This window comes from Bombina bombina, chromosome 4 (assembly GCF_027579735.1).
Source record: "Bombina bombina isolate aBomBom1 chromosome 4, aBomBom1.pri, whole genome shotgun sequence".
NCBI classification, from domain to species: Eukaryota; Metazoa; Chordata; class Amphibia; order Anura; family Bombinatoridae; genus Bombina; species Bombina bombina.
In genome coordinates, this window is record NC_069502.1 from 1,006,801,796 (window position 1) to 1,006,873,884 (window position 72,089).

Here is a 72,089-nt window from a genome sequence, read left to right on the forward strand (position 1 = left end):
TTAGATGTAATCAAGAACCTAGTTTTTGCTCATAGATCTGAGGGTCACTGCTGCATGGATGCAGAGTGAAAGAAATGAGATTTAAAGGTATATTATCCCGATTGCAATACCAGGTTGCAATATGCAGATAATTATGCAGAGAGAAAGAAATGAGATTTAAAGGTATATTATCCCGATTGCAATACCAGGTTGCAATATGCAGATAATTATAGAGATAGTAGATAAATGAAAGATTTAGTTAAGATTAAGTATTAGTAGGTGAATATCAGCCTCAATAAACACAGGTTGCAACCAGGAGGTGTTTCTATATAAAGTAAGCAGGAGAGCTCTATAACAGGTTATGTTGTTTTTAGTTAGCAGGCAGTCCTTAGTTAGTCTATAACGTTGTTAGTATTCATATAAATAGCAGGCAGTCTTTCACAACCAACAGTATGATATTTGATAAAGCACATAGAATAATTAAGCACAGTTCATCAAGCTGAATCGATAGATATTACAGGCAATCAGATAGTTAACGGTAGCTGTATTTGCATAAGCGTCACACTGTAAAACATGCAGGAAAGTCCTTCAAAGTAGTAAGTGAATTAAGGTATAATACGTTACCAACTTCAGAGAGTAAGGAATAGTAACGGTTACCGCAGCTTCAAGGTGAGTTGCTATTAAGCACAGGAGTTGTTTGTTTGCAGCCAGAGTGAGAGAGAGCTCCAGAGACTTACGGTGACGTCAGACGCCGATACACGGCATCAATGTAGAAGCCGGGAGAAACTGAATTAACAAGTAAGAGATACTTTAAGGATTCCGGACAAAACAAAGAAACCTGGTATATGACGATCCAAAGTTGAAAAGCACACAGCAGTTGTAGTTATTATGAGTAAATTCCTTGGTTAGGAATATCAGCAAGGTGTCTTCGTTGTTGCTCAGCTTATAGCTAAGTGAATACAAATTACCAAGCATAGGTAGACTGGAGGAGGGGCCTTATATAGGGATGTGAATACCTGAACATCCTGATTTAAAGGGACAGGAACATAACAGGACGCCCCCCTAAAAAGAGCCGCTCCGCGGATCAAGGCTTGGGTCGGTCGGGATGTCTCCGATGAAAAATTGAAAGAAGACGGGGTGCCGACAAATTAGAGTATGGTTCCCAGGAGTCCTCATCAGCCCCAAAACCTTTCCATCGTACCAGGTACTGGAGTTGATTGCGGTATAAACGAGAGTCCAAAATAGAATCCACCTCATACTCAACTTCATCCACAACTGGAGGGTTAGTCAACGAAGGATGAGGGGGATCCCTTATCGGAGAGAAAGGTTTCAGGAGGGACACATGGAATGTAGGATGTATCCTGAGAGAAGGAGGCAGCTGAAGAGTCACAGCATTTGGATTAACAACCTTAACTATGTCATAGGGACCTATGAAAAGACTTCCAAGCTTTTTACTTGGAATACAGAGTTTCAGGTGTTTGGTACTTAGCCAAACCTTATCCCCAGGTTTATAAAGAGGGGGTTTTGAGCGTCTTAAATCATAATGGTGTTTCTGTGAAGCTTGAGCTTCTTGTAAGGTTGTTTTGAGAACAGAAAAACCCTCAGCAATAGTATTGACAGTCTGATCAACCGTAGGTAGCAAGGAATCGGTTCTGTGGAAAAGATGATATGAAGGGTGAAAACCATAATTAATATAGAATGGCGAAGTTTTTGTGGATGCGTTGGTCATGTTATTATGTGCGAATTCTGCAGTAGGCAGCAGAGCGAACCAGTTATCCTGTTGGTTGGTACAATAGCATCTCAGATACTGTTCAAGAGACTGGTTAGTCCTTTCGCACTGACCATTAGTCTGGGGATGATAAGCAGTACTTAATCTCCTAGTAATCTTGAGAATAGAACATAACTGAGTCCAGAACTTAGAGGTGAATTGAGATCCTCTATCAGACGTGATGGAGTCGGGTAGTCCATGTAACTTTACAACATGATTCAAGAACAGTATGGCTGTTTCGGATGCGGTTGGTAAACCCATATGTGGAATAAAATGTGCCATTTTAGAAAACAGATCAACAATGACTAGAATTGTGTTATGGTTAGAGGATGGGGGTAGCTCCACTATATAGTCCATTGCTATGTCCTTCCAGGGTCTTTCAGGAACTGGTAACGAAAGAAGAAGACCATAAGGACGAGTTCTAGTATGTTTGCAAGTAGCGCAGACTGAACAGGATCGAATGTAAGAAGAGACAGAACTTTTCATATTGGGCCACCAATAGTCTCTTTGAAGTATGCGTAGTGTTTTATGAAGTCCAGGATGTCCTGAAAGAAGAGAATCATGTGCAGAATGCATTAATTCATTTCGTAGAGGTTCTGGTATGTATATCTGGTTTCCATGGTAATACAGATTACTACTGTGTTTTTGTAGATCTGCTAATGGGAGTTTTGGATCTGCTCTCTGATACTCTTTTATAGAGGTTTCAGTGATTGAAGTTAATCCAATGAACTTATTTTGTGGAATGATAGAATCTGGAGGTATATAATGTTGAGGTTTTGGATCCTTCCTTGAAAGAGCATCTGCTTTTGTATTTTTGGAACCCGGGCGGTAAGTGATGGTAAAATCAAATCTTGAAAAGAAGAGGCTCCATCTAACTTGTCTAGATGTTAACGTTTTGCTGGTTTTTAAATATTCAAGGTTTCTATGATCCGTAAGTATAAGAATAGTATGTTTAGTACCCTCAAGGAGGTGTCTCCAAAACTCTAGTGCTGATTTTATAGCGAGAAGCTCTTTTTCACCAATAGCATAATTTAGCTCGGCTGAGCTCATTACCCTAGAGTAATATGATATTGGATGCAGTGCTTCCTTGGGTGAAACTCTTTGTGAGAGTACAGCTCCAAGAGCGTACTCAGAAGCATCAACCTCAAGCGTGTACTGTAAACTGGGATCTGGGAATTTGAGTATCGGTGCTGTTACAAACCTCTCCTTTAATATATTAAATGCGTTCTCAGCATGAATATTCCAAGAGAAACCAGGTTTTTTCTGAGTTAATTTAGTCAAGGGTCTAGCAATCTCAGAAAAGCCCTTGATAAACTTCCTATAGAAGTTTGCAAACCCAAGAAATCTCTGAACATCTTTTTTTGTACGGGGGGTGCTCCAGTTAGTAATAGCTTCCACTTTGTTTGCTTCCATGGCGATACCAGAAGGGGAAACATGGTATCCTAAGAAGGAGATAGTAGTGGTATTAAAAATGCATTTCTCTAACTTAGCATAGAGATGGTGTGAACGAAGTCTGGACAAAACAAGCTTGACATGGGTGTGATGGTTTGTTATATTGTCAGAATAGATTAAAATATCATCTAAATAAATGACCATACAGACATCAAGTAAGTCATGAAATACGTCATTTATAAAACACTGGAACGTTGCAGGAGCGTTGCACAGCCCAAAAGGCATTACTGTATATTCATACAGTCCATAACGTGTGCGGAAAGCTGTTAGCCACTCATCGCCTTTCCTCATTCTTATTAAGTTATAAGCTCCTCTAAGATCTAATTTTGTGTAAATTTTAGCTCCTTGCAACCGTTCTATAAGTTCAGGGATAAGTGGGAGTGGGTACCTGTTTTTCTTGGTGCATTTGTTAAGTTGTCTGTAGTCGATAATAGGACGAAGTGATCCGTCCTTGTTTTTAACAAAAAACATTGCAGCACCCGCTGGAGAGGTGGAAGGTCTTATAAAACCTTTCTTAAGGTTATCCTCTAAGTACTGTTTCAAATGAACCAATTCAGGTTCTGACATAGGGTATATATGACCAAAGGGAATAGAACTGCCCGGTAGTAAGTCTATCGGACAGTCATAAGACCTATGGGGGGGTAAGTTCTGAGCTTCTACTTTGTCAAACACATCGGAAAATTCTTTATAACATTCAGGTAAAACATGATCAGTCATACAACACACAGAAGCTTTGGGAAAACAGACTTCCTTACAGTAAGTGGAATTAAAATTCACAACACCTTGCTTCCAATATATATCAGGATCATGCTTTATCAACCAATTGATACCAAAAATTAACGGGTATAAACTAGAGGGCAAAATGTCAAATGTACATGTCTCAGTATGGCCTTTCTGTGTGATAACTTGTAAGGGTGTAGTGTGATGAGTGATAGGCCCTGTATTCATAAGAAAACCATCAACCAATCTTATGGCTTGTGCACTATCTTTTTTTATTGTGGGTATGTTATGTTTTGTAACAAATGCTTGGTCAATGAAATTCCCAGATGCACCAGAGTCAATAACGGCCTGGGTTTTTGTCTTCTGTAGACGCCACTGCAAAAGAACAGAAATTGGTAAATGAGTGGTAAGCGTAGACAATTTATTAAGGCAATTTTGGTGCTGAAGATTCTTACCCCTCTTCTGTCTGATAAGCACAGGACAGTCTCTAACACCATGGTCCATGCTTTGTGCAAGGGAACCAACACGGTTTGTAAGTTCAGTGATATCCATGCTGTAGGATATATGTTAAGGCTTGGTAATATGTTATGTTAGGTGCAAGTATTTAATATCCTTAACTGCAGGACCACTCAGTCTCACACCAAACCTTTAGGTTCATTAGATGTAATCAAGAACCTAGTTTTTGCTCATAGATCTGAGGGTCACTGCTGCATGGATGCAGAGTGAAAGAAATGAGATTTAAAGGTATATTATCCCGATTGCAATACCAGGTTGCAATATGCAGATAATTATGCAGAGAGAAAGAAATGAGATTTAAAGGTATATTATCCCGATTGCAATACCAGGTTGCAATATGCAGATAATTATAGAGATAGTAGATAAATGAAAGATTTAGTTAAGATTAAGTATTAGTAGGTGAATGTCAGCCTCAATAAACACAGGTTGCAACCAGGAGGTGTTTCTATATAAAGTAAGCAGGAGAGCTCTATAACAGGTTATGTTGTTTTTAGTTAGCAGGCAGTCCTTAGTTAGTCTATAACGTTGTTAGTATTCATATAAACAGCAGGCAGTCTTTCACAACCAACAGTATGATATTTGATAAAGCACATAGAATAATTAAGCACAGTTCATCAAGCTGAATCGATAGATATTACAGGCTATCAGATAGTTAACGGTAGCTGTATTTGCATAAGCGTCACACTGTAAAACATGCAGGAAAGTCCTTCAAAGTAGTAAGTGAATTAAGGTATAATACGTTACCAACTTCAGAGAGTAAGGAATAGTAACGGTTACCGCAGCTTCAAGGTGAGTTGCTATTAAGCACAGGAGTTGTTTGTTTGCAGCCAGAGTGAGAGAGAGCTCCAGAGACTTACGGTGACGTCAGACGCCGATACACGGCATCAATGTAGAAGCCGGGAGAAACTGAATTAACAAGTAAGAGATACTTTAAGGATTCCGGACAAAACAAAGAAACCTGGTATATGACGATCCAAAGTTGAAAAGCACACAGCAGTTGTAGTTATTATGAGTAAATTCCTTGGTTAGGAATATCAGCAAGGTGTCTTCGTTGTTGCTCAGCTTATAGCTAAGTGAATACAAATTACCAAGCATAGGTAGACTGGAGGAGGGGCCTTATATAGGGATGTGAATACCTGAACATCCTGATTTAAAGGGACAGGAACATAACAACCATCTATTAACTTAATGGAGACAGGGTTTTGTTTGCATATAACTGGTATTTTATTTTTATATACATAGGTGGAATCAATGTAATTGCCAGATGCTCCTGAATCAATTAATGCCTTGGTTTGGATATTTTTCTGGTCCCACTGTAAAGAAATGGACAAAGTCATATGGGTATCATTTGTAATGCTGTAAATAAAGTCATTGGTTATTGTCTTACCATTCTTTTGTTTTTTTAACATAGGACAAGTGGATACTGAATGTTCCTTATGTGCACAATATAAACAGAGGTTTTCCAACCTCCTTCTAATTTTTTCCTCTGGTGGCAGAGGTCCTCTAAGAACTCCAATCTCCATGGGGGTAGCACTGCCATGAGCTCTGTCATGACTTGTAGTGACTTGGTAAGGTTTCCTGGATGGATTATCATAAGAGGCCCTCTCTGCTCTCCTTTCTCTCAAACGGCGATCCAAAGAGATGCTTAATTTGATAAGCCCCTCAAGAGTATCAGGAATCTCTAGACGTGAAAGTTCATCTTTGAGTGATTCAGACAACCCCAGACGATATTGATTCTTTAAACTGATTTCATTCCACTGAGATTCCTCTGCCCACATCTGAAACTCAGTGGTATAATCTTCCACATTTCTCTTACCCTGTTTTAAAGACCTTAATCTCGTTTCAGCATTTATTTGAGTATTTGAATCTTGATATAGACTAGTCAAAGCAGAAAAAAAATCCTGTAATGAATCTAAGATAGGGTTATTGTTTTCGAAAAACCTATTAGCCCAAGTCCTAGGTTCACCTTGTAAAAAAGATATTGTGGTACATACTTTAATCCGCTCAGTGTGATAAGTCTTAGGTCTAAGGGAGAATAATAAGTTACAGGCATTCTTAAATTCCCTGAACTCAGAACGTTTCCCTGAGAAGGGTTGTGGATAATTAATATGAGGTTCAGGTGGATCATGAGGTTTTTGTGAAACATAATCTTTAACTATAGTTTTAAGTGCAGCATTTTCAGTTTGCACTTCAGTTACTGCTCTTGCCAAATAATCAAGTTTGAGATAGACATTATTAAATTCCTTCTTTATTTCATTAGGATCCATAATAGTAAATGTTCCAATCCAAAAAGATTTTGATTGTCTTTTGGGCCTGATTATTATGTGGTATTGTGAGCTTTGTAAATCTGGATACAAGTATTTATGGCAATAGTTATGAAGGTTAGCCCTAAAATTAGAGCTTGTTGCTCTTTTTTGTATTAATCAGAAAACAACTTCTATGTAGCCTGATTAAACAATATGAGACATTTAATATATGATGAATTTTAGTATTTACTACAAACTTATGTGTTAATAAAAATAAGCATATAATGATGAGATACATTTCATATGTTCAATATATATCGAATGGAAGCCACAGAAGGAGTAGATATACTGACATGATCTGAATCAGTAACGATAGTAACAAAAATAGAACTCCTTTACTTCACGCAATCACACACATCCTAAAATATTTACAAGTTCAGACACTCCGCAAACATACATTGTTTGTTTGTAATGGATATTGCATATAATGGGATTTGCCCAATAATTCGGAATGGTGACAACAATATGCAGGTAAGAAGCTTAAAGGCTTTAGTTTGGTTCGTGTACGTTACCACCTTAGGGACCGTGAGTGTTCCGTTACCGCATTGGGAGCTCCGTGTCTGGGAGAGGCAGCGTGTGTGAGTGCGGCTTACTTCCGGGTAGCGGTAAAAAAGTAGTTCCGGTCGTTCAGTGATCCAGACTCGGTAATAACAAAGTTGCAACAAAACATATGAGAATCAAAAAGGTAACAAAAGTAATCTTTGGAACGATACTTAGCACAGAATACAAGTGATAGGAGACCTGAAATAGGAATAGCTACATCAGAGTAGGTATGACTTCAATAATCAGGCAGTAAATGAATGCAACAGGTAGTCCTTAAATAGGAAAGAGATCAGATAGGAGGAGTTAGAGTTAAAGGTATACCACAAAGACTTGGCCAGAACACCTACATCACGGGACCGAAGTTTTAGACAGAATCCATTTCGCAGGCATGACACTCAAACCTGAAAAATGTCACTTGGCCATGGCTAAAGTACACTACCTAGAGCATTTGAAAGGGGTAAGTACCCTGATTTTGGCTGCCTCAGATTTCTTGTTCACACAGATGCTTCCATGTATGGACTGGATACAGTCTTAAGCCAAGTCAATGACAGAGGAGAAGAACATCCAGTTGCTTTCCCCCAGGAGGTAGCTTATGTGGCAATTGAAAAGGAATGCCATTACTTTGTGGTTATGTATTAGTTTGAGTGGGTCACCCCAAGCTAAGTGTAAAGTTCTTAGAGGTTAGTCCCAATTGAAATGAAGATCAAGCATCAATAGTTCTTTTTGTAACTGTTGACTTGCTGGTTCTTTCAGGGATTAAAGTGGAAGAGTTTAGGGACCTGTTTTCTGGTTACCAGGTTCCCTGGTAGTGGAGACCTGTTACAGAGTCTGAGGATCTGTAGGCAAAGAGCTGCCATGAGGACCAAATACTTCTTTGTAAAGACGGCATCAAGAGCTGGCCTGATAGGTTCAAAAACCTCTTTGTAAAGACAGCGTCGGGAGCTGGCAAAGGCACTGATACTTGTCTAGTAGGTGTTGAAGGTAGAGGAATTGATTCCTGCTGGGAGGTGATGCTACCCACTGAGACCAGCCCAGATAGGGAATATATAGCCACTGGCTTGACCCTTGTCTCTGCAATGATCTCTCTGGAAGCACTTTTCAGGTGCTGTCACTGATAAGAATGGATGGACCACATAGTGGGAGAGGTCTGGATCCCAAGTTTGAAACTAGTTACCCCTGTTACCATTATAATATATAACCTATAATTAATAATTAAAGGGACACTGATCCCAAATATTTTCTTTTGTGATTCAGATAGAGCATGCAATTTTAAGTAACATTCTAAATTAGTCCTATTATCAAATTTTGTTCATTATCTTGGTATCTTTATTTGAAAAGCAAGAATGTAAATTTAGATGCCGGCCCATTTTTGGTGAACAACCAGGGTTGTTCTTGCTGATTGGTGTATAAATTCACCCACCAATAAACAAGTGCGGTCCAGGGTACTGAAACAAAAATTGTCTGGCTCCTTAGCTTAGATGCCTTCTTTTTCAAATAAAGATAGCAAGAGAACAAAGAAAAATTGATAATAGGAGTAAATTAGAAAGTTGCTTAAAATTGCATGCTCTATCTGAATAACGAAAGAAAAAATTTGAGTTCAGTGTCCCTTTAACCAAGTTGCAATGTCATAATGCTTCAAAAGCTCCTATGACCCATAAAGAATTAAAGCAAAAAACAAAAACTTATTGAAATGCTCTCAAACAAAATTATTGCAGAGAGTAGTAAAACGCAATGACACCTTACTCTGAAGTTAATATTAATTAATATAATTTATAATATGTTTCTTCTAGGTTTTTTTAACTGTAACACTTGATTAATCTAGTTCTATGTGTTTTGTGGTTTAAACCAGGCCATTCTAGTACCTAGGTTTTGTGATAACCTGTGGACCCCTAACCAGTCTTGCTTTTGTTTCTTTAGCCTTGACTCAAAGGGACCTAGTTCACTTAACCTATTCTTGGTGCTAATGAGATTGTTTCTGCTCATTCTGTACCTTCCACTGGAATATACTCCAGGCCTGTTCCAATAACGGCTCTGCTGAAAACTGACAATATTTTCACTCAATTAAATTCAGAAATGGTTTTATCATACTGTCGAGTGCTTCTCCCATGACTTATGTTACTATACTATCCTTGTTTTGTAATGGCTGATGTGTGCACTTCACTTGAATATGGACCAATTAAAAAAAAGACATTGCAGAACTAGAAAAAGTTCAGAAAAAGGTTGCAAAATTAATAAGAGAAATGGAGAATTTAGACTTTGAGTAGAGGTTAGCCATATTGCATCGGTTTTCTCTAGAAACAAGATGCTTGAGTGGTGATGTGATTACTTTATACAAATATATTCAAGACACATATACAGAGTTTGCTTATTCCAAGGCAATTGTTTACGTATGTGTTGGGTACTTGTAAAGCGCGGCTAATCATCCGTAAGGGTCTCAAGGCGCTGCTCATTTTATCAATCTCGGAAGGATGAAAGGCTGACTGGACCTCGCTGGGGATCGAACCTGCAACCCTTGGGATGCTACAGGGTTTAGCTATCTGTCCAGTTCTAACAACAGGTCACAATTTAGGACTAATGGAAAGGAGATTTAATCACCAGCAATGTCAATACCTTTGATACATTTCTGGCTATAAAGCATAATTCAGGGATATGATTGCTGATATCAAATGGCTAGGCTTCCTAACTGTATTAATGTAAGTTCATTTGGTAGCTTCTTATTGTAAATTAGGAATGAAAAGGTAACTCATTGTTTATTGCTTACAATTTGTACCTAAGGAACATTTTAGAGGATATTAAAGGTACGTTCTGATGCTCTAAATCGAGCATGATATTCTCTCATTATTGATTCTGGCTAACTATGGGGTTGACAATAGCTGGCTAATATTATCAGTGTGTTTTTCCATTGATCATAATTTTAAAATGCTTCTGCTATTAATACTCCTGAATCTCAAAATAGTTACCTCCAAAAAACAACACAAAATAGCTATCTGAATCATTAATCTCTTAATTTCGTAATCGAAAAATGAAATATGCTGGATTAACCACATACAAAATGCTGATTTTATGTGTCTAGTGATTATATCACAGGTTGAAGGGCCTGTAAATTGCTTGCTTTTAATAGTTTGTAGTGATATTAATAGGTGACATGTGTGCTATTAACCCCTTAACGACCAGACACGTCCTACATTGGGTGTCAGTTAATGACCAAGGAATTGCCTAGCACGTCCTCTGGGGTTTCAAGCGTGATCACTTCCAGACGCTTTCAGGGTATTGCAGTGATGCGTTGATATTGAGGCATCCTGCAATACCCTTTTTTTTCCCACCGATGCAGAAAGACACTTTGTGGCCCTTTCTGCATCGGCCAGCAATGGTGTCGATCGTTGGTGGGTGGGAGCCATAGCAGGGAGGTGGGTGGGCGGTCCATCGCTGGAGGATATCCGGTGCAGGGTGGATAGGAGAGACGGGAGCGTGCAGGGTAGATGGTATGGAGCCTGCGTGTGTGCACAAAGGGGATCTGCTAAACTATGGAACAAAATTGTGAAAGGGAAAGAGGGAGAGGGGGAATACATGTTGGGAAAGTGATCTGGGAGGGGGTAAGGTATTGAGGGGGGACAGCTGACAGTAACAAAATATTTCAGGGCTTTTTTTAATAAAAAAAAACTCAAAAAGGTTTCTAACAAACTGATGGTGGCAAACAGTTAGAGGGGGGAGGGTTAGAGAGCTTTTGGGTGGGATCAGGGATGTTGGGGACTAAGGGGGGATCCTACACTCTAGAATATATATTTAAAAAAAGAAAGCCTTTTATTTTAGTACTGGCAGACTACTGACTACTGCCAGTACTTAAGATGGCGGTGACAATTGGTGGGTGGGGGAGGGAAGATAACAGAGGTCAGGGAGGGATCAGGGGGTGGGATGTGTCAGGTGGGAGTCTGATCTTTACACTAAAGCTAAAATTAACCCTACAAACTACCTAATTAACCCCTTCACTGCTGAGCATAATACAAGTGTGGTGCGCAGCAGCATTTAGCAGTCTTCTAATTACCAAAAAGTAATGCCAAAGCCATAAATGTCTGCTTTTTTTGAACAAAGGGGATTCCAGAGAAGCATTTACAACCATTTGTGCCATAATTGCACAAGCTGTTTGTAAATAATTTCAGTGAGAAACCTAAAGTTTGATAAAAAGTTAACAATTTTTTTTATTTGATTGTATTTGGCGGTGAAATGGTGGTATGAAATATACCAAACGGGCCTAAATCAATACTTTGGGTTGTCTACTAAAAAAATATACACATGTGAAGGGTTATTCAGGGATTCCTGACAGATATCAATGTTACAATGTAACTATCGCTAATTTTGAAAAATAAAAATGGTTTGGAAAAAGCAAAGTGCTACTTGTACTTATTGCCCTATAACTTGCAAAAAAAGCATGTAAACATTGAGTATTTCTAAACTCAAGACAAAATTTAGAAACTATTTAGCATGGGTGTTTTTTGGTGGTTGTAGATGTGTAACAGGTTTTGGGGGTCAAAGTTAGAAAAAGTGTGTTTTTTTCAATTTTTTTCATCATATTTTATACAATTTTTTATAGTAAATTATAACATATGATAAAAATTATGGTATCTTTAGTAAGTAAATTTAATGGCGAGAAAAACAATATATAATATGTGTGGGTACAGTAAATGAGTAAGAGGAAAATTACAGCTAAACACAAACACTGCAGAAATCTAAAAATAGCCCTGGTCCCAAACGGTCAGTATATTGAAAAATGGTCTGTCACTAAGGGGTTAAAGGGACACTAAAGTCAAAATTAAACTTTCATGAGTCGCATAGAGCATGCAGTTTTAAGCAACTTTCTAGTTTACTCCTATTATCAATTTTTGTTTATTCTCTTGGTATCTTTATTTGAAAATCAGGAATGTAAGCTTAAGAGCCGGCCCATTTTTGGTTCAGCACCTAGGTTGCACTTGCTGATTGGTGGCTAAATGAAGCCACCAATAAGCAAGCGCTAGCCAGGTTGCTGAACCAAAAATGGGCTGGCTCCTTAGCTTACATTCCTACTTTTTCAAATAAAGATACCAAGAGAACGAAAAAAAATTGATAATAGGATTAAATTAGAAAGTTGTTTAATATTGCATGCTCTATCTGAATCATGAAAAAAAAAATTGGGTTTAATATACTTTTAACCTGTTGTGCTCAGGGCCAGCTCAAGATAATTTGCTGCCTGAGAATGAAATGACACCACCCCTGTAGTAAAGCTAATAAGTAGGAAGGAAGTTAGGAAGAGATGCACTTGTCCTATCTTGAATGTTGCCCCTGACCGATTTTGTGTCTTTGTGTATGATGAGGTTATGCTGCTGGAAACCTACAACTTCCCCCAATGGAGGATCTCAACCACTGAAGTGCTGCCCCTTGTCAAGTGCTGTCTGTGTCCGTTGGACCCACTTGTTCCTATGGTTGAGCCAGCCCTGGTTGTGCTCCAAAACCATAGAGATATATGTATGTCCCTCTAAGGGAGATGAACAGGGGCATTATCGGTATAGTGGGCTTGTGTATTTGTTAGGTTATTGATTTTGCTAATATTTATAAGTATAAAAGTGCTTATTATTATTTTTTGTAACTTTAATTGATTGAGTAAGTAGAATTAGTACTTGTTTGGTAATGTTGCTCCCTAATGTCATCCAATATGGCTGGGCTAATTTCATTGTGTTATGCACAAAGCCAACATTAAATTCAAAAACATTTTTGGGGCACTCAGTCAAAAAGTGTTGTCTGGTGTTTAGCAAGTGCTTTTAGCTATTGAATTTAAATAGTGAAAATTTTTATTATACCTGTATCTTTAAGAATATAAATTTGAATTAAAATAAAACACAGGATTCGCATATATTAAGTATAGGGCCATTTTTTATTGAAACAATAATGAAAAAAAAAAAGCGCTGTTAATAAACAATGAAAACGGCTCTTTGGCCACCATTGACATGATGATAATTTACAAATGATAGATTTTGATAAACCCCTATGTGCTGAACCTCTTTAAAGGCGTTACATGGACATTAAATCCTTTTTTCTTTTGCATAAGAAAAACTAAATCTGTAACTAAGGTTTTCATTAAAATGTTGCAAATTAATAAAGGTAATGTGTGAAAGATTACCAATAAATGTCCCCAAAAATAGAGAATTGAGGAGGGTGCTCAGTGTAAAAAAATGAAAGTAGTAATATTATGTACAGGTCAGATACACCATAAAGAGCACTCGCTTAAATACTAATGTAATGTAAAGGAGTCAATTACATACAACATAATAAGAAGGAAGGTATAAAATACAACTTTTATTAATATGAAAAATAAAATAGGAAATTATCCCTCAAACAAAAAATAAAACATGTTTAAAAAATAGGTGTATAACGATAATCAGTGGTGAATACAATTATAGATGGGGAACCCAAATCCATATCAGTAAGGAGACGGGGCCATATATGTACTATCAATATCAAAATAGGGACAAAGTCCCACTAAATCAATGTTACAGTACCACTCGGATATAGACAATACTGAGGCTAGAGGAAGTTTAAATTCACAAATAGTAAATCACTGTGGAACATATTTCACACAGCTGACTTAAGCGTAGGGTAATAACCCCAGCACAATATAGTAAACTTGCTAGCACAGGGTAAAAGACCCAAGACCGTTAAGTCAATATATAACATACGGTTGTAGGACCCAGTACCATAAAGTAAGTTACCAGAGAGAGCAATAGTAATTTAGATAGGGGACACAGTCCCAGATACGGTAACAATACCCTAAAACCCTGTCCCCAAAGAGGCACTAAAATTATACCATGACTATCGCTAAGTATATGTGGAACATTTTTCACACATATACATAAGTTAAATGTTATACACAGAGTAATATCACCTTGATGCGCATTTCGCCTCAGCTTCTTCAAAAGGCGAAAATGTTGCAAATTGCCTGAACTTGATATTGATTGTAAGCATTTTGAATAAAACTGTAGGTTACAGAATTTGCTCATGGGCGGATTGAGCAGTCTGGCAGATAGGACCTGGGTTGAGGGCCCAGCATGTAGTGGGGCTTACCAGTGGCATCTCCTGAGGGACCCCCAGGGGGCTCCTATTGTTCTGCCTATGTTCACACTGGTGACAGCTGAGCTTCTCTAGTGGTTGTGACTGTGAGTGAGTGGTCAGAAGCAGGTAGGCAGATTTTTGTGGGACCACACACCCAATGAGTGCCTACAGCCCTTCCCTAAGTTCAAATATTAGCTAGATACTTCTGATAGCTGCGCTAGTGGTTATGAGCTGGGGTGGATGGCCGATGATCAGGAGCTAGCTCAGAACTGACAGGGGGCAGAGTGTGGGGTCCTACCCAATTTGTTGCCTGGGGCCCTGTTTGGTCTCAGTCCTCCCATGAGGGCAAGCACATTTTTTATACAAAGCTAGAGGTGCTTAAAGTCCATTTAAACATATAGGTACACTCACACTCAGGAGCCGCACGCATTGCAGCTTTTAAGCAGAAAACTGCTAGTTATTGCACGTATGTGTGCCTATGATAGTTTGCTACTCTAGATCAGCAATGCTTTTGACACCCAAGTGGTACTTTACCTATGTGTTAAACACCTTTGAAGGGTTTAACCCGTTAGATAACTACATGCTCTGAGTGTTTTTGAATTCCAGTTCTCAGGGCACACTAACAGGCCAGATTTTCACAAATACCTTAAGTAAGAGCAGGTTAGTAACCATGGTTACTGATCAGCTGATTATTTCACATATGTTCTGTGGCCTGAAAATCTGGCCTGTTAGTGTCCCCTGAGCACTGGAATTGAGAGATACTACTCTATTGAATTAGTGAACAAGGGTTGAGGGATAGCCCGAAACATGTTTGGCATTGTGCTCTAAACCGGGGTATAGACCTTTACCTTGGATCCATTTGTTTTTATGGCTTTTCTGTTTCTAACAATTTTGGAATAAAGCTTTTTTTCTATTTTGATCTAAGTGAGTTTCTTCTATGGTCTGGAGATGCGGGATTTCAAAGTGTATATATAGAATTAAAGTATGTACTTTTTAAATCCGATTTTCCCTTTAAATTCAAAACTGTAAACTATGATCATATTTTAAACACTAGTTTTGATTAAATTCACCATTTCAAATCCAATAATTATTTCTATTTCAACATGTTGTAGCATATTTCTTTTACAGGCTGATATAGTGATATTAAATGTAACTGATACTTGGGTAGCTGAAATTTAAAAGAGAAAGTAATCAGTTGAGTTGAAAGTACAGCAGGATTTCCGTGAGTTACTATCTTTGCCGCAGAAGTGTCAGGCAGCTGTCTGATGTAGAACCACAAAACCCCTCCTAGAAATCTGTCAAGATATTATCTTCCTCTTGTTTCATAACACACGCTATATGTAAGATGTTATGGCTTATATAGTAACATAGGCATTAAACCATTCATAATTACATGCACACTATCTAAATGCAATATATATATATATATATATATATATATATATATATAATCCGATCAGGTAATAAGCACTCACTGGATTAAAGCACAGCACACTTTATTAGGCAGTGACGTTTCGGGGCATTCACCCCTTCTTTAGTCTGAAGAAGGGGTGAATGCCCCGAAACGTCACTTCCTAATAAAGTGTGCTGTGCTTAAATCCAGTGAGTGCTTATTACCTGATCGGATTGAATATTTCTTTAAGCACCCTGGTCTTTGTTTGTGGTTGTCAAGTGAGAGTGCACTATTTGGATTCAGTATATATATATATATATATATATATTTACCATTTTCATTAAAATAAATTAAATTCCCAAGCTCAACTGTTGCATGTTTGAAAGACGACACACATGACTTTAGATAGCTTACACATTTGCAAGTTTTAATTATTATAAATAAAGATGCATTTTTTGTTATAATGGAAAAATGTGGAATTAAAGGGATACTGAACCCAAATTTTTTCTTTCGTGATTCAGATAGAGAATGCAATTTTTAGGCAACTTTCTAATTTATGCCTATTATCAATTTTTCTTTGTTCTCTTGCTATCTTTATTTGAAAACGAAGGCACCTATGTTTTTTGGTTCAGTACTATGGACAGCACTTTTTTATTAAAATTTCATGATCTATCTGAATCACAAAAGAATCATTTTGGGTTCAGTGTCCCTTTAAGCACTTAGAAATTATACATACAGTGACCTTTGGGCTCTACACACTGTAGAAACCTACATTTATTGCTTTAGCTGGTTGTAAAACAGGATATGAGTAAAACGTTTTATATGACTCTTTCTTAATAAGTTTCTATTTTTAATTTTCATTATTACACAGACCTATTGTAACTGAACAAAATATCTTCACAGTGTTCTATATAATAAACGAAGGTAATCATATTGTTTATGCATCATATTTTATATATTGAACTATAAATGTGCTTGTTTGTCACCTTAAACCGAAAAATTCTGTTCTACTCTCCACATTTTCTAATTACGCTGCCCAGCTTTCTCATAATCATATGTAAGATATAAAGTCATAAAATAGCCATTCTCCCCTTAACATTGCAGCAATTATAAAGTATTTTTCCAAAAGTGATTTACTATTTGTTTGCATATAATTTTTTGGCAATTGTTAATAAATCAATATAAAAAAAAAACTCCAACATTTTATTCTAAATTAGTATTAATTGCTACCTTAAATAATTAAAGCAGAAATGTGTATGCTGCATTTCAGCCCTTGCTGGCTGGGCAGGTTCACTCACACAAATCCTACTTTTCATAATGTAAGTAGCAGCAGTCATCTTACCGCTCCTTCTTGCCATTTCCACTACCTCTGAGTTGCCTGAGATAAAACATGTTTGTTCAGGGTGAATGAAAAGCCCTGCTCTTGCGTGATTGGTTCTGTGAGAGGGGGTGGTGTGGCACAAGTACTTGTGTAATGGTACATCCAGGCAGCGGAAGAACGGTGTCTGCTTTCTGTTCACCGCAAAGGCAGCTGGACAGGTTACCATTAGGGATGGGCGAATGTTTCTAAAAATTTGAAATTTAAAATGAATTTTTATACATTCGTTCGTTCTAATCAAATTTTGAATGTTTATATAACATTCTTACATTCTATTTTCGAATTTTCGTTTTCAAATTTTTCAATAAAAAAAATTATGTATTCAATTTCGAAATGTAATATTCAAATGTGACATTCAAATTCAAAATAGTATTTCTAGTCTACAACTGTGTTTAATAAATGTAATATTCGAATTCGAATGCTACATTCGAATGTCACATTCGAATTTGAAATAGTATTTCTAGTCTAATACTGTGTTTTAAATGTAATATTCGAATTTGAATGTGACATTCGAATTCAAAATAGTATTTCTAGTCTAATACTGTGTTTTTTAAATGTAATATTTAAATTCAAATGTGACATTCAAATTCAAATGTGATATTCAATTTGAATGTGACATTCAAATTCGAAATAGTGTTTCTAGTCTACAATTGTGTTTTATAAATGTAATATTCGAATTTGAAAGTGACATTCGAATTCGAATGTGACATTCGAATTTGAATGTGACATTCGAAAACTGTAAATAACATTCGAAAATCAAATTTTTAAGAATATTCGTTCTTATCAACATTCTATTATGTAAATCGAATTTCTACAATAATATTCGTTCTAACATTCGAATTTGAATATAAACACATTCGCCCATCCCTAGTTACCATGTCGGAAATCTTGTCCACCTGCTATTTAGTACATGGGCCCCTATGTCAGTGCTTTAGTTTATTTCCATAATGATGATAGTATTTTTTAGATTGGCTAAAATATGATTTTTTTCACCTCTCTGCTATCCAATAAACAGAAAAGATTATCCATTTGTAATGTTATCTTTGATTTGAACAATGGATCAATTTATTAATTTTAAACTAAAAAAAATATATGTTTAAAACATGATAAGTCAAAGTTTAACTAGGGACTCCTCCTCTGCAGCAGATACCTATGATTTATACATTCTGATATTAATTTAAAAAGTACAGGAAGATAGAATTATGTAATTATTTTTGTTATGTATATTTAATTTATCCATGTTTAAACAATTTTACCTTTGTATAAATCCCTCTTTACTTCTTAGCTGATGATAGTCCATAGCTTCATAACATGTGGGATATATTCCAGCCTATCAGAAGGAGATCAAGAACCCTCACATAGCTTTAGACCCTTCCACTTCCTCTCCCTTCCCAGTTTGTTCTTGGCCTCCAAGGAGACAGGTTGAATATATCAGAGGTGCTCTTCTATCCAGAGTTTATTATTTTTTCTCATATGATTTTTGGTCTCAGACTAGATTTGGGACCCAGTACCCCTCGGCAACTTCACTCCAAGAAGATTTATGAAGACTCTGAGTGAAACAAGGGTAAGGATTACCTCTTTTATGTGCTTTCCATTACCCTAGTAACAGTCATAACTGACCTCAGGCGTTGCGGGGACCCTGTCCCTTAGCCTTCACCTTGGGGTAACAGGTATATCCGCAGTATCCTCTGCAGTATATTTACTTGCACTGGATGAGCTCTCTACTGGATCAGCAACCTGTGAGGGAGAAAGGACTCAGCATGTTGGTAAGACACAGTGGAGGAGTGTTTCAGTCCAGGTAAATGACACTACACAGCCCTGGAGCTATCCAATAGTACTCTCCTTACAAAGTTTTACCTTTGTGTTTAACATATGAATTTGGGGAATGAGGCACAGGATAGTTCTTAGCTAGCATTCCTAGGATTTCTTAGCAGCTCAATTTACCCCTTTTACCTCAAAAACCTTATTTTTGATTTTTTCTAAAAAATGGGTACTGTCTCTTTAAGAGAACCAGTAACTAACTTGTGCAGTTATCAGTTATATCTCAAAAATCACAGTGCAGTTGGTCAGGGTGGCACAGGGGCCTTCGGAGAGTTTTTTTTTCTCCCACAATTCAAAATTTTGATAGTTATTTCAATTACACAGGCTTTTGGCCTGCATATTGTTATCCTTTATATGTGTGATTAACATATGTTTTTCCTCAGCCCTCCTGTTTTTTAAGGACAAAGCAGAGGCTGCAAACCTGTAATCACAGACTCATTTTCAGGTGCAGGTGTGATAATGTTCTATAATCTGTATTTCACTTAGAATTCATGAGTATACTTAGAAAATATTGAGGTAAGCCTTAATGCTCAGACAGCTTTTACAGTGTCTTACCAGGTTCCTATTTCCCTTATGATTATCTCAAATATACTTTGTTTCTTTGCTCTATAGCCTTTATTCATCCTTTTTGCTTTCCTTTCTTTGTTTTCAGTGCTCACATCAGCACTCGCCTGGGCCTGGACACCATGTAGAGGTCTTGAGGGATGCAAGGAGTTTGGCTCCCTCTGGAGGGGAGGTTACCACTCAAAATTCTGTAACTCCAAGTGTTTCTTAGACCACGGTCCCTTCTCATCCAAGACCCATCTCCATTTCTGATCAGACATCATTTTAGCAATTGCTTAAATCAACTGTCAAGGGGGGACTCACATCTCCCTCATCATGCAAGAAGTGTCTCTCTTCCATGAATAGAGAAAGATGCTGTTCTCTATCATCTCCATATTCAAGGAGCGAACAATTGGGAAGCAGACTATTTTAATCTGTTCAGTCAGGAGAATTGGTTCTTCATCAAGATTTATTCAACCAGCTTATTCTAAACTGGTTTTGAAGCTGAATCACAGCTTTATAATCACAGCTTTAAGCATATTGTGTCAGATATATAAACTCCAGTGCTGTATGATAGATGGCTCAGTTTGTCCCTGAATATTTTATTTAGCATTCCTGCTTTCCCAATGTGTTCTTCTTTGAAGTCATTGCAATAATCAAACAGAATTCAGCTTCAGTAATTCATAGCTCTGGTGTGGGCCTTCAGAAGGTGGTATAAGGACCTATTTAATATGTCTTCTCTTCCTACATGGACCCTACCCCTATGGACTCTCATCAGCTAAGAAAGAAAATAGAATCTATACTTACCGATACAGTTATACTTACCGATAATTTTATTTCCTTCGGGGGATAAGAGATCATAGTCACCACCCTATTTTTGTAAATGGGTGACAGTTCTCATTTGCACCTAGTAACCCTGCTTTCTTTCTGTCCTACCTTTTTCTGTCTATCTCCTCTGCTTGGAGTAACTGCAGAGAGAGAGGAAGTGGGAGGGACTAAAGCTACTTGAGGGTTCTTGACCTTCTCCTGATAGGCTGGAATATATCCCACATGTTATGAAGCTATGGACTCTCCTCAGTCCGAAGGAAATACATTTATCACTAAGTATAAATTCTGTTTTTCATATTTTACAATCTTAAATATTTATCAGTTACTTCCAACTTCCTGTGTGGTTTATATGTAAATAATAAAGCATTTGCTTTTACAGGTCCCTTTTCATTCCTAATATACTCCGAGTTACTTACCTTTCAAGAACAAGGTTTAGAGACTGAGATACTTATTTTCTTGAAGTATCTTTAACTTATCCTGTCTATTTCATAATAGCTTATATAAATACAAATATCCCATTATACAATAGGGAAATGGAACGTTTTATTGACATTTCACATATTTTGTGAATAAATCAATATAAGCTATACTACATTAAAATAAGTGGATGCATAAGAAAATACTAGCACTTTTGTTTTTCTTGAAAATTACTCATTTGTCATCATTTTTCTCATCAAACTTGTGGCTTATGGGCTTCATTCCTGTCTCAGTCCCTTACACATTTTGTGTGTGGCCTTGGACAAATGATTATATTTTACACGCCTCTATGTATCCAGCATAATTGGGTAATCATCATAATTATATTGTTTAGTTACTAGAAATAAAAACTGCCAAAATCAAATGATGTGACCACATAGCCATGAATTGAATAATGATAGCTTAGTACATTAAATATAGTGTTAATGGAAACATTATACCATCTAGCAATATGTTGTAATTCCATAAATTTTCCTTTTTGCTTTTTTAAATATATTTATTGATTTTATCCAAGCAAATACAAGGTGCACAGTTAATCTTATGTACAAAATAAGAGATGTTTCCTGGACCATATATAGGTGCATAACAGGGTATTACAGTCAAATATAGGGGGACCACTAATAATTACCAATGCCAATACCCAACCAATGAAATGTACATTATATCTATCTATCTACAATATCTATCTATCTATCTATCTATCTATCTATCTATCTATCTATCTATCTATCTATCTATCATCTTTCTTTCATCTATTTCTATCTGTCTGTCAGTCTGTCTATACCACCCACTGTCAACAATTTGCCTTTCATTATCCCTTTAAGGCAAGATCTCCTCCCCTAACACATTCCTATTTATTCACCTCCTTACCCAGAAATCATTGCTTGATTATTGAATGTGGAATAGGAGACCAGTACCAGTCTCTCTATCTCTTAACATTAAGAAGCCAAATATTATCCTAACTTGAAGTGTGTCTAACACTAATTATTGTATATATCCTATATCATAATCGGTCTACTGACTGTTGTATTTTACTCCTAACAAAGTTGGAGTTAACTTGTTAACCTTATCTTCAGCTGCGTTACTCTACAGCTCTCTGTGACTCTTACCGGAACGGACTGACAGGCAGTGGGTGACGTCATCACCGCTCTCACTGCGCACCACGCCGGAGTCGAAGGATCTCTGTTCACTCTGGTAGCTGCTCACCCGCTCTTCACTGAACGCACTTGAACTCTTACCTACTAGTAACACAGGTAACCTCTGTATCTTCACGGTCAGCTCTTGAATCAGGTATGTGCACCAACGAACACAATGTTAGCATGCTAGGACAAAACCAAGTTCGTAATGCATTACTGAAACATCTATCTACTTTGTGGAACTATAAACTCCTATAAAGATTCACATTCCATTCTCGGATCACTAAAGGAATATATCTAATATCTTCTTTTTATGTTTTCTATAAAGAATGTATTTAATCCTCAATTACTCAATTTATTTTTGTATGAGTTAATGTGTATCATCACACTAACCACCAATGTTGAAAAGTCTAAGCTGTTCATTTATTACATTTGATAAGAAATCATTTCTCTCTCTAACTCATTATTTTGAGTATTTCATTACTTCTAAGTGGCATAGAAGTGACATTTATCACGAATCTATAATAAACTCTGTAATCATACAGGTTCCTAATATCTAAGACATGGTATTACTGGAGATTATGATTACATACATTTAACCCATTAAAACCTAAAACATTTTTTTGTTTAATCTAAAACTGTTTTCCTCACAGAATAATCAAGCCAGTAAAATAAATAAAACATTTTTTTGTAGATTCTGATATAGGCCATTATGGATCACATAGAAATGGCAAATCAAGTCACCACCTTAAATCAAAAGGTGGAAATTCTGGCTCAAGGATTAACTGAATTAAAAAATGAGAACAGCAGTCTAAAACAAATTATAAATGAATTAGTGACCCAAAAAGCAAACGAGAAACCCGAACCACAGGTTAATTCCCCAACACCTTTCGCAGGGGACCGCACGAAATTTCGTGAATATAAGAACGCTTGTTTACTTCTATTCACTTTGAAACCTCGTACCTACCGTACTGAAAAGATCAAAGTTTTTACTGCTATATCCTACCTAACTGGGGAGCCAAGAGTTTGGGCTGACAGATTCCTTGAGACAGAGGATCCAATTCTGAATTCCCTAGAGAACTTCTTCCAAACAATGGCCATCCTTTATGATGATATAAACAAACAACAAACTGCCGAACATAAACTAAGAACCCTTAAACAGGGAAAAAGACCAGTGGAAGATTATATAGCGGATTTTCAGCTATGGGCCACGGATTCAGAGTGGAACACAGTCAGTTTAAAGAACCAGTTTCGTATAGGACTATCTGAATACTTAAAGGATGAACTGTCTAGGGTAGAGTTCCCTGACAGTTTAGATGCTTTGATTAAATTATGTATCTCCATGGATAGGAGGTATCGTGAAAGGAAGACTGAGAAGCATTCATATGAAACAACACCTAAAAGATCATTTCATACTTTTCAAGAAAAAAGCTACACGAATCCCATACCAATGGAGATAGGTACCATTCGTGGACCTTTATCCCAGGAAGAAAAACAAAGGAGAAGATCTGCAAATCTTTGCTTATATTGTGCAAACAAAGACCACGATGTTGCCACCTGTCCTATCCTAACTCGTCAGAAGAAGGGTAAGTGTACTTATAATTGTGCTTGTGAAAAACAAAAACACCCTTCACACTTATCACTAACATTGTCTTTACAGTGGGACAATCAACAACTTCAGAACGAAGCCATTATTGATTCCGGTGCTGATGGTATATTTCTTGTTGAGTCAATAGTAAAAGACAATTCTGCAGAAAACCTCTCCTGTTTTTGTAAGGGTAATTGATGGTACACAGATCTTAAAGGGTCCTATCACTCACCACACAATACCATTGTTAACCATCTCACCAGATGGTCACAAAGAATATCTAACATACGATATTATACCAAGTTCAATACATCCCATAGTTCTTGGTCTACCATGGTTACAAAAACATAACCCATCCATAGATTGGTCCCAAAATAAGGTTACTTTCAGCTCACAATTTTGTTTAGAGACATGTTATCCATATGTAAATATTGGACACATAGGCTCTGCAATACCACAAGAATATTATGAATTTAATGATGTCTTTAACTTAAAAAATGCTGAATCACTACCACCTCATAGACATTATGATTGTCCGATTGACACCAAACCTGGGGTAGAAATACCATCAGGAAAAATTTTCCCATTGTCACAAAAAGAATTGAATAATCTAAGAGATTACTTAGATGAAAACCTAAGAAAAGGTTTTATTTCTCCATCATCCTCACCAGTAGCTTCTGCAATCTTCTTTGTCACAAACAAAGATGGCACTCTCAGACCCATAATAGATTACCGTGCACTAAACGCAGTAACCATAAAAAATAGATACCCATTACCACTCATCCCGGAAATAATTGAACGTCTCACTGGAGCAACCATATTCACTAAACTATATCTAAAAGGTGCATACAATTTAATAAGAATGAGATCCGTTGATGAGTGGAAAACGGCATTTAAAACAAGATACAGCTTATTTCAATACAACGTTATGCCTTTTGGCCTAACGAATGCTCCTGCCACATTCCAGTTCTTTATAAATGAAATCTTTAAAGAATTAATGGATGTGTGCGTAATTGTATATTTGGATGATATACTTGTTTATTCAAAATCTATAGAAGAACATAGGAAACACGTAAGATGGGTTCTTTCAACACTACGTGATCATCAGTTATACGCCAAGTTGGAAAAATGCCATTTCCACAAAGATACTATTAAATTTCTGGGATATATAATTTCTCCCAAAGGTATAGAGATGGATCAGGAAAAGGTCACAGCCATAATCAATTGGCAAACACCCACTACCTTGAAATCCCTTCAACGATTTCTAGGATTTTCAAATTTTTACAGAAAATTCATAAATCATTATTCAACCATTGTTCAGCCCTTAACCCGACTAACAGGAAAACAAAAATTCGTTTGGGATACCAAGGCAGAACATGCCTTTCACACTTTGAAGGAGAAATTCACAACAGCTCCTATCTTAAGTTTACCCAATCCAGACTTGCCATACACTTTACAGGTGGATGCTTCCAATGTTGGAATTGGAGCCATTCTCTTACAACCTGGAAACCAAGATAATCATCTCCATCCTATCGCCTATTTTTCTCGGAGACTAACTCCTGCCGAGACAAACTATTCTATAGGCGATAAGGAGTTACTTGCGATGAAATCAGCAATGGAGCACTGGCGTCATCTCTTGGAGGGAACCACAATCCCATTCCAGGTTTATACTGATCATAAAAATCTTCAATATTTGAAGAAAAATAAAACTCTCTCTTCAAGACAGGTTCGCTGGGCTCTGTTTTTGGATAGGTTTAACTTTTTACTTACCCACATACCAGGTACAAAGAATGTAACAGCAGACGCTTTGTCCCGGTCATTTGATTCAACTGCAGACACTCAAACAAAGGCCTATATTATTCCACCAACTAAAATCATTGCTGCAGCAGTCTTAGAGACATCTGACTTATACCAAGCACAACATTTGGATCCTGACATTCCACCAATTTGTACCCCAGATTCTGAATCTGGTTTATATTTGAATAATGGTTTGATATATGTTCCAACATCACTGAGGAAGCAGATCATTCAACAACATCACGATACCCCTTTAGCCGGACATCCAGGCATAGGTAAAACTACCGACCTTATCAGTAGAGAATACTGGTGGCCACAAATGAAGGCCGACATCCACACTTATATAATAAATTGTCAAATCTGCGCAAGGAAAAAGAAGGAACATCATAAACCTTACGGACTTTTATTGCCTTTACCCATACCCATAAAGCCTTGGGATATGATTGCAATAGATTTTATTGTAGACTTACCCATCTCCAATGGTCACAATACCATAATGGTTGTAGTAGACCATTTAACTAAATTGGCTCATTTCATTCCATTAAAGAGAACACCAACTGCTTACACAACTGCAAAAGTCTTCCATAGTCATGTTGTTAAATTACATGGATTACCAGCTTCCATTGTAACAGATCGTGGATGTCAATTCACCTCCAAATTTTGGAAATATTTATGCAAGACCTTACATATCTCATTACGACTCACAACAGCTTTCCATCCTCAGTCAAATGGACTAACCGAACGAATAAACCAAACTCTCGAACAATATTTGAGATGTTTCATATCATCTCAACAAGACGATTGGTATGATTACTTACCTAGCGCCGAATTCGCCTATAATAATTCAGTCAACTCTTCATCCAAAATCACTCCATTTTTTGCTACTTATGGTTTTCATCCACGTACTTATCCTAACTCACTAACATGTTCTCAATCTCCATCAGTCTCCACTTACACTGAAACTTTGAAAAACGTCATGGAATCATTACATGACCATCTTGTTACTGCTAAAGAAACTCAGAAGAAATATTTTGACAAGAAACGATTACCATCACCAGAATACAAACCTCAAGATATGGTATGGTTATCTACGAGGAACCTCAAGTTACCGGTTCCGAGTAAAAAGCTGGCGGATCAGTATATTGGTCCATTCCCGATTCTCAAGATAATCAATGAGAATGCGGTGACATTAAAGTTACCTCCCACTATGAGAATTCACCCCTCGTTCCATGTATCGTTACTGAAACCGTTCATTGGTACTGAGATTCCTTCAACTGATATCCACACCATCCCGGATCCTCTAGATTATGAAGTTGATCAAATCCTGGACTCTAGAGTTCGTAGGAGGAACTTGAGTACCTCGTACATTGGAAGGATTATGGTGATGATGAGAACTCCTGGGTCCTTTTACGTGACTTAAATGCTCCTGATTTGCTGAGGGAGTTTCATGATCGTTATCCCTGTAAACCTGGTCCTCAGGTTACTGGGAGGGGCTCTTGAATGGGGGGATCTGTCAACAATTTGCCTTTCATTATCCCTTTAAGGCAAGATCTCCTCCCCTAACACATTCCTATTTATTCACCTCCTTACCCAGAAATCATTGCTTGATTATTGAATGTGGAATAGGAGACCAGTACCAGTCTCTCTATCTCTTAACATTAAGAAGCCAAATATTATCCTAACTTGAAGTGTGTCTAACACTAATTATTGTATATATCCTATATCATAATCGGTCTACTGACTGTTGTATTTTACTCCTAACAAAGTTGGAGTTAACTTGTTAACCTTATCTTCAGCTGCGTTACTCTACAGCTCTCTGTGACTCTTACCGGAACGGACTGACAGGCAGTGGGTGACGTCATCACCGCTCTCACTGCGCACCACGCCGGAGTCGAAGGATCTCTGTTCACTCTGGTAGCTGCTCACCCGCTCTTCACTGAACGCACTTGAACTCTTACCTACTAGTAACACAGGTAACCTCTGTATCTTCACGGTCAGCTCTTGAATCAGGTATGTGCACCAACGAACACAATGTTAGCATGCTAGGACAAAACCAAGTTCGTAATGCATTACTGAAACATCTATCTACTTTGTGGAACTATAAACTCCTATAAAGATTCACATTCCATTCTCGGATCACTAAAGGAATATATCTAATATCTTCTTTTTATGTTTTCTATAAAGAATGTATTTAATCCTCAATTACTCAATTTATTTTTGTATGAGTTAATGTGTATCATCACACTAACCACCAATGTTGAAAAGTCTAAGCTGTTCATTTATTACATTTGATAAGAAATCATTTCTCTCTCTAACTCATTATTTTGAGTATTTCATTACTTCTAAGTGGCATAGAAGTGACATTTATCACAAATCTATAATAAACTCTGTAATCATACAGGTTCCTAATATCTAAGACATGGTATTACTGGAGATTATGATTACATACATTTAACCCATTAAAACCTAAAACATTTTTTTGTTTAATCTAAAACTGTTTTCCTCACACCCACACACTCACACACACAATCACACAAAGTGGCGGGAAACTATCACTATTATGAAGGATGATCATGAGAACGACAAGCTTTTATGCAGGAGGGGCAATGCCTCTCCGACCCACACTTGTAGATACCTATGTAGAAAATATAAAACATGCGAACGCAACCCATATTCTAAAGTACATCATGAAGTCAAAGCTTCAAACACATATCATTAATCTTTTGTTTATGTTTCCATTTATTTGTTCAAACAGTTTTCTATGTTGGACTTGCTTGTTTCTTTTTAATTGCTTTAGAAAACAATATATATCAGCAATCAAAAATGAATCAGATTGCTTAATTTTAGAATTTTCTGAATTTTTGGAAATTCTAAAATTTTTCATGATTCAAATAAAACATGCAATTTAAAAAAAAAAAACAACATGGAAGGAAGTTTAAGTTGACTGTACATTTAATTGAGTTATTTTATGGTTATATTAAAAGGAACACATAACTCAAACAGTAGTCATATATCTTCTATATTTACTATTGTATAATATGTTTACTGCTGCTAATTCCTGCCTGTTTACTGACTACTCTACCTGGTTAACCCCTAAATTGCTGGACTGATTTACTGCTGATGATTCCTGCCTGTTTACTGACTACTTTACCTGGTTAACCCCTAAATTGCTGGACTGTTATACTGTTGCTGATTCCTGCCTGCCTACTGATAACTCTACCTGGTTAACCTGGTCTGTCTCTTCGTTGCCGAACCCTGCCTGCCTGACCATTCTAGTGGTGTGCCCTTGGACTGCTCTGTTGTTGCCGCTGGGGACTGTCCTGCCTGTGGTGAGTGCCGCTCTCCTCATCTTACTATTTTCTTGCTCTGGGATATTCCCTATAATTCCGGCTCGACGCTGGGATAGCAAGACTACTGGCCGAGTTCGGTCTGATAGAGGAGTATCCCACAAGCATTACAGTAGCAATAATATGGGCCAGATTTATCAAAAGGCGTATGACCCATTCATAACAGGCTTGCTTATTTAAGCCTTTTTTATGAAGCAGCAGTTTAAACCTCTCCTTTCTAAGCCCTCTCTGCCACCTCAGAGTTAGCAGATAAATATCACCACAGAGCATTGGGTGGAATTGCACAAGTGGACCAATTTTTTTTTTTTTAGGAATTTAAAAGATTCAAAGGTAGAGTTAGAAAAAGTATTTGAATTAAAAAATGAGAAAACAGCAACATCTAGTTAACACTCACAACAATAAAACCTATAAAAACAGACATATATCAGACTTTTCAAGTAGGTTTCTGCAATGATTTTCCATTATCGAAGTAAAATATATGCGGAAAAAGCAAATGTATTAATGAAAGATAATTCAGTATTGATGATAACGACCTAATGTATTTGAATGCAGGCTTTTCCTCAAACAATAACATTAATTAATGAAGTATGCAAGAAATAATTTTATATAATTTTGATTAATTTTATAATGAACCTCCAAACACTTTATTGCAATAATAAATTAATATTAAATGGATAGTAACATCCAAATTAAACTTTCATGATTCAGATAGGACATGCAATTTTTTTTTTATTGTTTCAGCATATATATATATACATATTCAACATCACCAATTCCAACATATTCTTTATGCCATGAAAGGCACACCACCAACAAAAAATATCGTTAATCAACATATACGACTACAATGTTATAGAATTAGTGTTCTCAAAATCGCAGTTATTAGAACATTCCAAAAAAAAACAAAAAACAAAAAAGAAAGAGGAAAAAAAAAGAAAAAAAGAGAGAAAAAAAACCCAAGAAATAAATTAAATATAATATTAACGTGATCTGACTCACGTCTGAGTACATTAACCCTCTGCTATCTAAATTATGTTGCCAAGACATTTTCCATTCCTGGCCCACCCAGGGGAGAACAGAACACAAAAGGAGAAGAAAAAAAAAAAAAAATTGAAAATTTTTCCTATCCCCCCCCCCTTCCCTGTCATCCATCCAGGTCTACCAGATCCTATTACCATATCCCTAAGAGTACCAGTTCTGTATTTTGAAAAGGGAAAATGATATACTCTATCTTTGTATTCGGGAGAGATTTAATAAATGGAGCCCATTTACCAAAGAATTTCTTAATGTCGGTATCATCGTTTATATTGGTGTCTCGCTGTTCTAGGATACATTGCTGTTTAAGATAATTTTTTATCTCTACCACACTAGGTGTTTCTCTAGTCTTCCATTTTTTAAAAATTAGATACCTAGCAGCCAAGATAGATACACTTATTAATTTTTCATTTGGCTGTTGTTCTTGCTGATCTACAAAACAGAACATAATCAAACTTGCCGACAGCTCCAGAGGGGAAATCTTAAGAGAGGAGTTCATCCAATATTCTAGTTTACGCCAGAATTGCCTTATCAAAGGGCAATTGAAAAGCATATGCAGAAGATCTGCCGCAACCAAGGAGCATTTGGGACATTTATGAAAATTCATGTTCTGAAACTTGTGGCCTTTTGCCGGCGTATAATGAAATTTGTGTAGCAATTTGAGGTGCGCTTCTCTCCATGTTGCTGAGAGAGTAGCCTGTGCTACTTTATGTATGGACTTTTGTATAAATTTATGGTCAATATTATCCTGGTCTAAAATTAAGCTCCAATCTTGAGCAATTTTCTCGAGAGTTTGTCTCCCTTTTCCAGCTCCTAGAAGATAATAACAGTGGGAAATGGACATACAACCTCTCTTAACTAGCATGAACCAATCCTATAGACCGCCTAGTTCCCAATGCCACTTTACCTCCCTCATTAATTCTAGAGCGTAATGCCTCACTTGCAGATAAGCAAAGAACTCCCTGTTAGAAAGATTAAAGCTATTCTTAATTTCTTCAAATGTTTTAATACATTTTTTTTCCTCATCAATAAATTGTGTGATCCTGCTCAGCCCTATTAAGTGCCAGTTCTTAAAAATTGATGAGTCCAAGCCGGCTTGAAATAATGGATTCCCCATGAGGGGAAGATATTTAGAAACCTTGCAGTTTATGAGGAGAAGCTTCCCTATCCTCCACCATGCTTTTAATGGATTAAAAATAATTTTAAATCTCTTAATTCTAGTTGGGAGTCCATTTGGGTCACAGTGCAACAATGCGCAAGGGAGGTATGGGTCGCAAACACTCTCCTCCAACACATTATTCAAAACATAATTTTTATTAAAAAGCCAATCTGCAACAATTCGTGCTAGGAAGGCCAAATTATAGAGTCGTATGTCAGGTAGCGCAAAGCCTCCAAATACTTTTGCCTGTGTTAATTTGTTCAGGGCTATCCTGGGTTTCCTCTTCTGCCATATAAAACCTCTAAGCATGCTGTTCAAAGCTCGAATATCCCTTTCTAAGAGTATTAATGCCGTGTTCTATAACACGTACAATAATTTAGGGAGAAGGACCATTTTAAATAAAGCTATCCGTCCTGAAATAGAAAGTGGTAAATTTTCCCAACATCTGAGATTGTCTTTAATTTTTGTCAGAATTGGTGGGATATTAAGATTATACAGATCATTAGGATTGCTAGGAATTAAGATCTCTAGATATTTAAAAGACTCCTTAACTATTTTAAATGGGCTATTAAGAAATGAGTTCTTATTTTTCCGGAGCCAGAGCAGCTCTGATATTGTAGCATTTATTTTATAGCCAGAGAATGACCCAAATTGATTAATAATTTGCAAAAGCTTAGGTATGTTGTTTTTAGTATTTGATAAGTAAACAAGTATGTCGTCCGCATATAATGCTAATTTCATCTCTTGTTTACCTAATACAATTCCTTCTAATTGTAATCTGATCCCGATTGCTAGTGGTTCGATAGAGAGATTAAAGAGGAGAGGGGAGAGAGGACACCCCTGCCGCGTTCCCCTGTTAAGAGTAATTTGTGAAGTCACTATATTATTAACTATAATTTTGGTATGGGGATGGTTGTACAGATTTTTGAGAAAATTAAGGAAACATCCTTTGAACCCAAACTGTCCCAGCGAGAAAAAAAGATGATCATGCTGAATTGAGTCAAATGCTTTCTCAGCATCAATCATCACGACAGCTAAATCAGGAGTTTGCCCCTCTCTCCCCTCCTCCGATCGCTCTGTATTATGGAAATATTCTGTCACCACTAATACCTCTCTAATTTTTGCTGAGGAGTTTCGGGAATTTAAAAAACCCGCTTGATCTTTATTTATAATGTTAGGCAGTATCCCCTGCAATCTTTTTGCCAGAATAGACATAACAATCTTATAATCGGCATTTAATAGAGCTATTGGCCTGTATGACTCTCTCTGTGCTGGATCTTTCCCCCCTTTAAGAATGAGGGTTGTAAGTGAAGCTGAAAAAGATTTCGGCACCAGTTCTCCCTTAATATACATAGCATTAAATAGATTGCAGAGGTAAGGTGCAGTTTCTGATAACAAGATCTTGTAAAATTCATTCGGTAGCCCATCCGGCCCTGATGCCTTATTCATTGCAGATTCAGAGATCGTTTTCTCTATTTCCTCAATTATAATCGGGGCATTGATAGTCTCTATATCTTCTTCAGACACTTTAGGGCAACAGATTTTGCTCCAGAAAGCCTCTGCTTGTGATGGATCTGAATCTCTAGAGGTATATAACTCTTGATAGTATTCAGCCATTTCCTTATATATATCTTCATTCTCCGTGAGAAGCTTCCCACCTGAGTAAAGTTTTTCAATAAATGATGACTTTTTGTCACTCTTTACCAATCTGGCAAGTAATTTCCCAGATTTATTCCCATATCTATAGAGTTTAGATTGTAGTTTTAGGTCCTTTTGGGATTCTCTATAAATTGAGAAGGTATCCTTGTTATTTTTAGCTTGAATATATTTTGCCCAGTTAACCGAATTTTTAGTGATAAGGAGACGATTATATGAATTTATCACTGCATTATTTAACTCTTGCTCTCTTAAATTTAATTTCTTATTTCTTATTGCATTATAGGCAATAATTTCCCCTCTTAAGACCGCTTTTGCAGCCTCCCACAAAATCACAGGGCGGTCTCGATATTCCTGGTTGAATTGTATATACTCATTGAATTTGATCTTCAGCTGAGTCTTAAATTTGGAATCTGATGCTAAAAAAGAGGGGAAATAAAACCGTGAGAATTTTGGTTTAGAGAGTTCCAAATGGAAGTCCAGAGAGATTGGTCCATGATCTGAGAGAAAGATAGGTAGTATTTTTGCTTTTACCATAGTGGTGCATAGCCTTTCATCAATCAAAAAGAGATCGATTCTTGACAGTGTTTTGTGCGCATTAGATAAACATGTGAATTCCCTAGTATCAGGATTCTGGATCCTCCATATATCTCTAATATTGAGATTCTGCTTGATTTTGGTCAATAGTTTGGTTTCTAAATTGTCTTTTTTATTCTTTTTTTGTTTCACATTTTCCCTTAATCTATCTATGGGGCAATGAGGGGCCAAATTGAAATCTCCTCCCAGAATTAAATATCCTTCCATATAAGAGAGGATTTTAGTTTGCAACTGACTCCAGAATTTTGGGTCAATAACATTAGGTGCATATATATTACAAAGCGAGAACATTGAATTATCAAGTTTAATCTTTAAGAACATGAATCTCCCCTCTGGATCTGATAAGGCATGAATGACTTCTGCCTTTGTCCTTTTCCCCACTAGTATGGCCACTCCTCTTCTCCTATCCTTGCCAGGTGAGCAATAAACTTCTTTCACCCAGCCCATTTTAAGCTTCAGGGTTACCTCCAGGCTTAAGTGTGTTTCCTGTAGGAAAGCTATGTCTGATTCAAGCCTCCTCAAATGAGTCAGGATTGATTTCCTTTTAATGGGAGTAGAGATGCCCCCCACATTCCATGAAACTATTTTAAAATTAGCCATTGGAATAGACGATCACCTGTCGACTGAGGGACGAGAGGGAGAGAGAGGGAGAAAAGGAGAGAGAGAGAGAGAGAGAAAAAAAAAAAAGGAGAAAAAAAGGGGGAAAAAGAAGGACAGGAAATTCTACCCATTCTTATAACCACTTCTAATAAAGTCAGGGATTTAAACAATATTAGTTATGGTACATCTGAGTTCAATTGTAACAACAATTTTTCTGCCTCTTGTGAATTATCAAAAAAGTGGACTTCACCTCTAGCATGTATTTTTAGTTTAGAGGGATATATGATTAGGGCCTGATAACCCTGTTGAATGAATTTTGTACAAATTGGGGCCAGATTTCTTCTTTTAGCAGCTGTTTCAGCTGAGTAATCTTGAAAAATAAGAACTTTGTTTTCATTAATAGTAATAGGCTGATTTTTCCGGTAGTATTGGAGTATTGTGACCTTGTCCTGAAAATTAAGTAGCTTCGCTATTATTGGTCTAGATCTGCTAAACCCTTGCTTATCGGCAACAAATTTCCCCATTCTATGTATCCTTTCAACAACTATCTGCGGATAACTAGGAGGGATTTTAAGGAGCTGTGCTAATGTTTCTGGGATAAATAAGCTTAAATCTTCCAGATGTCCCCTCTCCGGTATCCCTATAATACGAATGTTATTCCTCCTCGAGCAATTCTCAAGGTCTTCAATTTTACTCTGCATTTTAGAGATAATAACATTATTGGTTTCTAGGTTAGACCCGTGAGCTGTAGTAAGGTCCTCTAAATCAGATACTCTCTGTTCTGCTTCATCTAGCCTGTTAGCAAACAGTTTTATCTCTTGCATTAGTAGAGAAATGTCTTGCTTGATCTCTGATCTTAAGGCATCAAATTTAGGGGTTAAAGCCTCTGAAATGCTAGACACTAAGACTTGTATATTAGTTACCTCATTTATCGATGATATATTTGCTGTGGACAGAGAGATCTCTGTAGGTGGTTCAGCCGTGGCTTTTGTCCTCTTCTCTCTCTGCTTGCCTGCCATGGCTGGCGAAGGAGTCCGGGAGTGAATGTGAAGGAATTTATCCATACGTTGTGAGAAAAAAAACAAAAAAAGGTGACCACGTGTCTTATCGTGCAGTGATAAAAAAAAAAAAAAAAAGGGGGGAGAAAAGAAAGATGAACCCCACCTCACAAGTGAAGTAAAAGTGCGTGTGCCCTGGAACAGAAGATAAGTATCCAGGGAGAGCTAAAGTGAATCAGACCTGGAGCAAGGAAGAAAAGAGAGAAAGGATAAAGGGGGAAATGCTCGAGGATTAATTAATCTAGAATTCGTGCAGGGGAGTCACTTGACCAGCCATAGGTAGAACAGCAAAAGGAGAACAGTTTGAGGCATGTCTGTTGAGCTACTCTCTGTTACCCAAAGATAGTCTGCCTATTAGCGTATGCTAATCTAGTACTGTAAAGAGGTAATTCAGAAGTAGAGGCCAAAAAGAAAGAAAAAAACCCACCAAAAAGCAGGGAGATAAACCCATTTAAAATAGGCTGATTTACCTTTTTACCAGAGTTTGTGTCAAAAAAAATTCTCTTAAGAATCAGTTTTTTTTTCTCTTTCTGTCCTTTTTTTTTCTTCCTTTTTGTTTAACCCTTTATACCATTCAGATATCCTTAACTTAAAGGCTTTTAACAATATGTACCCCTAAGGGAAATACTGGGGTTCTGACTATTATGGTCGTAAGTTTAACCCAATATTATCAACATATACTAAGAATAAATATTGTACGAATTATGCAGATCACACCGTTATTACATGGCCAGTCCAGCTGAAGAAATAGGAAATGGGGGATATTTATCAAAAACTGTTTAAACTGTGTCCCTATTGAACTGCACTTAATTGTCATATACATACCCAGGAAGGGCAGCACAATATTTTGGCAATTTAAGTCGTAACTCTAAGGATTTTACTATTTTACTTCAAAGGTTCACATTTGCCGCAATTGATTGCAGTATGCTACAGACATTTATAGGTGCCAGCCTCTATCTTTTGTTTGACTAGATATGCAAAGCTTTATACCCAACAAAAGAAAAGAAAGGTTATATAGGCAATATCTTATACTTTGTAACTGCAAAAAGAAAAGTAAGAGTCCAAAGTATCTATGTCTTACAGGATCAAATTAATTTAAACTGCCCCTCTGGCTACCATAGTTATCATTTGTAATTGAGATATGGTTTATAATTTTATGTAGGGCTTTGGTTTTCATCCAAAAAAAAGAAAGCAGCAAAAAGGGACACTGTGATGATATAGTACAGGCGTTGTTATGCCCAGTTTTAGCCGGAACCTAAGATGTCACTTTTGCTAACATCTTTACACTTAGTACCTGGAACCAATTAGGATGAGCAAAAAATACTATAGAGTCTTAAAGAAAGCCTTAATTTTCAACCTACTAAGGAAAAAATCACCAACATTAATGATTAAATAGCAGGATTGTAAAGGTCAGTGCCCATTGTCCGACAGTTGAACACTTTATATGAGTAAAGGTATATTGAGTCAAATCCCAACAATAGTGCTAGATGAATCTCTTTTCTCTCTCCCGGTGTTCCCTTGGCAAAACTCAAAACCCCTATATGTACAAATAAGTCAATGTCCAAGGGGGAGAGGGAAAGGGAGATAACAGACAGTTTTGACGTTACCAGCTGCTGTGTCCTGGCGTGCCTTAGTGGGTGATGAGCCTTCCTCTAGTGCGACCCCCCTCACGCAGCACCGGTGGGAGGGGGAACGCTTGGTTGCACCTTGCCTGGGGCAAAAATAACGCCCAGCTGCTTGAATCCAAACTGGCTCTTGAAGGTAGGAAAACCTCGGGCAGCAACTTCCAAGACAGGGAGTGATGAAAATGCCGGTCCATGCCCCTCGCGCAGCACCGGTGGGAGGGGACACTAGGACCAGGAGTAGCAGATTTCGAAGCTTCTCTGTCCTTGCTTCCTTAAAGGGACAGTATACACTCATTTTCATATAACTGCATGTAATAGACACTACTATAAAGAATAATATGCACAGATACTGATATAAAAATCCAGTATAAAACTGTTTAAAAACTTACTTAGTAGCTGTCACTTTGGCTCTGTTGAAAAGGTAGTTGGAAAGCCCACTGCAAGTGGCAAATAAGACACTCCCCCCTCCCCCTTCTTTTGCATATGAAAAGACCCTTTACACAAACAGGAGCAAGCTGGAGTAGGTAGTCGAGCGTATTCACATAAAACTTTGGGGCTTGGTTAGGAGTCTGAAAATCAGAGCAATGTTATTTAAAAATAAGCAAAACTATACATTAATTAAAAAAAAAACTTTATGGGCTATATAAATAGATTATCTACAAAACATTTATGCAAAGAAAAAATGAGTGTATAATGTCCCTTTAACCTGCAGATGAGCAAAATATAAGTCAGCCAGGGTCTGCACAAACGGAGAGCTTCAATTTTGCAGCCAGGCAGCAAGGCACGCAGATGGGGAGAGCCGAGCAATCACAGGGGTCGCAAGCCCGAAGTACATGAGTGGCAAGCGAGTCTCCGCTCCAGGACCAACGGTCGCCACTGATTTAGTCCCAGAAAGGCTCCAGCCAGGTAGGTCTCTCGTGGTTTCAGTACAGCGTCCTCTGCTCCTCTTCAATTGTAAAGTCAGGTTTAACACGGGCGTAGTATTGTTTTCAGCTTAAAACGTCACTTAAAGCAGTGTTAAATTTTTAAGGTAGAAACCTGTAACTACTGCAGACTGCAGCACAGTGCAATGCTGTGGCACTGTTGTGGTTCCAGAAGCGGTGGAGTAGCTAAACAAGCCACCCTGGGTCTAGGGTTTTGGGCGCACAGATTTCGCCAATAGCTTGATGTGGAGGAAATGCTGACCAGGTGCTGCAGCAGCCACACACCTGAGCTCCTCCCCCGGAACCTCCTCAGAGCCAGGACATGCAATTTTAAACAACTTTCAAATTTACTTTTTTCATCAAATTTTCTTTGTTCTCTTGGTATTATTTGCTGAAGGCTAAACCTAGGTAGGCTCATATGCTAATTTCTAAGCCCTTTAAGGCCGCCTCTTATCTGAATGCATTTGACAGTTGTTCACGCCTGAAGAGCGTAAGTTCATGTGTTTCATAAAAATAACATTGTGCTTATGCACGTAAGGTTATTTAGGAGTCAGCACTAATTGCCTGAAATGCAACTCTGTCAATAGAACTGAGATAAGGAGGCAGTCTGCAGAGGCTTAGATATACAAGTTAATCACAAAGGTAAAAAGTATATGGGGCCGATTTATCATCCCCCGAATGCTGCCTAATGTAGCTGTTTCTGCACGCCGGAAACAGGAGTTAAGAAGCACCGGTCTTAAGACCGCTGCTCCTTAATTCGTACGCCACCTCTGAGGCGGTGTACAGCAATCAGTCGATCGAATACGATCGGGTTGATTGACACTCCCTGCTAGCGGCATTGCACAAGTAGTTCACAAGAACTGCTTGAGCAATTTTAAATGCCGACAGCGTATGCTGTCAGCATTCAGCAATGTCGGGCGGACATAATCACTACAGCAGATCATGTCCGTCCGACACTAAATAAATCGGCCCCTATGTCAGTGTTGGTTATGCAAAACTGGGGAATAGTAAATAAAAGGGATTATCTATCCTTTAAAACAATAACAGTTTTGGTGTTTACTATACCTTTAAACAATCATGTTTAATTTATGCTCAAATTTCATAGTTTAAAAAAGTAATTTCAACGTTATTCTTTTATTTGACAAACTTTATTTTCTGGTTATCAGTGCCAAATTGCCACCATGCATGGTATAGAGAGAATTTTTATTTCATTAAAACATTACAAAGTGGGTTATTTGTTTGTTTTTTTAGTTGTCTGCAGTGGATTGGAATTCAAAAACCATGTGGGATAAAACATGGGATACACTTTGGAAGAGAAGTTTTATTGATTGGAATTGAGACCAATGTGGTGTTGAAATGTTCAAGGAGCTATTTACTATCATTCCCATGGTTACATTTAATATTTTTATCTTTTTATATTTGCTTAACACTTATCTTAATTGTGTATCACCACAGGAAATATACACCTGGCCAAGTTTCAAAAACTGTGTAAAAGGTAAAAGCCTCACCTTATAATCATTAGTTTTCCCATGCTTTTTTGTTTTTATGATGATAATGATGGTGGTGAAAATGATACTGATGATGACAATGATGATAGTGTAATTACAGGAAATTGTATTGTATAGGAGATTTGGGAAATATAAATCCCACTACAGATTGAAGGTTATATAAAAACTCTGAAAACACGGATAGCTGAACATAGTACTTATATTAAATATATAGTTTGAGTGGTTTGAGTATATCATTACATTCCTCTTTACTTCATAATAGTAAAAATCTAAAAGGGAAATACATAGTTGCTTGTAGGAGATAAGATTTAATATCTTAGAAAATTAAATGGATTAATAAACTATATACTAATTGGAAACTATTTGGATATTATAATGTGTTTTAATGTGTATTTAATGTAAACATTTTACATTACAATGTTTTTTTACATATTAGAAAATATTCTTTGCATTTTTAAATTTATTTTTATCAAAAATGTATAATATATATATTATATATATATAAATATTTATTATATATTTAAAATTAAAATGAACTTTTTCTTCCTCAGGAAGAACATTGGAATTTAAAGTATTCAAAACTACCTTCTGGTTTAACGCACGCATGTGCACTAAACCTGACAAGAGTTATATTAAGGTGTATAATGTATATATTTTATATAAAATATTCAAAAATATTATATTTAATTATTAATAATTGTTATAAAATAATTAAATATTGTTATGATTTATTCATTTTTTAAGAACCTCTATAATAAGTATTTATTTTTATTAATAATATTTTTCAATATTTTATATAAATAATTACACAACGCGCCCTAATATAACTCCTGTTGGGTTTAGCACACATACATATGCGCAAAACCCGACAGTAGTAAAAAAAAAATCTTCATTTGCACTAAACCAGAAGGTAGTTATTAGTACATTAATTTCCTATGTTCTCTACATAGAAGAAAATGTTGTTTTTATTTTTTAAATATATATATATATAGGGGCATATTTATCAAGTGCGGATCAGGTCCGCAAGACCTCGCTGAATACGGCGAGCAATACGCTCGCCGTATTCAGCATTGCACCAGCACAAGAGCTGCTGGTGCAATGCTGCCCCCTGCAGACTCGCGGCCAATTGGCCGCCAGCAGGGGGATGTCAATCAACTTGATCGTACTCGATCGGGTTGATTTCCGGCGATGTGTGTCCGCCTGCTCAGAGCAGGCGGATAGGTTATGGAGCAGCGGTCTTTGTGACCGCTGCTTCATAACTGCTGTTTCTGGCAGTTATGGAGCAGCGGTCTTTGTGACCGCTGCTTCATAACTGCTGTTTCTGCTTCATAACTGCTGTTTCAGCCAATAGGATTGAGCTTGTATTTTATTGACTGTTCCAATCAGCCAATAGAATGCGAGCTCAATTCTATTGGCTGATTGCATCAGCCAATAGGATTTTTCCTACCTTAATTCCGATTGGCTGATAGAATTCTATCAGCCAATTGGAATTGAAGGGACACCATCTTGGATGACGTCATTTAAAGGAACCTTCATTCTTCAGTTGGACTTCGTTTGAAGAGGATGGTCACGTCGGCTGGATTGAAGATGGACCCGCTCTGCTCCGGATGGATGAAGATAGAAGATGCCGCCTGGATGAAGACTTCTGGCCATCTGGAGGACCACTTGTGCCCAGTTGGGTGAAGACGTCTCAAGGTAGGGTGATCTTCAAGGGGTTAGTGTTAGGTTTTATTAAGGGGGATTGGGTGGGTTTTAGAGTAGGGTTGGGTGTGTGGGTGGTGGGTTTTAATGTTGGGGGGTATTGTATTTTTATTTTTAGGTAAAAGAGTTGATTACTTTGGGGCAATGCCCCGCAAAAGGCCCTTTTAAGGGCTATTTGTAATTTAGTATAAGGTAGGGATTTTTTTTATTTTGGGGGGCTTTTTTATTTTATTAGGGGGATTAGATTAAGTGTAATTAGTTTTAAATTGTTGTAAATATTTTATTATTTTCTGTAACTTAGAGGTTTTTTTTTCGTACTGTAGTTTATTTAATTTAATTGTAATTAATTGTAGTTAGTTTAGGTTATTAATTTAATTATAGTGTAGCGTTAGGTGTAATTGTAACTTATGTTAGGGTTTATTTTACAGGTAAATTTGTATTTATTTTAACTAGGTAGACATTAAATAGTTAATAACTATTTAGTAACTATTCTACTTAGTTAAAATAAATACAAACTTGCCTGTAAAATAAAAATAAAGTCTAAGCTAGCTACAATGTAACTATTAGTTATATTGTAGCTATCTTAGGGTTTATTTTATAGGTAAGTATTTAGTTTTAAATAGGAATAATTTAGTTAATGATAGTAATTTTATTTTGATTTATTTAAATAATATTTAAGTTAGGGGGGTTAGGTTTAGGGTTAGACTTAGGTTTAGGGGTTAATACATTTAATATTGTTGTCGGCGACGTTGGACGCGGCAGATTAGGGGTTAATAAATGTAGGTAGGTGTCGGCGATGTTAGGGACGGCAGATTAGGGGTTAATAAAATTTAACTAGTGTTTGCGAGGCGGGATTGCGGCAATTTAGGGGTTAATATATTTATTTAAGTGGCGGCGATGTCCGGTCAGCAGATTAGGGGTTAAAAAAGTGTTTGCGATGTTGGGGGGGGCTCGGTTTAGGGGTTAATAGGTAGTTTATGGATGTTAGTGTACTTTTTAGCACTTTAGTTAAGAGTTTTTTGTTACTGCGTTAGCCCATAAAACTCTTAACTACTGACTTTTAAATGCGTTAGGAGTCTTGACAGGAGAGGGTGTACCGCTCACTTTTTCCAAGGCTCGTAATACCGGCTTTAGGCAAATCCCATTAAAAAGATAGGATACGCAATTGACATAAGGGGATTTGCGGTATGCTCGAGTCGCGGAAAAAAGTGAGCGGTACACCTGTACCTGCCAGACTCATAATACCAGCGGGCATTAAAAAGCAGCGTTGGGACCCCTCAATGCTGCTTTTTAAGGCTAATACAAGACTCGTAATCTGGCGATAGTGTTTAATCTTAAATGTCTCTTGAAATATCGGACATCAACTACTAAGGAAGTTTCTATAGAAACACTCATTCCTTTACTATTATAGTATAAAATACCTTCAATTACTAATGAATTCCTAATATATGCATATAAAATAATAGTAGTATAGAAAAAATAATAATAGATATGAAAGATAACTAGAGCAATGTGTTACAACTAAAAAGTGATTGTTCATGCTAGTTATACAGAAGGCAACATAAAACGTATACATATACAAACTCCTATACATATATTATTTCCAATACTTGGGGACAATATATAGTAAGTCTAGTACACCCAGTTAATACTGATATACAAACCACATACTCACATGGTGCTTATATTGCTGACAATAAGTACTAAAATAGCATGCAAAGGCACTTTGATATACAACAAAAACCAGCATATACATAGATATATAGAACCCTGCTCAACTCTGTGCTGTGTAGACAGACAGATTCTTCACTTCCAACAATTTATGAGATCTCTCTGTATGTTCAAACCCTTGTTTTTAGTTTAAAGATTCAGAATGCCTCAGGTGTGTGGAGTAATTTGTCTCTATCTCCCCCACCTCCATTGTGCCTTGACCTTTTCTATTATTTGCCATTTTAAATTCCCAACTTTACCCTCATGGTGCAATTTAAAGTGTAGTGCTACCTGTGAGTCTGGGGAATCTGATTTTACATCTCTAAGATGTTCCTTTATTCACACTCTGGCTTCCCTGGTAGTAAGTCCCACAGACTGCTTCTTACATAGTGTATATGAAACCAGGTAAACCACATAAGTGGAATGGCAATTGGTACATGCATTGAAGGAAAAAAACCTTTGTGTTACTGCAGACTGAAACTGGTTCCCCGTCTGTGTATATGTGCATGCTTTACAATTGCCAGTTCCACACCTGTAGTGTCCCTTACAACGTAGCAACTGTTACCTTGTTGCTCATTGGATTTAATTTTGCTTGGGCCAAAATGTTACTCACGGTTTTGTTCCTCCTAGAAACACATTTACAACCTTTCTGAACCCATGGATAAAGATCTTCATCCCCCTGTAAAATTGGAAAACACTTTTTAATTATCTGTGAGATGTTATCAAATTGGTTACTATAATTCGTAACAAATACTGGCATGTCCTTCACATCATCTTTGTTGTGTCTATTACCCTTATACAACATATCACGTCTGTCAATCTTGTCTACTGTCTTAGAAGCTCTGTCTATCAGATATTCAGGGAAACCTCTGCTAAGAAAACGCTCTTTAAAAATCTCTGATTGTTTACGGTATTCCTCCTCTCATGAGCAATTCCTTTTTAGTCTCATATATTCATTTACCTTTCAGCATCCCAAAATGTGTATGTCTGGGATGCATGCTGTTGGAATGTAATATACTGTTCCCTGCTATAGGCTTCCTATGCAGTTTAGTCACAATCTTATTACCTGCCCCAGAGAGTAGCAGATACAGAAATTCTATCTGGTTTTTACTCTTTACGCTCGTGAATTTTAATCCCACATTCATGTTGATATATTTTTTTTTTGTTTTGTTTTTTTGAATATTATCTTTAGAAAGTCTTCCTAGAGAATATTGGATATAGTTTTTGACAACATATCTATAGTATTAAAGTCAATTATATGTTTTAAAATTAGTTAAAGTAATTGAGTGTTCAGTAAATAGAGTGTTTATAATATGTATATTTAATCTATATGATTATATTATATAAATGTTTCTAGTGTCAAGATATGGAGTTGTCAGACAAGCATTTTAGATTAAGAAAATTTCACTTGACAAGATCTTACCTCTTGTAATTGGAAAAAAGAAAACTCTCATTAAAATCTTTACGAGACAGGTAAGCTTTGGACCTGATAAGGTAATTGTGACATTAAATAAATTTGATAACTTTTATGTGGAAATCATAAGTAAAAAATGTTTTTGCACTCCAAGGTATAGGACAAATTGAAAGCATTATTAAAGCTTAGTCATAACAACATTTTGGGGCTCCTAACTTTTGTCAAGATAAAATATCTACATACAAAACACACATTTAAACCCAAACCGATAAATGTCTGTCCGACATGATCCGCTCAGTGGATCATGTCCGACAGACATCGTTGAATGCCGCGGGCAATCGGCCACTAGCAGGGGTTGTCAATCAACCCGATCGTACACGATCGGGCGGATTGATGTCCGCAGCCTCAGAGGCAGCAGACCAGTTAAGGAGCAGCGGTCTTAAGACTGCTGCTTCATAACTGCTGTTTCTCGTGAAGGCTCCTGCAGAAACAGGGGCATCAGGGGTCATTCGGCCCTTGATAAATCAGCCCCATAGTATCCATTCTCCATATCCATTTTGCTTATTTTTGTAACAGGTCTTTTAATCTATCCCCTAACCTTGGTTTTTATGTGCCTGATTTATAGCGGCAAATCAAAGATGATTAGGATTTTGTCCTTTTTCTACAAAATATGCTGGGAATGGCAAAGCTGCTGTCTTTCAATTTATAATTGTAGATTTGTGTTGGCAAATGTGATCTCTTACATTTGGCTCGTTTCTCCAATGTATAAAACAAACATGGGCATTTAAGGGCATAAACCACATAGGTTGAATTATATGTATAAAATCCAATTGTTTTATATTTTTTGCCTGTATATGGATGGACAATTTCCCCACCTTTAAAGACATTGAGACCATGACTGTGCTGCCCAAAGAACACAGTACCATCCTTTTTCTAGGGGGCCATGTTTACCTGAACTAGACTTTTGCCATTTGTATTACCCTTGCGGTAAGATGCCCTAAAGGGTTTAAGAAACTCATTAATATTTGGAAATACCTCCTGCAAAATATGTAAATTTGTCTTTATAATAGTATATATCCAGTTACTTAATGTATTATATGTGCTAACAAATGATAGCCTATCTGATTCTTTCCCCTTAATTCGTTCTGCTACTGTCATATTATTTATTATTTTACGCAAGACCTTATTATCATCTCTCCTAACGCTGGTTTTACCGCCCGCTGGTATTTGGAGTCAGTCAGGAAAGGGTCTAACGCTCACTTTGCAGCCGTGACTTTTCCATACCGCAGATCCCCCTACGCCATTTGCGGATACTATCTTTTCAATGGGATCTTTCTAACGCCGGTATTTAAAGTTGTGGCTGAAGTGAGCGTTAGAAATCTAACGACAAAACTCCAGCCGCAGAAAAAAGTCAGTAGTTAAGAGCTTTCTGGGCTAACGCCGGTTTATAAAGCTCTTAACTACTGTGCTCTAAAGTACACTAACACCCATAAACTACCTATGTACCCCTAAACCGAGGTCCCCCCACATCGCCGCCACTTACGTTATCCCTATGTACCCCTAATCTGCTGCCCCTAATACCGCCGACCCCTACATAATATTTATTAACCCCTAATCTGCCGCCCCGCTATCGCTGACACCTGCATATTTTTTTTAACCCCTAATCTGCCGCTCCGTACACCGCTGCCACTTACGTTATCCCTATGTACCCCTAATCTGCTGCCCCTAACACCGCCGACCCCTATATTATATTTATTAACCCCTAATCTGCCACCCCCAACGTCGCCGCCACCTACCTACAATTATTCACCCCTAATCTGCCGACCGGAGCTCACCGCTACTATAATAAAGTTATTAACCCCTAATCCGCCTCACTCCCGCCTCAATAACCCTATAATAAATTGTATTAACCCCTAATCTGCCCTCCCTAACATTGCCGACACCTAACTTCAAGTATTAACCCCTAATCTGCCGACTGGAGCTCACTGCTACTCTAATACATTTTTTAGCCCCTAAAGCTAATTCTAACCCTAACCCTAACACCCCCCTAAGTTAAATATAATTTTATTCTAACAAAATAAATTAACTCTTATTAAATAAATTATTCCTATTTAAAGCTAAATACTTACCTGTAAAATAAACCCTAATATAGCTACAATATAAATTATAATTATATTGTAGCTATTTTAGGATTAATATTTATTTTACAGGCAACTTTGTATTTATTTTAACCAGGTACAATAGATATTAAATAGTTAATAACTATTTAATAGTTACCTAGTTAAAATAATTACAAATTACCTGTAAAATAAATCCTAACCTAAGTTACAATTAAACCTAACACTACACTATCAATAAATAAATTAAATAAACTACCTACAATTATCTACAATTAAACCTAACACTATACTATCAATAAATTAATTAAATACAATACCTACAAATAAATACATTTAAATAAATTAACTAAAGTACAAAAAATAAAAAAGAACTAAGTTACAAAAAATAAAAAAATATTTACAAACATTAGAAAAATATTACAACAATTTAAACTAATTACACCTACTCTAAGCCCCCTAATAAAATAACAAAGACCCCCAAAATAAAAAAAATGCCCTACCCTATTCTAAAATTAAAATAGAAAAGCTCTTTTACCTTACCAGCACTGAAAAGGGCCCTTTGCTGGGCATGCCCCAAAGAATTAAGCTCTTTTGCCTGTAAAAAAAACCATACAATACCCCCCCCCCCCAACATTACAACCCACCACCCACATACCCCTAATCTAACCCAAACCCCCCTTAAATAAACCTAACACTAAGCCCCTGAAGATCTCCCTACCTTGTCTTCACCACACTGGGTCCCGATCTGTCCAGAAGACCCTCTGAAATCTTCATCCAAGCCCAAGGGGGGGCTGAAGAGTGACGTCCATCCTCCGCCTCAAGTCTGGATCCAAGCGGCGGCTGAAGAAATCCATCATCGGGCTGAAGTCTTGATCCAAGCGGGCGCTGAAGAAGTCCATCAACGGGATGAAGTCTTCTATGAAGCGGCATCTTCAATCTTCTTTCTTCCGGAGCCATCATCTTCCAGCCGACGCGGATCCATCCTCTTCTACCGACGCCTACTCGCCGAATGACGGTTCCTTTAAATGACGTCATCCAAGATGGCGTCCGTCGAATTCCGATTGGCTGATAGGATTCTATCAGCCAATCGGAATTAAGGTAGGAAAATTCTGATTGGCTGATGGAATCAGCCAATCAGATTTAAGTTCAATCCGATTGGCTGATCCAATCAGCCAATCAGATTGAGCTCGCATTCTATTGGCTGATCGGAACAGCCAATAGAATGCGATCTCAATCTGATTGGCTGATTGGATCAGCCAATCGGATTGAACTTGAATCTGATTGGCTGATTCCATCAGCCAATGAGAATTTTCCTACCTTAATTCCGATTGGCTGATAGAATCCTATCAGCCAATTGGAATTCGAGGGACGCCCTCTTGGATGACGTCCCTTAAAGGAACCGGCATTCGTCGGGAAGTCGTCGGTGAAGATGGATGGATCCGCGCTGGAGGTCTTGAAGATCAGCCGGTCGTCATCGGATTGAAGAACATAGAAGATGCGGCTTGGATGAAGATGTTTGCCGGTCCGGATGTCCTCTTCTGCCCGCTTGGATCAAGACTTCTGCCTGAGGATGGACGTCACTCTTCAGCCCCCGCTTGGGCTTGGATCAAGATTTCGGAGGCTTGGATCAAGACTTCGGTGGACGGATCGGTGAACCTGGCATGGTGAAGATAAGGTAGGAAGATCTTCAGGGGCTTAGTGTTAGGTTTATTTAAGGGGGGTTTGGGTTAGATTAGGGGTATGTGGGTGGTGGGTTGTAATGTTGGGGGGAGGGTATTGTATGTTTTTTTTTACAGGCAAAAGAGCTGAATTATTTGGGGCATGCCCCGCAAATGGCCCTTTTCAGGACTGGTAAGGTAAAAGAGCTTTGAAATTTTTTAATTTAGAATAGGGTAGGGCATTTTTTTATTTTGGGGGTCTTTGTTATTTTATTAGGGGGCTTAGAGTAAGTGTAATTAGTTTAAAATTGTTGTAATATTTTTCTAATGTTTGTAAATATTTTTTTATTTTTTGTAACTTAGTTCTTTTTTATTTTTTGTACTTTAGTTAGTTTATTTAAATGTATTTATTTGTAGGTATTGTATTTAATTAATTTATTGATAGTGTAGTGTTAGGTTTAATTGTAGATAATTGTAGGTAGTTTATTTAATTAATTTATTGATAGTGTAGTGTTAGGTTTAATTTTATTTTACAGGTAATTTGTAATTATTTTAACTAGGTAACTATTAAATAGTTATTAACTATTTAATAGCTATTGTACCTGGTTAAAATAAATACAAAGTTGCCTGTAAAATAAATATTAATCCTAAAATAGCTACAATATAATTATAATTTATATTGTAGCTATATTAGGGTTTATTTTACAGGTAAGTATTTAGATTTAAATAGGAATAATTTATTTAATAAGAGTTAATTTATTTCGTTAGAATAAAATTATATTTAACTTAGGGGGGTGTTAGGGTTAGGGTTAGAATTAGCTTTAGGGGTTAAAAAATTTATTAGAGTAGTGGTGAGCTCCGGTCGGCAGATTAGGGGTTAATACTTGAAGTTAGGTGTCGGCGATGTTAGGGAGGGCAGATTAGGGGTTAATACTATTTATTATAGGGTTATTGAGGCGGGAGTGAGGCGGATTAGGGGTTAATACATTTATTATAGTAGCGGCGAGATCCGGTCGGCAGATTAGGGGTTAATAAGTGTAGGTAGGTGGAGGCGACGTTGGGGGCAGCAGATTAGGGGTTTATAAATATAATATAGGGGCCGGCGGTGTTAGGGGCAGCAGATAAGGGGTACATAGGGATAATGTAGGTTGCAGCGGTGTACAGAGCGGCAGATTAGGGGTTAATAATAATATGCAGGGGTCAGCGATAGCGGGGGCGGCAGATTAGGGGTTAATAAGTGTAAGGTTAGGGGTGTTTAGACTCGGGGTACATGTTAGGGTGTTAGGTGCAGACATAGGAAGTGTTCCCCATAGGAAACAATGTAGCTGCGTTAGGAGCTGAACGCTGCTTTTTTGCAGGTGTTAGGTTTTTTTTCAGCTCAAACAGCTCCATTGTTTCCTATGGGGGAATTGTGCACGAGCACGTTTTTGAAGCTGGCCGCGTCCGTAAGCAACGCTGGAATTTAGAGTTGCAGTGGCGGTAAATATGCTCTACGCTCCCTTTTTGGAGCCTAACGCATCCCTTCTGTGAACTCTACATACCAGCGTTGTTTAAAAGGTGTGGGAGAAAAAAAGCCAGCGTAGCTAACGCACCCCTTTGGCCGCAGAACTCTAAATCTACCCGTTAATTTGTTCTGTTCTAGTCTCCCTTGTATGTTAATCAGGCGCAATCTCAATGCATTTAAATTGTGTTTGGGGGACACTTTTAAAGATTCTCAGGGGTTGAAAACTTCTCCTGTGCAAAAGCATATTTCTGTTGGTCAGTTTTACATATGAATCTGTTTTTAATTTTCCAGCATGTTTAAAACCCAAAGTATCAAGAAATTCTATCTGCAGCAAATCATATTTTGCATTAAATGTCAAAAAGGGCACTTGAGGTTTTTAATTCTTGTAACTTATCTGGGTGGCCAGCCATTTGATGAGCAGTCATCTATGTATTGGAACCACGCCAGGCAGTGTGTCTAAAACAACAAATGAGCATATACACTTTTCTCCTCTATGGCATCCATCACCAAGCAAGCACTTGCCACATTTGACCCTATTGCTGTTCCGGTCTTTTGCATATAGAATTTGCCATTGAAGAGAAAGTAGTTACCTGTCAAAATGAATTCAAATAAGTCTCCTAAAAAACCATATGCAGATCACTATAAGTGCCACTTTTAGTTTGAACCTTTTTTATACTGCTGATGAGGGATGACCGTATATAAAGAAATAACATCCCAAGTAGAGAGAAGTACAACATTCCCCAGATTCTCAAAGTGCTTGATTTTTTTTCAACAAAGTATCTGACATAAGATCTGACTTTCACCACTAATGGGGACAAGATTTTATTCAAAATTGTGCTGCTGGGCTTAATAGTAAGCTCATACAAGCCACTATTGGACGTTCATGTGGATTTACACGGCTCTTATGTGGAAATTATATTGGTAAATTGGAACTGCTACTACACAGTTTTTAAAAAAAATAAATTGTGTATTTTTGCCCCTGTGAATCTACATTATACTTGTAGTTTAGCTGTGCTCTACTTGATCATTGGTTTTCCAGAGAAATGTATAATAGGTCTGCATGAATCCCAGTGGGACAGATCAGTTGATTAGTTGCAGAAGTGTGGAATACAGTATAATATATAATAGAATAATATACAATATAATAAAGTTATAACTGAGAACTCAAAATATCCCTGATTTGGAAATCCCTAAAATTCTGTAGCTAATGTACACTCAAGGCATCATCATTTATTTTTAAAGTTTTATTTGTCAACTATAAGAGATTGTTAGTGGAAGTTATTTTAATATCAATGATGGACTGCCAATGTTAAATATCATTGAAAAATGTAAAACTAAATCTTCTGAATAACATTTGTGGTAAGGTAGCATGGTTCATTTAACAATTAGTAAAACAGAAAATCATTATTATTTATACCACATACAGTTTATCTTTTAAAATATAACATTGTATGTGTGTATTATTAAGTATTATAATGGAAAAATAAAATTCTCTAATTTCTTAGGGCATTTAATTTTAACAGTGTTATTTGCAAATAATGTTTAACCCAGAGGCGTAACTAGAAACCACAGGGCCTAGGTGCAAGAATCTAAGAAGGGCCCTCTCCCCTCCCCCCAAAAAAGTGAATTTGATACATATCTTTTTTTTCATTTAACACAGAAAAAAAATGTGAATCAGATTACATGTCTGCAAAAGGAGGTACCCTGTGCCCATAGTCTGTGAGATGGTCTGAACCCCTATTACTGTATATAGTGAGTCAGTGACACAGTCTGTAATCTGTCGGTGAGATGGCTGGCCTGACCCTACCCGCCCCAGTACTTTATAAAGTGACCACAGTAGTCTGTGACATGGCCCAGCCCCCTCGTACTGTATATAGTGGTACTGTATAGACTGACACGTTTTACCCCCCACCCCCCATGCTGTAGTAACAAGGTCTGTAATTTGCTGGTTCCACAAACATACACACACACACACATGTATAATACACACACAGTCACATACATACACACACACACACATAAACACCAATATGTAAAACAGAAACACTAACCCCTGTAGTCAGAGACACTAGTGAAGCATCATGTCACACTCACATGATATCAGTGCAGGCAGTGGCAGGTCAATGTTTTTTTTGTTTTTTCTTTTTTAAGCTGGGCCCCCACCCTTGGGGGCTCAGTCGCAATTGTGACCCTGCACCCCCTGTAGTTTCGCCCCTGGTTTAACCCCTGCAAAGTGGTTAAATGAATAGCTAAATACCTGCTTGGGATAATGTCATTAATAACATTAGTAGCATATACACAGCTAATACAGATGTATTTGTTTCAGTTTAAATATAAAGAGCTTTTGTGTAACATTTTTTCATGGAAAAAAAGGTGCTGCTCATTGATATGCATGACAGCACAGCATACCACATCAACTATTTAAACAGAGATGGATCCACAGAGACAGCAGTCGTTAAGGTCACTAATGACCTACTTAGAGCAAAATTGAAATGCCACTTCTCTCTGTTAATTCTTCTCAATCTGTCTGCAGCTTTTGATACCATTGACCACTCTCTTTTGATCCAAAACCTCCAATTTGCATTTGTGACACAGCCCTCTTGTGGTTTTCCTCCTACCTGTCTAACTGTATATTTAGAGTAGCCTTTTCTGGTGCATCCTCTACCCTTTTATCACTTTCTGTTGGGGTACCACAAGGCTGTGTCCTTGTTCCACTTCTTTTCCCAATCTATACATCATCCTTAGGTTCCTTAATAAAATCCCACGGGTTTCAATATTATTATTATGCTGATGACACCCAAATCTATCTTTTCTGCACCTAATCTATCACCTTCTTTGCTAACTTGTGTCTCTAAATGTCTTTCTCAGATTTCATCTTGGATGTCCTTTCACTACCTTAAACTAAATCTCTCCAAAAATTAGTTCTTTATTTCCCCCCTTCTTCCAAAATCTCCATCTCCCATCTTTCTATACCGGTTAATAATAACATCATTACCCCAACACTGCATGCCTAATATCTCGGGGTCACACTCTCTCAGATCTCTCTTTCACACCTCTCATCCAGTCTTTGGCCAACTCTTGCTGTTTTCACCTTAAAAACATTTACAAAAAGTGCCACTTCCTCACACATGACAAAACTAAGATTTTAATCCACTCTCTCATCATTTTCCGCCTTGACTATTGCAACTCCATCCTGTCTTGTCTCCTTAGCTGAAGACAAATCTCCTTTACAATCTATAATGAATGAAACTGCCAGAATGATCTTCCTTACACATGCTCTTCTTCTGCTGCACCTCTCTGCCAATTCATTCACTGGCTTCCGCTAGCCTCATGAATTAAACACCTAATTCGGACTCTGACATTCAAGGCCCTCAATAGCATTGCTACCCCTATATCTCAGACCTAGAGGCCGAATTATCATTGTGCGAGCGGACATGATCCGATAGATTGTGGATCATGTCCGCTGCACATCGATAAATGCCGACAGCATACGCTCTTGGCATTTATCATTGCACCAGCAGTTCTTGTGAACTGCTGATGCAATGCCGCCCCCTGCAGATTCACGGCCAATCGGCTGCTAGCAGGGGGTGTTAATCAAGCCGATCATATTCAATCGTGTTGATTTCTGTCCGCTGCCTCAGAGCAGGCAGACAAGTTATGGAGCAGAGCAGCTTTAGACCCCTTCTTCATAAATTCTTGATAACTTCTGAGTATGAGACAAGAGGCTGCGTCAACAGTAAGAGTAAATTTGTTGTCTATTTGATTGAATGCACTAGTTGTTTATGGCAGTACGTGGGAAGAACCACTCGAGAAGTGGGCACATGGATAAAAGAACATCTATCATATATTTCAAGTGAGAGACCATGTTCGGCTCTTTCCAAGCACTTTATAGAGGAGCACCATGGCAATGTTGGATCCTTTAGGTGGCAGGCTATTGAACGAATAGTGAGACCATCCAGGAGTGGTAATAAACTTCAAATCTTATGCCGACAAGAGATATATTGGATCCACAAGTTGGATAGCCTGGTACCTAAGGAACTCAATTTTGAATTTGATATCATTAATTTTTGGCAGAGATGATGATAGAGGTTTAGTCTCTGACACTCCTGTTCACAGATTAGACTACTAAATTATCAAAACACTAACATCTGACTGTACTTAAAGGTTCACTCCTGTATCTTGTAAAGAGGAAATATCTTCCGTATATACTATAAGAATTTTGGTAAATTGGGAAGAATAAGTGAGATTGTTCTATATGGTTAACATACACATTAATAGGATATAGGATGGTAACTAATAGGAGTAGCTGTCTTTTCCTGGTACCGCCGAGGTCAGGATAGGAGATAAGTCAGTGTACCACCCTGGGACTTGGTTTAGGTCTAGACGATGAGCTCCCGAGTTCACCTATCCCTTATGATAATCAGGACATTTAATAGTTGAGTAATCTTCTCATTTATTTTACTTTAGCATAAGGACAGCATAATCTATGAAGTGATATTGCTCACTCTTTGGTGGTATTCAAGTATTACTCCCAAAATGACCATACTATCGGCTAGATTATGTGTGTGAGTGAAAAAGCAGCGTTAAGGCTCTTTTTCACTACCTGCTGGTATTACGAGTCTTGCAGGCATTTCTGCACCTCACACTTTTTTGGCCGTAACGCAATGTAACTACCGCAGCTTTCAAAAAGTCCTTTTTCAATGGAACTTCCTTTGCGCCGGTATTACGAGTTTGCCTGGGAGGCCAAAAACTTAGCGGTGCAGCCTATACTGTCAAAATCCATACCGCAAACTGAAAGTCAGTAGTTATGGGTTTTACGCTCCAAAGCTGTAACATAAAACTCATAACTAAAGTGCTAAAAAGTACACTAATACCCATAAACTACCTATTAACCCCTAAACCGAGGCCCTCCCGCATCGCAAACACTAAAATAAAATTATTAACCCCTAATCTGCCACTCCGGACATTGCCGCCACTAGAATAAACATATTAACCCCTAAACCGCCATACTCCTGCATTGCAAACACTAGTTAAATATTATTAACCCCTAATCTGCTGTCCCTAACATCGCCGCAACCTACAGTACAGTTATTAACCCCTAAACCTAACCCTAAGTCTAACCCTAATACCCACTAACTTTAATATAATTAAAATAAATATAATTAAAAATTCCTATCATTAACTAAATAATTCCTATTTAAAACTAAATACTTACCAGTAAAATAAACCATAAGCTAGCTACAACATAACTAATTGTTAAATTGTAACTAGCTTAGGTTTTATTTTTATTTCACAGGCAAGTTTGTATTTATTTTAACCAGGTAGAATAGTTACTAAATAGTTATTAACTATTTACTAACTCTCTAGTTAAAATAAATACAAATTTAGCTGTAAAATAAAACCTAACCTGTCTTACACTAACACCTAACATTATACTACAATTAAATAAATTAAATTAATTAAATACAATTAACTAAATTACAAATAAAACAAACAATAAATTACACAAAATAAAAAAATAAATTATCAGATATTTAAACTAATTACACCTAATCTAATAGCCTTATCAAAATAAAAAGCCCCCCCAAAATAAAAATAACCCTAGCCTAAACTTAACTACCAATAGCCCTTAAAAGGGTCTTTTGCAGGGCATTGCCCCAAAGAAATCAGCTCTTTTGCCTGTAAAAAAATACAAACAACCCCCCAACAGTAAAACCCACCACCCACACAACCAACCCCCCAAATAAAATCCTAATCTAAAAAACCTAAGATCCCCATTGCCCTGAAAAGGTCATTTTTATGGGCATTGCCCTTAAAAGGGCATTTAGCTCTTTTTCAGCCCAAACCCCTAATCTAAAATTAAAACCCACCCAATAAACCCTTTAAAAAACCTAACACTAACCCCCAAAGATCCACTTACAGTTTTGAAGACCGGACATTCATCCTCAACGAAGCCAGGAGAAGTCTTCATCCAAGCGGCAAGAAGTTCTTAACGAAGCCGGGAGAAGTCTTCATCCAAGCCGGCAGAAATGGTCCTCCAGACAGGCAAAAGTCTTCATCCAGACGGCATCTTCTATCTTCATCCATCCGGCGTGGAGCAGCTCCATCTTCAAGACATCCAGTGCGGAGCATCCTCTTCAATCGACGTCTTCTTCCGAATGAAGTTTCCCTTTAAATGATGTCATCCAAGATGGTGTCCCTTAGATTCCGATTGGCTGATAGATTTCTATCAGCCAATCAAAATTAAGGTTGAAAAAATCCTATTGGCTGTTGCAATCAGCCAATAGGATTGAGCTTTCATCCTATTGGCTGATCCAATCAACCAATAGGATTGAGCTTGCATTCTATTGGCTGATTGGAACACATCAAGCGGTCCAGCACTACGATGTACGAGAAGCCTGAACCTTGGAAGCACTATGTCAGTGTTGGTGGAAGTCGGAAACACGGAGCCGCATATCCATGCAGATGTTTCTAAAGACGCAGAAGCATACAAACAGTGTCACCTAATCAACTGGTGCTCAGCGCTCCAGTGCTGGGTGGCAATTTACCGATGGCCTGACTCAGGTTGCAGAGGAACTTTGATGAGCCTAAGCATTCAGTCACATATGCTCTCCTCCCTGGGGCAACTGCCGGAGACTGGAGTAATATTCGCCTTAGGCATTGGCTGAAGGAACGGCTATATAACTTTTGATAACAGCCGGCATTGACTATTGGGAACTTGTTGATATAAAACCCCCTGCTCGCATTTGAGAAGGACTTTGAGCTAAGTTTTAACTAAGGGAAACATTGGACATAGCCTAATATTCAGTCTTATTACTTGCATTGTCGGCTTTTCCTCTCTCTTTTTTTTTTTTTTTAACCTGCTATAATAATATAGGTGTAAATAGATACCCTATTCTATTGTTCACCATATATTCATCTGTTCACAGCTACTGTTTGTATTTGTATTTTTAGCGCAGCTGCCTGCATCTTAAATTTACTATTACTATATCAAATCCATAGTTATATAAGAGCAATGCATATTATAATCTACTTATGTTTAAGTGATAGCTTCTTATAAGACTGCTTGCAAGAGACTCATAGCCTCCTCCTGACGTTGCTTCCTCACTATATCTGAGGAGATCTCCTTATGATCTTATTTTTTCTTTTTTTTTTTCATTAGTACTTCTATCCACTGAAAATGTTTATTTACAGTGCAGGAATACTCAGTTATTAACATTCAAGAGATGTGCAACCTAGACCTTGTAGTAAGCTGTACTATATTCTTCTGTTGATACTTATTAATACCCTATATTTAATATTGCTAATTACCCAATTTATGCGTAAACTGTATATAACACCTAGATTTATTTTGTATTAGGGCAACATGAGGAAAATTCCACCCCTTTCTAATCTAATTATATATTTGTCAGGTTACTTAAAAGGTCTTTATACCTAAAATGATTATGCTCCTCCAGAGCTTGATCTGAGTAACCCTTACATAATATTTCTGTTTAATTTATTAGGCCTATTATATTCTATGGATATAATTATTCCATAAACTATTATAGCAGGTTTTGCTTATACTTTTTAATACGTAGCAGCTATTTCACACTGATGTTAGGTTTAATTTATTATTAATACCTGACGTTATGTATCATTTTTCTTATATACACACAACCGACTCCCTCCCTCATCATTTTAACTTCATCATATAGTTGATATGTCCATTAGGTGTAGGTTAGCTTAACTTTTTTAGAAACCACTACTCTGCGGGATGCATGGTTACTCACTAGCTGTTTCCGTGCCCTAACTCCTGTTATCTGGACATAGTTCATTATTTCACCTTAATTCATTTCATAGGTAAGCCTGGTTACTGTTATTGTGTATGTCTTATAAGTTCCTTTATATATTCTACTCAAGCTGGACATAAGGGGTTCTAGTTCCAGCTTTGGGTATTATACAATTATCATTCTAGATGTGTGTATGTAGACAGACATGAGCATGCACTCCCAGTTTCTCCTGGACTGATCCCTAAGTTTTTCTTTGCCAACTGGGCCCTAAAATTTAATGCCCTATATGTAAACGGCTTTTACTAGTTAAAATAAGTACACATTTACCTGTAAAATAAACCCTAACCTAAGTTACAATTACACCTAACACTACACTATCATTAAATTAATTACCTAAGCTACCTACAATTAAATACAATTAAATTAAATAAACTAAAGTACAAAAAACAAACAAACACTAAATTACAGAAAATAAAAAAGAAATTACAATTTTTTAAACTAATTACACCTAATCTAATCCCCCTAATAAAATAAAAAAGCCCCCCAAAATAAAAGAATTTCCAACCCTATACTAAATTACAAATAGCCCATAAAAGGGCTTTTTGCGTGGGGCGTTGCCCCAAAGTAATCAGCTCTTTTACCTGTAAGAGAAAATACAATACCCCGCCAACATTAAAACCCACCACTCACACACCCAATCCCCCCTTAATAAAACCTAACACTACCCCCTTGAAGATCACCCTACCTTGAGCCGTCTTCACCCAGCCAGGCACAAGTGGACGTCCAGAGGGGCAGAAGTCTTCATCTGATCCGGCCAGAAAAGGACCTCCAGATGGGCAGAAGGCTTCATCCAGGCGGCATCTTCTATCTTCTTCCATCCGTAGTGGAGTGGGTCCATCTTGAAGACATCCGACGCGGAGCATCCTCTTCCATCCGATGGTGACTGAAGAATGAAGGTTCCTTTAAGTGATGTCATCCAATAGAATCCTATCAGCCAATCGGAATTAAGGTAGGAAAAATCCCATTGGCTGCTCCAATTAGCCAATAGGATTGAAGTTCAATCCTATTGGCTGCTCCAATCAGCCAATAGGATTGAGCTTGCATTCTATTGGCTAATTGGAACAGCCAATAGAATGTAAGATCAATCCTATTGGCTGATTGCATCAGCCAATAGGATTTTTCCTACCTTAATTCCGATTGGCTGATAGGATTCTATCAGCCAATCGAAATTGAAGGGACGCCATCTTGGATGACGTCACTTAAAGGAACCTTCATTCTTAAGTCGCCGTCGGATGGAAGAGGATGCTCCGCGCCGGATGTCTTCAAGATGGACCCGCTCCGGATGGAAGAAGATAGAAGAGCCGCAAATATGCTGGAATTCTGCAGCATATTTGTGGTGAGCCTGATTCGCCTTAGTTATCAAACCCTACAGACCGGCAAAAGTAGAATTTATTGACGTAACATACGATACGCTCGGCACTTTTCCGGCCCAGCGTACCTGGTTTTCAATCCGCCGTCCTGGAGGCCGCGGATGCCATAGGAATTAATGGGAGTCAGAAAGCATCGAGAGCTCATGTTCGCTGCTGCCCGATATCCCATTGATTCCTATGGTAATGTCTACACCTAACACCCTAACATGTACCCCGAGTCTAAACACCCCTAATCTGCCCCCCCTACACCGCTGCCACCTACATTATACTCATTAACCCCTAAACCGCCGCTCCCGGACCCAGCCACAACGAAATAAAGTGTTAACCCCTAAACCGCCACTACCGGAGCCCACCGTCACCTACATTATATTTATTAACCCCTAATCAGCCCCCCCTACACCACTGCCACCTACATTATATTTCTTAACCCCTAATCTGCCTCCCCCTACACCGCCGCCACTATATTAAATGTATTAACCCCTAAACCTAAGTCTAACCCTAACCCTAACACCCACTAACTTAAATATAATCTAACTAAATTGAAATAAATTATTCCTATTTAAAACTAAATACTTACCTATAAAATAAACTAATAGTTACATTGTATCTAGCTTAGGGTTTATTTTTATTTTACAGGCAACTTTGAATTTATTTTAACTAGGTAGAATAGTTATTAAATAATTATTAACTATTACATAACTACCTAGCTAAAATAAATACAAAAGTACCTGTAAAATAAAACCTAACCTAAGTTACAATTACACCTAACACAACAGTATCATTAAATTAATTACCTACATTAAAGGGACACTGAAACCAAATTTTTTATTTTGTGATTCAGATAGAGCATGACATTTTAAGCGACTTTCTAATGTACTCCTATTATCAAATTTTCTTTATTCTCTTGGTATCTTTATTTAAAATGCAAGAATGTAAGTTTAGATGCCGGACCATTTTTGGTAAACAACCTGGGTTGTCCTTGCTGATTGGTGGATAAATTCATTCACCAATAAAAACGTCCTGTTCAGAGTGTGTACCAAAAAAAAACCTTAGATGCCTTCTTTTTCAAATAAAGATAGCACGAGAACGAAGAAAAATTTATAATAGGAGTAAATTAGAAAGTTGCTTAAAATTGCATGCTCTATCTGAATCACGAAAGAAAAAAATTGGGTTCAATGTCCCTTTAACTACAATTAAATAAAATTGAATACAATTATCTAAAGTACAAAATTAGTTTAAACTAATTGCAACTAATCTAATCCCCCTAATAAAAAAAAATAAAAAAAAAATAATAAAAAGCCCTACCCTATACTAAATTACAAATAGCCCTTAAAAGGGCCTTTTGCGGGGCATTGCCCCAAAGTTATCGGCTCTTTTACCTGTAAAAAAAGTACAATACCCCCCCAACATTAAAACCCACCACCCACACAACCAACCTTACTCTAAAACCCACCCAATCCCCCCTTAATAAAACCTAACACTAACCCCTTGAAGATCACCCTACCTTGAGAATTCTTCACTCAGCCGGGCCGAAGTCATCAACGAAGCCGGGCGAAGTGATCCTCCAGATGGGCAGAAGTCTTCATCCAAGCCTGCCAGAAGAGGTCCTCCAGACGGGCAGAAGTCTTCATTCAGGCAACATCTTTTCATCTTCATCCATCCGGCACGGAGCGGGTCCATCTTCAAGCCATCCGACATGGAGCATCCTCTTCCAACGACATCCAACGACTGAATGAAGGTACCTTTAAGTGACGTCAGGATTGAACTGCAATCCTATTGGCTGATTGCATCAGCCAATAGGATTTTTCCTACCTTAATTCAGATTGGCTGATAGAATTCTATCTATTGTACTTTTTTTTACAGGTAAAAGAGCTGATTACTTTGGGGCAATGCCCCGCAAAAGGCCCTTTTAAGGGCTATTTGTAATTTAGTATAGAGTAGGGCTTTTTATTATTTTGGGGGGCTTTTTATTTTATTAGGGCGATTAGATTAGGTGTAATTAGTTTAAAAAAACAAATAATTATTTTATTATTTTCTGTAATTTAGTGGGTTTTTTTGTACTTTAGATAATTTTATTTAATTTTATTTAATTGTAGTTAATTGTAGTTAATGTAGGTAATTAATTTAATGATAGTGTAGCGTTAGGTGTAATTGTAACTTAGGTTAGGTTTTATTTTACAGGTACTTTTGTCTTTATTTTAACTAGGCAGTTATTTAATAGTTTAAAACTATTTAATAACTATTGTACCTAGTTAAAATAAATACAAAGTTGCTTGTAAAATAAAAATAAATCCTAAGATAGCTACAATTTAACTATTAGTTATATTGTAGCTATCTTAGGGTTTATTTTATAGGTAAGTATTTAGTTTTAAATAGGAATAATTTATTTAGATTTATTTAAATTAGATTTAAGTTAAGGGGTGTTAGGGTTAGTGTTAGACTTAGGTTTAGGGGTTGATACATTTAATATAGTGGTGTAGGGGGGGAAGATTAGGGGTTAATAAATATAATGTAGGTGGCGGCGGTGTAGGGGGGGCAGATTAGGGGTTAATAAATGGTGGCGGCGGTGTAGGGGGGGCAGATTAGGGGTTAATAAATATAATGTTGGTGGCGGTGTGCTCCGGGAGCGGCGGTTTAGGGTTTAAACACTTTATTTAGTTGTGGCGGGGTCCGGGTGCAGCAGAATAGGGGTTAATAACTTTATGTAGGTGGTGGCGGTATAGGGGGCGGAAGATTAGGGGTTAATATGTATAATGTAGGTGGCGGTGGGCTCCGGGAGCGGCGGTTTAGGGGTTAATACATTTATTAGAGTTGCGGTGGGCTCCGGGAGCGGCAGTTTAGGGGTTAATAACTTTATTTAGGTGCGGCGGGGTCCGGGAGCAGCAGCATAGGGGGTAAACAGTATAGTATAGTGTGGGTGTTTAGTGACAGGGTACCAAGAAAGCTGTAAAAAAGCCAAAGAGCAGCAAGATCGATGACTGTTAGTTAACAACAGTCCGCTGCTCATCGCTCCATACATGGTGCGCGGCTTTTTGACAGCTTTTTTGGTAACTTTGGAGAACGTATTCAATTCTGCGGCAGCGTTGTTAGGCGAACTTAGGTGAGCGTATTGGTGCCGTTGAATGCAAGAAAGTCGTCGGCTTGATAAATAGAGGCCTTAGTATCCATTCTTCTTACCTTTAAGGGACATGAAAGTCAAAATTAAACATTTATGATTCAGAGATTGTACAATTTACCCCTTCACTATTGGGAATTTCAGAGAAAAACTTGCCCAAAACAACGGAAATGTTTAGAATTTTTAAAATTGCTAGATGTAAACAGAAAAAGAGCAAACTATGTTTGTTTTTAGTAGACAACCTAAGATATAACCATTTAGGTACATTTCATGCCACCATTTCGCTGCCAAATGCGATCATATAAAAAAAAAAATCATTACATTTTTCACAAACTTTAGGTTTATCACTGAAATTATTTACATACCGCTTGTGCAATCATGACACAAATGATTGCAAAAGCTTCTCTGTAATCCTTTTTGTTCAGAAATAGCAAACATGCATGGTTTTGCCATTGCTTTTTAGTAATTTGAAGGCCCCTAATTGCAGCTGCATACCACACTTCTGAAATTCCCACAGTGAAGGGGTTAATTAGTTAGCTGATAAGGGAAATAGTATAGTAATGTAGGGATTACCCTCCTACCTGACACCAACCACCTCCCTGATCCCTCCTCAACCCTTCCACCTCCATGATCCCTCCCAAACAGCTCTCTAACCCTCCCCCCTCCCACTAGTCATGGCCATCTTTGGTACTGGCACCCAATTTATAGTTTTTAAAAAAAATTAATGTATTTATCATTTTGTATTGTAGTGGTCCCTCCCCCTCCCTGCGATCGTTATTTAGTGCAGCGTCCCATCCCTCTTCCTTTCAAAAAAATTTTTTTCTGCAGTGTAAGGCCCCTCCCCTCCCTCCCCCTTCTACCACTGGGCAGGGCTTCGTTACCATATGATGGCAGTTGCTGGAAGTGCAGGAAAAACAAATCTGCTTGGGCTTTTAGCAGTATGGACATAGATCTATGTTATGCAGTATGATGAGTATGTACCAGATGACATAGATCTATTTCCATTTGGCCCAAGGGGTTAAAAAAAATAAACAAAACAAAAAACTTTCCAATGGGATTCTACTTTCAGATTTACCTATTTTTCCTGTTATCCTCTTGAAATTTCCTTGACATGAGATCGGGCCCAGAAGCTTTGTACATCTTGAGCACTATGGGGTTGATCACAATCATTTAGAAAATCTTATCTAATGATTATTAACAGAAAAACACAATTAAAGTCAATGGGGAGATTTGTAGATGAATAATTTGATACATGTTTCTAAAGGATTGCGATGAACTCCTATATGAATAACAATGTTACAAACTTTTGGTCAATCACAATCCTTTTGGAAAGTTTAGCTTAGGATCTTTTACAAAACTTAATATTAAAGTCTATGGTTTTGTTGTAGATAAATAACTTGATAAGCTTTTCTAAAGGATTGTAGTAGACCCTAGTGTTGTCAAAACATGTTTGTGTTCCTGAGCCTACCTCAGTATGCTGTCACGGTAAAGAGCTAAGATTTAATTAATTATATCAAGGGACAAAGTTTGATAACCGAAGCAGATTCATTTTTATTTTTTTTAAATCACGAAAGTTTAATTTTGATTACAATGCCCCTTGATTCAGGAGGCTTGCTAGTTCAGGGGTGAATAGGGTGGAGGGTTCAGGAAGGCAAATGCCCCTCAGGCTTATTTCAGTATTGAACCCTGGGCCAGCACTGATACAGAAGGGTAAGCATCCAGCACACAATTTATATTTTTTCCTTTTTTACTGAACCCATTTGCATTAGTGCTTCATTCACTTGCAATGCTGCTAATTCAATTCCTATCCTCAGGACCGGCACTTTTTTATGGAATGTGAAACAATGCACACAGCCACACACTCTGACTGGCCCACCCTTGGGAACTACTATTCCCTGCAGGCCGCTGGTACACTGAAGTATGTAGTGAGAATGTGGAAGTAAGGGGAGTGAAGGCACTCAGCAGCTGTTTGCTTTTTAATGAAGCTAACTATTCATTTGTGTGTGTGTGTGTCTGTGTGTGTCTCTGTGTGTGTGTGTCTCTGTGTGTGTGTGTGTGTGTATGTGTGTGTATGCGTTGTATGTGTATGTATGTGTGTGTGTGTGTGTGTATGTGTGTGTGTGTGTGTGTATGTGTGTGTATGTGTGTGTGTGTGGGTGTGTGTATGTGTGTGTATGTGTGTGTTTGTGTGTGTGTGTGTTTGTGTACATACACTCTTGAACCTGGGTAACTGCATTGTACTTACTCTCTGGGCCAAAAGTTGCCAGTTCCAGTTCTCCCCCTGTTGTCAGATGCAGGAGAAAAGACTGTAGAGTTGATTTCTTGAAATCTCTGAAAACAGTTCACATTAAATACTCAAATTTCACAAAACATACATACTACTATGTTCCCAGACATCCAAAAAGAATATATGCAACAGCAGCCAGACTCCACCAAATGGTTTGCTCTCTGAAGTGGCTTGTCAAGTCTTGCCAGGCCAAATGATCATCAATTTCTGTATATTCAATAACAGCCTTTCTTACTTTCTTCATCAGTCAGCAGACACTTGTGGTTTATAATATTAACTTTGTTATATTGCAATTTCAAATGATATGATGTTGTTCTACCACTGAAAAAAACAATTTAGCTGTGATAATTGCAAGTTGCTTAAAATAATATTTGATTTAGCAATAAATGTTCCTGGAATTATATTTAAAATATTAGCTGATCAATTTCACCTAATGCAGACACAGCTTTACAGTTTATTGCCCACTAGTAATTTAGAGAGGATGAGTATAATGTCCAAAGGCAGTTGCTAAAAGATACATTTTGTTTAAACTTCTCTTTGGGTCAAATAAAGAAATACATTCCATTTTCAGCTCAACTGGAAAGGGGCCCGTTGGTATTTTCTTGGTAAACAAATAATATATATATATACATTTATTTTTTTGCTGTTATTATCATACATTTAAGCAACACATCAACACATGTTTCATTACTACATGTGTCAACTGTTAATATGGTTCAAGAAAACCAGTTAAAATCCCATTGGGGAGTAAGGGCACTATTTTATTTTTACAAAGGAAATTTTATTTTTGAATGACGATGACAGGCTATAGTTACAGCGTTAATCATTAGGCAAATACTGTATATACAGTGGGGCAAAAAAGTATTTAGTCAGCCACCAATTGTGCAAGTTCTCCCACTTACGAAGATAAGAGAGGCCTGTAATTTTCATCATAGGTATACCTCAACTATGAGAGACAAAATGTGGAAACAAATCCAGACAATCACATTGTCTGATTTGGAAAGAATTTATTTGCAAATTATGGTGGAAAATAAGTATTTGGTTAATATCAAAAGTTCATCTCAATACTTTGTTATATATCCTTTGTTGGTCAAACGTTTTCTGTAAGTCTTCACAAGGTTGTCACACACTGTTGCTGGTTTGCTGGCCCATTACTGCATGCATATCTCCTCGAGAGCAGTGATGTTTTGGGGCTGTCGCTGGGCAACAAGGACTTTCAACTCCCTCCAAAGGTGTTCTATGGGGTTGAGATCTGGAGACTGGCTAGGCCACTCCAGGACCTTGAAATGCTTCTTACGAAGCCACTCCTTCGTTGCCCGGGTGGTGTGTTTGGGATCATTGTCATGCTGAAAGACCCAGCCATGTTTCATCTTCAATGCCCTTGCTGATGGAAGGAGGTTTGCACTCAAAATCTCACAATACATGACCCCATTCATTCTTTCATGTACACGGATCAGTCGACCTGTTCCCTTTGCAGAGAAACAGCCGCAAAGCATGATGTTGCCACCCCCATGCTTCACAGTAGGTATGGTGTTCTTTGGTTGCAACTCAGCATTCTCTCTCTTCCAAACACAACAAGTTGTGTTTCTACCAAACAGTTCTACTTTGGTTTCATCTGACCATATGACATTCACCCAATCCGCTTCTGGATCATCCAAATGCTCTCTAGCATACTTCAGATGGGCCCGGACATGTACTGGCTTAAGCAGGGGGACACGTCTGGCACTGCAGCATCTGAGTCCCTGGCGGCATAGTGTGTTACTGATGGTAGCCTTTGTTACGTTGGTCCCAGCTCTCTGCAGGTCATTCACTAGGTCCCCCGTGTGGTTCTGGGATGTTTGCTCACTGTTCTTGTGATCATTTTGACCCCATGGGGTGAGATCTTGCGTGGAGCTCCAGATCGAGGGAGATTATCAGTGGTCTTGTATGTCTTCCATTTTCTAATTATTGCTCCCACAGTTGATTTATTCACACCAAGCTGCTTGCCTATTGCAGATTCAGTCTTCCCAGCCTGGTGCAGGTCTACAATTTTGTTTCTGGTGTCCTTCAACAGCTCTTTGGTCTTCACAATAGTGAATGGAGGACAGAGGAGCCTCTTAAAGAAGAAGATACAGGGCTGTGAGAGCCAGAAATCTTGCTTGTTTGTAGGTGACCAAATACTTATTTTCCACCATAATATGCAAATAAATTCTTTCCAAATCAGACAATGTGATTGTCTGGATTTGTTTCCACATTTTGTCTCAATTATAGTTGAGGTATACCTATGATGAAAATTACAGGCTTCTCTCATCTTCTTAAGTGGGAGAACTTGCACAATTGACTGGCTGACTAAATACTTTTTTGCCCCACTGTATAGTATATATAGTAATATATAGTATAGCGGGAGTCGTCTGTATAGTTATGTATATTGTATTATACACCATTATACACCAGGATCAACTGTTATGTTCCATAACATTTTGCTTGTTCTTTGATTTTGGACAATAAAAGTATGGGATTTTCTCCTGAATTTCATAACAATGTGTCATATTCTGCCAGTTGCATTAAAGAAAAGTAACTAGCTACTACATGAACACCTAAGTAGTAGCTGATTTTAAGAGGATTAAATGTAGAAATATTAACAATCAGGGTAATAAATATAGGTGTCTCAGAGGTCTCATTTGAGACTGGGCCCACACTTCTTGGAGGCTCATCTCACCCTACTATCAGTAGTGGTGTTGCTACAGGGTGTTTGGTGGGTCCCATGCTCTGTTGGCTTGCTATCAGGCTCCTCTGTTTGCCCCCCTTAAAAACAGGGCTCACAGTGTAAAAAAAGTGCATGGAGTTGCCTTTACAAATATGGTGGCAGGGTCTCCAAGATGGCCACCACAATGCTACTGTACTTAAAACTTATCTCCATATTTATACATGTAGCACGGAATAACCAAGGAGGATCCTCTTGCACCTATGTTTCTGATAGACTTCTGAAGACTTCGCCGGATGGATGAAGATGGAAGAGGCTTGAAGATGGATGAAGATGGTTGCAAGGAGTTAGGTAATTACCAACATAGATGATTTGCTCTCTATTAAAACAGCTGTTTATTTGTAAGTGATTATAGATACCATTGCTCAATTTTGCCTGTATATGAGGGATTGATCATTTGGAAAGTTTACTTTATTATAACAGCTGTTTATTTTTAAGTGATTGTCGATAACATTGCTCAATTTGGCCTGTGAATAAGGACTTGATAATTTGGAGAGTTTACATACATATTGTATAAATTAATATATGGTCTAAATATACGTGGTTATGCTATACTTCTCTTTCTTAGTAATGCTTAATTGTTAGAACCAGTTATCAAGTCTAATCTTGGCCTGCAAATACAGCTTGTATATTGTGTACTCGTCTCGGTTAATGCTGGAGTCTAAGTATCGTGACTGTTACCACTTTGGCCCTACCAGTATTTTGGTTAAAACTTAATGTAAATTGTTGTGCCGGGTTATTTGATTTGCGCTGTCCTGTATTGTTAAACCTGATTGTCAGGTCTGTTAAGTAAAGACAATAGACGCTAGATATATGCACTACATTACATGTGAGGTAACGCTAAGTGAGGCTTAGTAATAAGTAACACCTTCGTTAAAAACTGAAAATTAAAATTACTGAGAGTCGGGCATATTAGCTGCCCTCCCTTCTAATTTTTTTGCACAAGCACTCTAGCCTAAGCATAATTTCTTAATATAGGAATCCCTTGGAATTTGTGTAGTGCTATTGCAATTCTCTTCTCTCATGTACAAAGTCAGATATTGGGTAATCCGAGGATTACCCAGGTAAAATGGACATTACCCAAGCGGCTGTGGGTAAAGCCCTATGTATGATCATAAATACCCTCATGCATGCACTGTAATTCCCCCATCTTTACTATCTTTTTTGCCTCCACCTTGGAAACCTCATTCCCCAAGGTTCACTTGGGCTGGATGCCAGAGAATCGTCAGAATTCTTTCACCACCCTGCCATTTCCGGAATCCACCGGGATGCAGTGAAGGCAAACGGAGCATTACAATTAAAGAACCTAGCCGCCCGCAAGTATTAAAAAAAAAATTAATCAGCCGCAATAAGTATAAAAAAAAAAACTAACCGCCCGCAATAAGTATAAAAAACCCCCTAACCGCCCGCAATAAGCATTAAGAAAAAAAACCCAATCAACTACCTAATAAAATTATTAACCCCTAAATCCGCCAAACCACAACATCGTAAACTATCTAATACATCAATTAAACCACATCACTAATTAACCTAATAAATCTATTAACCCCTAAACCGCCATTAATCCACATTGCAATTAACATAATAAATCTATTAACCCCTAAACCGCCACACACAACGCAAATAACTCCCTAAATTAATCCCATTACATAAATTAAAATATTCCTAAATGACAGCGAATCACGTCTGCCCTAACATGATAAATCTGCCCCGTTGCCCTGTTGACTACTCAAATTTACTCCAGAATTTTTATTGTTTAAAAATACAGATAATCCCTTTATTACACATTCCCCAGTTTTGCATAACCAACACTGTTATAGAAATACATTTTTTACCTCTCTGATTACCTTGTATCTAAGCCTCTGCCCTTATTTCAGTTCTTTCGGCAGACTTACATTTTAGCCAATCAGTGCCCTATCTTAAGAAACTCCACGGGCGTGAGCACAATGTTATCTATATGGCACACATGAACTAACATCCTCTAGCTGTGAAAAATGGTCAGAGGCATTCAGATAAGAGGCGACCTTCAAAGACTTAGAAATTGCATATGAGCCTACCTAGGTTTAGCATTTAACAAAGACTATGAAGTGAACAAAGCAAATTTGGGATAAATGTAAATAGGAAAGTTGTTTAAAATTGCATGCCCTATCTGAATCATGAAAGTTTAATTTTGACTACACTGTCCCTTTAAGGGCACAATGTAATTAGGAGGAAAAAGCACTAAGATGTAACAGTAGATTGCTTATACAGGGATTAAATTGGCAACAAGAAAATATTTATACACCTGCAAGGATTGGGACTAAATATATGGGGTCGCTCAAATTGTAAATAAATAATAGTACAAAGAGGAGTGAATTTATCAAGTAATTTTTCAGCAGAGGCATAATAATAAATTACACATGTTAAAACTGCAATGAGGCATATTATTGATCACTGTAGCTTAGTATGAAACCCATATAAAATTGAGGAACTTCAAAGTTCAGACAATGTCCTCATGCCAAAGTCCCAAATAATAAGTCACAGTTCTCATTATCTTATTAGATTTGCTGTACACAGTATATGTCAAATGTCTACTAACTGTTCATCTTAACTTACCCCTCTTGGAGCTTTTTTGCATTCTAAACTTGTTAAAATTAGCCCATTCCCCTCTTCAAGGGTTTCAGACCCCATTTAAATCACTGTCAGTATAGTATCAGTCTCCAAATCGCGAAACTGAAAGGGGTTTAAGAATCAATGCAGAAGGAAGAGCAATCATGTACATTTTACGTCTCTACGTCTTTATGTAGCGATAAACAGACCATAGTACAGACAATAAATCAAGCGCAGAACAAAATAAGTAAAGGAAGCCGTTAATAAATTGCAACACTTAGCAAGGTCTGAAAGTTTCAATCCTGCCAAGAAGTTAACATTATACTCGTTCGAACCCAGTTCTTTACAAGACAATGTTATTACCTGCCAGTATAGGGTTAAACTGCTTCCAGGCACATACTAACATACACCAAGACCAAAATGGTCTTCATAAATTCTCTATAGATGGCAACTTTCAATTCAGAGAGCCATCCAACACAGCTGTCTGCACTGCCCTCTGTAGTAGTAGCCTCCACTTTACTCATAGGTGATAACTCTTAATAAGTTGAGATGACGGTTTGCTTTAGCTCCCCCGCAGTCATGCTGTCTTCCTTCTGCACATTAACATTAAGGGATGTGATAGGTGGTGAAGGCTGGGGCCAAGCGTAAATAGCAATATCCACATGGTAGGCAACTGCACCGGAACATTGCAGCTTTCTTGACAATGTTTTATGGTGAGTATTTAGTAGTCTGGATATGGCAGCCAATAACAATTCTGCAGCAGCAGCCATTTATTTGCAAAAAGCATGGTAGTCCAACTAAATAAGAAATATGCAGAAACTTGCAAGATAGCACTACTGCTGAGGCAGCAAGATACTGCTGGGAATTAGAATTAGGCCTCCTCCACCACCATTACTAGCCTGTAACTGCTCTAGAACACTGATGCTGGGGCATATACTAAATACATAGGGCTCCATTTATGAAGCAGTGAATGCTGCTTCAGAGGCTGATCGCCTGAAACGGAAGTTAAGAAGCAGTGGCCATAAAAAAGCTGCTCCTTAACCTAGCTGCCATTTTTCAGGTGGTGGATTGAAATCATCCCGATCCGATCGGGATGATTGACAGCCCCTGCTAGCTTCCAATTGGCTGCCAGTGAGTAGCATTGCACAAGCATTTCACCAGAAATAATTGTGTAATGATAATGGTGTCTGCAATTAGCGATGACGAGCGGACATGATTCACTATAGTCATGCACAGATGTCCTCAAATTCTAAAGATATTGAACAGATTAGCTTGAAAAAAATAACCAGTTACGTTTAATCATCGCCTCTGTTCGGAAGTTCCCCTCATTTGAATATTTTTAAACATAAAACATGTATTTTCAAAATGTAGAAGTATTGCATTTTCATGCTAACTAATAATATAACAATTCAAATGCTATATATACATTTAAAAAATACTAATTATTATTGAATAAATTGCAAATCTGCCATCTAAGGAAGGTTTTTTATTTTTTTTAAACAAATTTAATAGAAATTCTTGTCCAATTAATCAAAGTAAATGTAATTAAATTATTAAAATGCCCAATTTATGTATGTGCATATGTCTGTCTGGTAATGTTTAACATAAAAAAAATGAAATAGTAATTTGTGTCAATCATATTTTGTTTTTACAAATATAAACATTCAAGGGAAACGAAACTTTGATGGTCATAAAAAACATGATGATGTTATAGAACAACTACATTTACTGCAACATGACATAAATAATTACTTGAAGAGAATAATAAAAAATAAAAATTGGAAAGTCAGCAGTACCTAAAAGCATTACTGCAGAGGGAGAGAAAATGGGTGGGCCGTCATTTTAATCTGGTATAAAAACTCGTGGTTGCCCTTTTTTATCATAAAAACTAAAACATATTTGAAGGTTCCTTCATATTCTTTTTTTTTTTTTTTTTTTTTTTTATTGAGGAAAAAGAAATGTGAACAGATCATATAAAGAAAACAATACAGCAATCATTCGATGTACAGGAATAATGATAATCCTCATTTTTCAGCCCCTAATAACACTAGTACAGGCCACTCTTGAACCTTATCTGTTATCTTAATAAAAGTCCAGGGGTTTATATTGGACATATAACATAAGTAAAACTAAAAGTAAGTAAACAATTGCATCAATGAAAAGATAATAGAAAAATTTGCAAGTAAACTCGAGATAAAGATGCCAAGACTACAACTGGGCAAGTATACAGCACAGCAAATAAACATAAAATGTAGAACAAAAAAAATAAATAAATAAATAAATAAAATAAACGGCACGGTATTGAAATATGTAACAGAGGCTGTAATTGACAACTCTACCAGGCAATGGCCATATAAGAGATCCAATGTCCCATCTCACACTATAAGAATTACTTAGTGGACATTATGTAAGCTGATTTTGTAGTATCTCAAGTCTATAATAGTATTTATGCTGCCATATATAATTATTTCAGTGTATAACCTTGGTAGGTCACCCATCTGTCTGACAAAGAGGTCAAGGAACAGTCTAGCAGACAGTCTGACCCCCACCTTATTATGTAAGCAATATACAAATATTCAGAAACATAAATTATGGTTCCTCTCCTCGCTGTCAAGAAATAGCACTGCCTATAGACTAGTCCCCTACATATGCCTACCTGAAAAAGTAATAAGGAATATGTCGGAGCTACATGTTGGTGTCTAAGCCCATCAGGTTCTCTCCACAACTCCGGCCGCAAGCCGTGGAGCCCAACATAAGTTATCCAAAGTACACATGCATCTCAATAATGTTAGCAGGTAACAGATTGATGTTATTGTAGAGGTGTTTTGCTGAGTGACTGATCTATGACTAGAGGCCCTGGTTAGAGGTTCTATTTACTTAACAGCCATTCTATGAAAGGGTCAGACTAGCAACTAGTGGTGCTGTGTTTGTAGGGGGTGAGTTGTGCTACTCAATATACTCATTGGTTCAGCTTAATGGCACGGTCTGAATAAAACTACTATCAGTGCTGAGGTCGTATATATTTCACAGTCAGGCCTGCACACTGAAATGAGAGTATTGGAATGTATTTCCTGGCCCTGTTTGCTCTGATAATTTCCCTTAACTGGTCAGAACTATCAATCTAATAAAGCTAATCAAGGTTATATTCAAAACAAAAACACACTCAGATATATAGTATTTATACCAATCAAAGTTGTGCGACAATGAAAGCAAAAA